The 72,089-nt window shown below is 42.8% G+C and overlaps 2 protein-coding genes and 1 long non-coding RNA gene across 8 annotated transcripts in view; 1 reads left to right on the top strand and 2 right to left on the bottom strand.

The window, feature by feature from the left end:
• The window catches only part of LOC118232832 (vimentin A2-like), an 8,513-nt gene extending 4,189 nt beyond the window's left edge, over window positions 1-4,324 (bottom strand). Inside the window, exons 1-4 of the mRNA XM_035427991.1 lie at window positions 3,668-4,324; window positions 3,022-3,082; window positions 1,088-1,183; window positions 17-178 (exon numbers count right to left, since the gene is read on the bottom strand). Coding sequence (XP_035283882.1) covers window positions 17-178; window positions 1,088-1,183; window positions 3,022-3,082; window positions 3,668-4,206 — 858 coding nt within the window. The 5' untranslated portion in view covers window positions 4,207-4,324. The remainder of the gene's footprint in view (window positions 1-16; window positions 179-1,087; window positions 1,184-3,021; window positions 3,083-3,667) is intronic.
• A 22,343-nt stretch (window positions 4,325-26,667) lies between these two features.
• Window positions 26,668-60,972, top strand: LOC118234090 (galactose-binding lectin l-1-like). 6 transcript variants are annotated; one of them, XM_035430408.1, is made up of 5 exons: window positions 39,135-39,242; window positions 39,809-39,854; window positions 40,258-40,337; window positions 40,449-40,620; window positions 43,324-43,700. In XM_035430408.1, exons 2-5 carry the CDS (start codon window positions 39,849-39,851, stop codon window positions 43,465-43,467), a joined length of 402 nt encoding a protein of 133 aa, XP_035286299.1. In that variant the 5' UTR covers window positions 39,135-39,242; window positions 39,809-39,848; the 3' UTR covers window positions 43,468-43,700. The 6 variants fall into 6 exon arrangements, with proteins under 6 accessions (XP_035286296.1, XP_035286299.1, XP_035286295.1 ...); XM_035430404.1 differs by lacking the exon at window positions 43,324-43,700 and adding an exon at window positions 41,228-41,614; XM_035430409.1 differs by lacking the exon at window positions 43,324-43,700 and adding an exon at window positions 41,228-41,614 and having other exon boundaries at window positions 39,139-39,242; window positions 40,261-40,337.
• On the bottom strand, window positions 28,538-44,055 carry LOC118234091. The gene is made up of 2 exons (XR_004766624.1): window positions 43,985-44,055; window positions 28,538-28,699 (listed from the first exon to the last, which is right to left on the bottom strand). It is a non-coding gene; the product is annotated as an uncharacterized LOC118234091 (long non-coding RNA).
• Window positions 60,973-72,089: the final 11,117 nt, after the last annotated feature.

The following is a 72,089-nucleotide window of genomic DNA, read 5'->3' as shown; positions in this document are numbered from 1 at the left end:
GAGGGGAGAGACACACCTTGGACTTGTACCAGTCCTCGGACTCCTGGACGTTTTTGGCGGCCAGGTTCTCGTACTGCAGCCGGACGTCCCGCAGGGCGGCAGTCAGGTCGGGTTTGGCCACGTCCATGTCCACCTGCACATGCTGGTCCTGGATCTGAGCCTGCAGCTCAGCCACCTCCTGCAGACACACACACATACGTCACAGTGTGTTGTAAGCGTGTCAGGGTGTGTTGTAAGCGTGTTGTGATGTGTTGTAAGCGTGTTGTGGTATGTTGTAAGCGTGTTGTGGTGTGGTGAAAGCATGTCGCAGTGTGCTGTAAGTGTGTTGTGGTGTGTTGTAAGCGTGTCGCAGTGTGTTGTAAGCGTGTTGTGGTGTGTTGTAAGCGTGTCGCAGTGTGTTGTAAGCGTGTTGTGGTGTGTTGTAAGCGTGTCGCAGTGTGTTGTAAGCATGTTGTGGTATGTTGTAAGCGTGTCACAGTGTGTTGTAACCATGTCAGTGTGTGTTGTTAGCGCGTTGTGGTGTGTTGTAAGTGTGTCAGGGTGTGTTGTAAGCATGGTGTGTTGTAAGCGTGCTGTGGTATGTTGTAAGCGTGTAGCAGTGTGGTGTAAGCGTGTTGTGGTGTGGTGTAAGCGTGTTGTGGTATGTTGTAAGCGTGTCGCAGTGTGTTGTAAGCATGTTGTGGTGTGTTGTAAGTGTGTCAGGGTGTGTTGTAAGCATGTTGTGGTGTGTTGTAAGCGTGTCGTGGTGTGGTGTGTGTTGTAAGTGTGTCAGGGTGTGTTGTAAGCGTGTTGTGGTGTGTTGTAAGTGTGTCAGGGTGTGTTGTAAGCGTGTTGTGGTGTGTTGTAAGTGTGTCACGGTGTGTTGTAAGTGTGTTGTGGTGTGGTGTAAGCATGTCGTGGTGTGTTGTAAGCGTGTCAGGGTGTGTTGTAACCGTGTCAGGGTGTGTTGTAACCGTGTTAGAGTGTGTTGTAAGCGTGTCGTGGTGTGGTGTAAGTGTGTTGTGGTGTGTTGTAACCGTGTCAGGGTGTGTTGTAAGTGTGTTAGGGTGTGTTGTAAGCGTGTCGTGGTGTGGTGTAAGTGTCTCACCTCGTCGTGGAGCTTCTTGAGGAAGTTGATCTCCTCCTGCAGCGACTCCACTTTACGCTCCAGATCCACACGAGCCAGAGAAGCATTATCCACATCCTGCATCACAAACAAGAGATAAAACAGCCGTGCGAGTGTGTGTGTGTGTGTGTATGCCTGTGTGTGTGTATATATGTTTCTGTAGGTTTCTGTCAGTGTTTGGGACCACCACTGGCCTGTATCCACGGTGAACAAACAGACCCACTTAAGTAAACAATGCCCGTCTGTGCCCAGTCTGTGCCCCCCACCCCAACCCCCCCTCCTCCCCCACCCCCCCTTAGTGCCCAGAGACACATTTCCTTGGGACAGCTGCCTGCTTTGTCAGCCCGGCCAACAAAGATATCCGGACTGGGACAAAGAGGCACAAAGCCCCCCATTCAGCCCTGTTAATGAGCCCCGTTCTCATTGGGCCAAAGCCTCTGCCCACCCCACCCCACCCCACCCCAGCGTGCCAGGAATCCACAGCACCGAACGCCACACGCTACACCACAGCTGTATAACAGAGTAGCACACGCTACCCCACAGCTGTATAACAGAGTAGCACACGCTACCCCACAGCTGTATAACAGAGTAGCACACGCTACCCCACAGCTGTTTAACAGAGTAGCACACGCTACCCCACAGCTGTTTAACAGAGCAGCACACGCTACCCCACAGCTGTTTAACAGAGCAGCACACGCTACCCCACAGCTGTATAACAGAGTAGCACACGCTACCCCACAGCTGTTTAACAGCAGCACACGCTACCCCACAGCTGCATAACAGAGCAGCACACGCTACCCCACAGCTGTTTAACAGAGTAGCACACGCTACCCCACAGCTGTTTAACAGAGTAGCACACGCTACCCCACAGCTGTTTAACAGAGTAGCACACGCTACCCCACAGCTGTTTAACAGAGCAGCACACGCTACCCCACAGCTGTATAACAGCAGCACACGCTACCCCACAGCTGTTTAACAGAGCAACACACGCTACCTCACAGCTGTATAACAGCAGCACACGCTACCCCACAGCTGTTTAACAGAGCAGCACACGCTACCACACACTACCCCATTTACTGCATCTCTGTAGCCTGGCTTTATGAACTCAGTTTGCAATTCTTTGTGATTACTACGTTGCCTTATTCATGATTTTTTTTTTTTTAAGTACTGCCTGTTTTGCTTACGATCTATGATTGTATGATATGTATCATAATCGTCTGTGTTGGCAGAGTACATGGACTGCCCACATCCCCCCCACTTCCTAACTGCAAGAGGATCAAGTTGGTCACAGTTCCGGGTACTACTGAATTTAAAAAATGCATACATTTTCAATGGTTCATAATTCAAAGGTGGGGACAAATTGTGAATGTTTAGAATTTGGCGCTGAACATCTACCCTCTCTGCTTCTTAACAACGGGAGATTTAGCTGTTACCTCACAGTATAGCACCGGCAAAACTTTCTGCAAACTTTAATACATTTTCATTAGAATTTTTTTTTCTTTGTAAGGTGACAGAACCTTAAATGTTATAAATACAGAGCAGAGAGGTCGTCGAGTGTAAAGAGCCTGCAATATAATTCCAGCCTGCAAGCAGTGTTTTGCATCAGGAGCTCACATTCCTGGCATTCTGAATAAATTTAATCTCCCACCCCAAACAACGCCGTGTTGTGACTGCATCGGCGTCGGCAGCAGCGGCATAACTGAATTAAGGGAGATCTGCGTTAACTCACACCCGAACGCATCTCCCCACAGCTGATTCCCACTACCCATGTCCTGCAGAGCTGGTAGCTTTTCAAATACATAAACGTCCCTAGGTAGGTTTCACAGTGCCCCGAATTTCACGTTTGGAAAAATCCGGTCTTTATGGTTTGGCCAGGGTCTGTCCAAACTGCGCGCACAGAAACGTCGCCCTCCTACCTGCCTGAAGCCCTGCATGTTGGTTTCCGCCTCCTCGCGCTGAATTATCTCATCCTGGAGCCTTAAAACAGATAGAAAGGAAAATAAAGGTCATCCCACCTGCCACGCGCCCACTTTGGATACTCTTCTGAAACCCAGCATTTCCGCTCATTACGCACAACACCAAATAGCGTGTCTACTTTCTTTCTGCCGTCTATTTTTTCATCGGTTTTTTTTTTTCGGTACCAACGGCAACAGGTACCTTAAAGTTTCAAAGTCTGATACTCAATTTCTGTCTCTCGAAATGCAAGCATATCTGGAAATAACTTAATTCTTCCCAATAAATTGGATATTTTCTTAGTAGACTCTCGTATTCGGGACGATCACAGATTACAGTAGTGTTACAAAGTATCTCGCAAGCCAACCTATTAATATGGAAATTCTGGGAGTTTTGTCTCAGTTTGTTATTATTATTAGTAATTTTATTATTACTATTACACGCTTGTCCTGTACGTATTTTCATACATATGACAAATGAAAGATGTATTAAAACCCAAAACTGTGTGCATGTGTTCTTGTGTGCACGTGAACATATAAAAAATGTCAAATAGCTTGCTAACCTTACAGTCAAGTATGTGCCATACATTTGAAAAATGTTTATACATACTTCTCCCGGAGTCGCTCGATTTCCTCCGCTAGATTGTCCCGGTCCACCTCCGCGCGCGCTTTCTCGTTGGTGAGCTGGTCCACCTGGTGTCGGAGCTCGCGCATCTCCTCCTCGTACAGGTCCCCGATGCGCGTGGTGCCTTTCCCCCGCAGCTGCTCGAGCTCCGCATTTAAGATCTTGTTCTGCTGTTCAAGGAAGCGCACCTTTTCGATGTAACTTGCGAACCGGTCGTTGAGGTGCTGCATCTGCGCCTTCTCGTTGGTGCGGTTGGTCTTAAACTCAGTGTTTATGGCGTCAGACAGGGAGAAGTTCAAGCTCTCCGACGCCAGGCGGGGCATCGGGGCGCTGCTGCGGACCCTGGAGACCTTGGTCGCGTAGATGGGTGGGGCAGAGGAGAGACCGACGGAGACTCGCGACGACGGTCTCGAGTACTGGCGGCTTGAGTAGCTGGCGCGAGCCACCATGGGTCTCTCTCCCCCGAACATCCTTTTGTAAGAAGAGCTATGCCTGGATGAAGGGTCGGACATGTTGTAACTCATTGTCAACGAAATATTTGTAAAGTCTACTTTTTCAGAGAGAAGATGAGTTTTTCTCGCAATAGACTTTCACTAAAGTGCCCCAGAACCTCCTGCCAGACTGGCCGAACGAAGAATACGAAGTGAAGTGGGACTGGTACTTATAGTCCACTCCTTATGCAAATCATATAACGGTGCAAGGAGTCTGGCTGACACATTTGGTGACCAATCGCAGAGTACTAAGCAGAGAGGGCGGGGCTCAAAGAAAACAAATTCACCCAACTGCATTAACCCACCTAACAAGTGTTCCTAAATGAATTTCTGAGCTAAAAAAAATATATCTCAACACATAAAGTTTAAGCAATGCACAATACACATGGTGTTATTTATTTATTTCCGATAATAATAATTTAAAAAAATAATACTAATAATAATTATAATTATTGTAGTAGTAGTAGTCGTAGTAGTAGTGGTAGTAGCAGCAGTAGTAGTACTATAGTCGTAGTAGCACCACCACTACCAGTAGTTACAACTCACCAGGCAACTCACACATCCTAGTATGTATGAAGCTGCAGAAGCCTTTAATAATTATCATCTTTGATGCGATCAAAACAGCACTGCTTAGCCAGCAAAACGTAATGGCCGTGAAGCTTCTGTCTCTGTGATGCCCTCCAATGAGAGCCCTGATGGCTGATCTGCCCGGCAACAGTGCCACAGCGTGCCAGCAGTCACTGTGGACAGTCACGGCACAGTTGCCCACTGCAGAAATAAAACGTTTGTTTTCAAGGACTTTTATAATAAAATTTAAAAGACCACTTTGTGGAAAGCCTTAATAGACCACAAACAGTAACCTAACTTTAAAATGGTCTGTCCATTTTGGAGCACTCACATAGACCACATAGAGAGTGTACAGACATCACCCGCAGTCTACCCTGTAAATGAATGCGTTTGGTTATTGTGAGGGAGGGGAAGTGTGAAGACCAGACGCGACCAAACAGGGGATCTATAAGTTACCGAAGGGCACTCCAGTAACCACTGAGTCTCTCGAGAAACGAAATAAGAAGGGGGTGCTATACTCCTAAGGGACGTATCCCAAATAATGAATAATAAACCCCTAAACGGGTAACTGAGGAAGAAGGAGTATATAAAGAAAATAAAGGAACAGGGAAATGAGAAATGAAGAATAAACTACTTCGAACCGAAGCTGAGAAAAAGAAAATGTCTTTTCAAAAACAAACAGAAGACGTTCTGAGGCCAACTAAAACCAGGGGGAAAACTGGTTAGTAAGAGGCAGAAAGGTTTGTGCCCCGAAGGTGACACAATACCCCCTTAAAACCGCCAACCTCAGAATCTGGACAAATACTGTCCTAATACCTTTTTCCCCCAAAAAAAAACAAACAGAAGTCTGAATTCTTTTAAATTCCTTGGTTCCTAAAATCCTTACACCTTGCTCAGAAAAGCGACAGGGAACTGGATAGAGCGAAACACGTTACACTCAAGCACCTTTCCACTGCCTACTGACGCTTTAGAAACCCCGCCACAGGTGTGGCTGGTAATCAGCGGAAGATGTGAGCAACCAACAGGTGAAACAGATCAGAGGTAATCCTGCAGGAATGCAAGGAATGTTAAAGCAGGAACAATCATCCCACAGGAACCAAAAATAACGATTAGCCGAGTGGCTAATCTGCAAGCTCGAAACTAATCGTCCCCACACACCAAAATAACGATTAGCCGAGTGGCTAATCTGAATGCTAACCACTGAGCCGGCACAGGCACGGAAAAATGATCTACCCTGCACAGAAACCGTGACAGTTATACCCTCAGTCTTCCCTGTAAATGAATGTGTTTGGTTATACCCGCAGTCTACCCTGTAAATGAATGTGTTTGTTTATACCCTCAGTCTACCCTGTAAATTAATGTGTTTGATTATACCCTCAGTCTACCCTGTAAATTAATGTGTTTGATTATACCCTCAGTCTACCCTGTAAATGAATGTTTGTTTATACCCTCAGTCTTCCCTGTAAATTAATGTGTTTGTTTATACCCTCAGTCTACCCTGTAAATTAATGTCTTTGGTTATACCCTCAGTCTTCCCTGTAAATGAATGTGTTTGATTATACCCTCAGTCTACCCTGTAAATGAATGTGTTTGATTATACCCTCAGTCTACCCTGTAAATGAATGTTTGGTTATACCCTCAGTCTTCCCTGTAAATTAATGTGTTTGTTTATACCCTCAGTCTACCCTGTAAATTAATGTGTTTGGTTATACCCTCAGTCTTCCCTGTAAATTAATGTGTTTGGTTATACCCGCAGTCTACCCTGTAAATTAATGTTTGGTTATACCCTCAGTCTTCCCTGTAAATGAATGTGTTTGTTTATACCCTCAGTCTACCCTGTAAATTAATGTGTTTGGTTATACCCTCAGTCTTCCCTGTAAATGAATGTGTTTGGTTATACCCGCAGTCTACCCTGTAAATGAATGTGTTTGTTTATACCCTCAGTCTACCCTGTAAATTAATGTGTTTGATTATACCCTCAGTCTACCCTGTAAATTAATGTGTTTGATTATACCCTCAGTCTACCCTGTAAATGAATGTTTGGTTATACCCTCAGTCTTCCCTGTAAATGAATGTGTTTGTTTATACCCTCAGTCTACCCTGTAAATTAATGTGTTTGGTTATACCCTCAGTCTTCCCTGTAAATGAATGTGTTTGATTATACCCTCAGTCTACCCTGTAAATGAATGTTTGGTTATACCCTCAGTCTTCCCTGTAAATGAATGTGTTTGATTATACCCTCAGTCTACCCTGTAAATGAATGTTTGGTTATACCCTCAGTCTTCCCTGTAAATGAATGTGTTTGTTTATACCCTCAGTCTTCCCTGTAAATTAATGTGTTTGGTTATACCCTCAGTCTTCCCTGTAAATTAATGTGTTTGGTTATACCCGCAGTCTACCCTGTAAATTAATGTGTTTGGTTATCCCTGCTGCGCTGGGGTCTCTTTAAACACAAGTGCGAACTGCACAGATAAAATATCTGGCTGTGGTGCAAGCGGATGTCAGTGAAGCTCATGGTAGTTACTGATGACTTTAAAAGAAGCCTCTTTTTGTATGTGTGTGTGAGAGTGAGTTACAACCCAAAATGCTTCAAGTGTGAAAGACTCCTTAACTCATTGTAAGCAGCAACGGTTGCTTGGAGTGAACCCTACCCCCTTTCACATTTGACTACATACATTTGACTGTATGTGGTGCTTCCAAACGCCTCCAAACTCTCCCACTGTGTCCAGTGTGCATGCCTTGCTCTCTGGATTAGTAGTGTTTCAGCACATACTGAAATGGAGCTTGTTTTCTGCTTAATTAAAAATAATGTGGTGGTTTGGGTGCAAAATGTGTGTGTGTACAGTGTAAATGGGGTGTATGTACAGTATCCTATGTGTGACATTAGCATGTAGCAGTATTCTGTGTGTGAGATTGGTGTATAGCAGTATTCTGTATGTGAGATTGGTGTGTAGCAGTACTCTGTGTGTGAGATTGGTGTGTAGCAGTATTCTGTGTGTGAGATTGGTGTGTAGCAGTATTCTGTGTGTGAGATTGGTGTATAGCAGTATTCTGTATGTGAGATTGGTGTGTAGCAGTACTCTTTGTGTGAGATTGGTGTGTAGCAGTATTCTGTGTGTGAGATTGGTGTGTAGCAGTATTCTGTGTGTGAGATTGGTGTGTAGCAGTATTCTGTGTGTGAGATTGATGTGTTACAGTACTCTGTGTGTGAGATTGGTATGTAGCAGTATTCTGTGTGTGAGATTGGTGTGTAGCAGTATTCTGTGTGTGAGATTGGTGTGTAGCAGTATTCTGTGTGAGATTGGTGTGTAGCAGTATTCTGTGTGTGAGATTGGTGTGTAGCAGTACTCTGTGTGTGAGATTGGTGTGTAGCAGTACTCTGTGTGGGACGTTGGTGTGTAGCAGTATTCTGTGTGTGAGATTGGTGTGTAGCAGTATTCTGTGTGTGAGATTGGTGTGTAGCAGTATTCTGTGTGAGAGATTGGTGTGTAGCAGTATTCTGTGTGTGAGATTGGTGTGTAGCAGTATTCTGTGTGTGAGATTGGTGTGTAGCAGTACTCTGTGTGTGAGATTGGTGTGTAGCAGTATTCTGTGTGTGAGATTGGTGTGTAGCAGTACTCTGTGTGTGAGATTGGTGTGTAGCAGTATTCTGTGTGAGATATTGGTATGTAGCAGTATTCATGTAGCAGGGTGTGGTGGTCTGGTGGGAGAGATTCTGTTAAACTCGATGTAATGAACACAGAGATGGGGCAGGGAACAGGCAGAGCCTTTGTTTGGCTGCGGAGGTAATGAGAGACAAGCAGCATCGGGTTAGCCTGACAGCATTGGGTTAGCCTGCCAGCATCGGGTTAGCCTGACAGCATCGGGTTAGCCTGACAGCATCGGGTTAGCCTGACACCATCGGGTTAGCCTTACAGCATTGGGTTAGCCTGCCAGCATCGGGTTAGCCTGACAGCATCGGGTTAGCCTGCCAGCATCGGGTTAGCCTGACAGCATCGGGTTAGCCTGCCAGCATCGGGTTAGCCTGACACCATCGGGTTAGCCTTACATCAGTCTGACTGAGAGAGTCTGCCTGCTCCTCCAGCATCGAGTTAGCCTGACACAATTGGGTTAGCCTGACAGCATCGGGTTAGCCTGACAACATTGGGTTAGCCTGACACCGTCGGGTTAGCCTGACATCACCATTGGGTTAGCCTGACAGCATCGGGTTAGCCTGACAGCATTGGGTTAGCCTGACAACATTGGATTAGCCTGACAGCATTGGGTTAGCCTGACAACATTGGATTAGCCTGACAGCATTGGGTTAGCCTGAAAACATTGGATTAGCCTGACAGCATTGGGTTAGCCTGAAAACATAGGGTTAACCTGACAGCAGTCTCATTGAAAGAGTCTACCTGCTCCCCCCACAGCTACTGTGTGGAAGCTGGAATCATGATGAGGATGACAAGGATGATGATGATCATGATTATAATGATGATGATGATGATGACAATGAAGATGGTGAAGATGAAGATAGGAACGCTTTATTCTTATTCCTAAAGTACCTGTGTGAAGCTGTAGATGGCGTAAAGGGGGCATTACACTAGCGTTGGTGGGACCGAAGCGGTCATCAGAGGGCTCGCTGTGGATTGGTCTGCGCCATTTTTCCCCCGGCAGTCCGATGGTCCATCTCAGAGACACGCGGGGGTCTGACGAATCAAACGCTGAGTGAATCTGTGCGCTGCGTATGATTGGGTCCCCTCCCCCAGTCTTGTGCCTGCGGTGTGCGAAGAGGAGGCTGGCTGGCGTGCGCCTGTCAGAGGAGAACCGAAACTCGTCTCTGCTCTCGCGAGGCAGCCACGGGAGAGCAGAGACGACCTTCTACGGCGTTCGCAAAACTCGGGTGGGGCTGGAAATGCCAAATTCCCTTCACAAGGAAAAAAAATATCGAAACAGAGAAGTGAAACTATCCTCAGGAGTGAAGAGTGGTTTAATGGTCAGCCTTTATTAATCGACCTAGTCTTCAGCCTGTTTAAAAAAGCACAATTCTCCGTGCAAACCCTGGCAAAGAAGAGGTGTTTACAGAAAGTGGCTCACTGTCTGTAAAGAGGGTAATTTTGGGACATGGGGAAGAGTATAATGAGGTCTTTGACTGTGGAGGGATGAAAGGCCTGTAGTACCTGGAGCCTAGCTCTGGGCTCAGGCACACAAGGAGAAGTACGCTGCTGCTGTTGCACCTTCAGGGGCCAATCAGCTGACCTCCTTTGCTCTTTTTATCTCCCATTAGATGAGGAGGGACTCTCAGAAGCTGAGTTCTACTGATGACACTTTCTTTCCTGAAGAAGGAGACTGATCTTTATTTTTGTGAGGTTTTTTTCAGGTGTATGACAGGATTGTTCTTTTAAAGCTTGATTGTGAGTTACAGTTAGTTTGATGTGTTTTTGTGTCAGAAACTTGATTGAAGTTATTCAGGCTTGGATTCAAGTTTGAATATGGGTTTGGGCTTAAGCTTGAATTCAGGTTTTGAATATGGGTTTGAGTTTGAAGTTTGAGTTTGAGTTCGAGCTTGAGTTTTAATTTCAGGTTGAGATTTTGATTGGCGCCGGCATAGGGTTTGAGTTTGTATTTGAGTTCTGAATTTGGGATTAGATATGGGTTTGAGTTTGAAATTTAAGTTTGAGTTGTATCATACTCATTTGTGAAAACATTATATCCTCCTCCAGTTCATTTTTCTCCCCTGTAGGGGACATGAGTCAGCTGCTAAAAGAATATAGAACAGCAGGTGAATGAGCAAACAAGCTTTGGGACATTATGTGTATTAACAATCCACAGTATAGGCAGCAGTGTGTTATAATGGGTAAGGACCTGGGCTTGTAACTTAAAGGTCACAGGTTAGATTCCCATTTAGGACACTGCCGTTGTACCCTTGAGCAAGGTACTTAACCTGCATTGCTTCAGTGTATATCCAGCTGTATAAACAGATGCAATGTAAATGCTGTGTATAAAGTTGCGTAAGTCGCTCTGGGTAAGAGCGTCTGCTAAATGCCTGTAATGTAATGTAAAGCAAACCCAGTTATGGATGGGGAAAAACCCATTAATTTCACCATTTTAATAAGAAGCGCTTGCAGGGAATAATTCATTCTGTAAAAAAAAAAAAAGAAAAAAAAAGAAAAAACATGAGTGTCAGAACATTTAGTGAATTTGAACAGGAAATGTGTCTGGTGTCTGGTGTCTGAAGTGGGGGGCGGGGGGGAGCTCCTCGCGCAGGACAGTGGACTCTGTGTGCCAGAGGCAGGCTGGATGGGCAGGGCCAGTACAGAGGAGGTTTGTGATTGACAGCTCTGAGCATAGCTGTCCCATGTCAGCCCCCTTATTTCTGTTGTGTAACTATTGTGTAACTGTTGTGTAGGGCTTGGTGACCCATCGAAGAATGTGGCATTTTACTTGCGGGACATTTCCATTTATCTGCGATGTGGACGCGTGTCGGCTGGGGGGCGGGGCTTTTGGGTGAAAGATGTCATTCCTGAAGCCAGGCTCCACCCCTTTGGGGCGGCGGCTTCGTGGTGGTCGCTCTGAAAGACTGGGGGGGGGGGGTTAGGGTTAGGGTTGGGGGGGCAGACAAGGGGTTTGAAAGTGAGAAAAAAGAAAGATGTGTCTCTTCTGTCTGAAGGGGGACAGGAGGGGGGCTATATTTTGTTAGGAGTTGAGAGGGGTGGTTCTGTCGCTTGTGAAATATGTAAGTTGCAGGTTTTAATCCCAGGTTGGGGCATTGCCCTTATGCAATCTGAGTAAACTGCCTAACCTGAATTGTAAATGGACGCTCTCCGTGTAAGCTGTGTTAGTTGCTCGGGATAAGAATGTCAATGCTGAGTTCCTAAAAGTGTAAAGCGAACGGCACAAAGTCCATTCGGACAGGCAGTGTGAGGGCCCAGTTAGGCAGAATTTGAGAACGGCGCACAGTGGGGGAATTAGTTCCTCTCTGGTGACCATGAATCACCGCCTGCGAGCCCGTATCCATGGCGACTCGGCCCAAACACACCCCCAACGTTCCCTTCCCCCCGATGGTAGTCTGTTCCTGTCCTAGGCTCAGGAGCTTAAACTGCACATTTAACCCCAACCCTCAACCCCAAACGTGCGTTCAAATCTAAATCCACATTCAAACTCAAACCTGAACTTGAATCTCAAACCCAATGTCACATTGCAACAGTTGAATTCAAACCAAAACTGGCTCAAGGCCACCGTCAATATGATTTTCTCTCCTGTCAAGCTTGAGCATGTTTCAATACATGTTAATATTTTTGTGCGTATGGCAAAATTTGCCAGCGTGCCAAATCCTGTGGTGGTTTTGAATGTAAGAATCGCGGCTCCATGATACAGTTGTACATGCTGTGTTCAGGGAAGTGTGGCTCTTCTGTATAAAAGGAAGCTTACAGATTGCTCTGCTCTTTCAAACGGCTGATATGTGGGGCTGGTCTGGCTGTGTGAGGTTTGGGGGGCCGGAACAAAAGCCAAAATTCCACACACGGCTCCTGGAGGACTCTTCCCATAGTTCTATGTGTTAATTGAACCGACCAATGATGTGCTTCGGTGAAAAGAATGAGTTTACCGCTTCTGCGTGTGGCATAGGCTGTAAATAAAGCCTTTGTGAGTGTGAGTGTGTGTGTGTGCGTATGTGTGTGTGTGTGTGAGTGTGCGTGCGTGTGTGCGAGTGTGCCTGCGTATGTGCGAGTGTGCGTGCGTATGTGCGAGTGTGTGTGCGTATGTGAAAGTGTGTGTGCGTATGCGCGCGTGCGTGTATGCGAGTGTGCGTGCGTATATGCGAGTGTGTGTGCGTATGTGCAAGTGTGCGTATGTGCGCGCGCGCGTGTGTGCCTGCGTATGTGCGAGTGTATGTGAAAGTGTGTGTGTGTGCATATGTGCACGCGCGCGCGTGTGTGTGTGTGTGTGTGCGCGAGTGTGTGTGTGTGTGTGCGTATGTGCGCGTGTGTGTGCGAGTGATTATAGGCCCCTGGGTGTTGAACAGAGCGACACCCTGTGGGCCGTACTGCATGCTCTGCTCATCTTCACTACAATGCCCTCACTCTCCCACACTTCACTGGAATGCCGAGTATTACATTATATGAATTATATTACACTGAACACTGCTCACCCACTCTGCAGACACCCTCAGTCACGGGAAAGACTCTGGCCTTGCTTCCCTGTAAAGTGTCTTTGAGACAGTTCTCTGTAAAAAGCACTATACAAATAAAAAAAACTGAATAGAAATTTCATCCCAAGAGGGGTGGAACTAACCCATGCTGTCTGTCGCCAACACATTTCAGCCAATAAAAAGGCTTCTTTTCACCGATGGCTATATATAAGCTCTGTGTTTGGTTCAGAATTAGGGAGTTATTGATAACATTAGCACTGAACACGGAGAGTGAGCTCTCTCAGTCTGTACTGAACTGAACACGGAGAGTGAGCTCTCTCAGTCTACTCTACTCAACACGGAGAGTGAGCTCTCTCAGTCTGTACTGAACTGAACACGGAGAGTGATCTCTCTCAGTCTGTACTGAACTGAACACGGAGAGTGAGCTCTCTCAGTCTGTACTCTACTGAACACGGAGAGTGAGCTCTCTCAGTCTGTACTGAACACGGAGAGTGAGGGAGAGTGAGCTCTCTCAGTCTGTACTCTACTGAACATGGAGAGTGAGCTCTCTCAGTCTGTACTCTACTGAACACAGAGAGTGAGCTCTCTCAGTCTGTACTCTACTCAACACGGAGAGTGAGCTCTCTCAGTCTGTACTCTACTCAACACGGAGTGAGCTCTCTCAGTCTGTACTGAACTGAACACGGAGAGTGAGGGAGAGTGAGCTCTCTCAGTCTGTACTCTACTGAACACGGAGAGTGAGCTCTCTCAGTCTGTACTCTACTGAACACGGAGAGTGAGCTCTCTCAGTCTGTACTCTACTGAACACAGAGAGTGAGCTCTCTGAGTCTGTACTGAACTGAACACAGAGAGTGAGCTCTCTCAGTCTGTACTGAAATGAACACGGAGAGTGATCTCTCTCAGTCTGTACTGAACACGGAGAGTGAGCTCTCTCAGTCTGTACTCTACTGAACACGGAGAGTGAGCTCTCTCAGTCTGTACTCTACTGAACACGGAGAGTGAGCTCTCTCAGTCTGTACTCTACTCAACACGGAGAGTGAGCTCTCTCAGTCTGTACTGAACTGAACACGGAGAGTGAGGGAGAGTGAGCTCTCTCAGTCTGTACTCTACTGAACACGGAGAGCGAGCTCTCTCAGTCTGTACTGAACTGAACACAGAGAGTGAGCTCTCTCAGTCTGTACTGAACACGGAGAGTGAGCTCTCTCAGTCTGTACTGAAATGAACACAGAGTGAGCTCTCTCAGTCTGTACTCTACTGAACACGGAGAGTGAGCTCTTTTAGTCTGTAATCTACTGAACACGGAGAGTGAGCTCTCAGTCTGTACTCTACTGAACACGGAGAGTGAGGGAGAGTGAGCTCTCTCAGTCTGTACTCTACTGAACACGGAGAGTGAGCTCTTTCAGTCTGTAATCTACTGAACACGGAGAGTGAGCTCTCTCAGTCTGTACTCTACTGAACATGGAGAGTGAGCTCTCAGTCTGTACTGAACTGAACACAGACAGTGAGCTCTCTCAGTCTGTACTGAACTGAACACGGAGAGTGAGCTCTCTCAGTCTGAACTGAACTGAACACGGAGAGTGAGCTCTCTCAGTCTGAACTGAACTGAACACGGAGAGTGAGCTCTCTCAGTCTGAACTGAACACGGAGAGTGAGCTAACTCAGTCTGTACTCTACTGAACACGGAGAGTGAGCTCTCTCAGTCTGTACTGAAATGAACACGGAGAGTGATCTCTCTCAGTCTGTACTGAACACGGAGAGTGAGCTCTCTCAGTCTGTACTCTACTGAACACGGAGAGTGAGCTCTCTGTCTGTACTGAGTTTTGTTAGAGGTGGATTGTGCTTTTCTGCCTCTTCTTTTACAGTTTCTCGATCGCTTACACACTAACTGGGCCTATTAACTTAACATGAAACCATGATGCCATCTACCAAAAGACAGACCCATTTCCCAAAACTATAAACACTATTCCCCTGTTTTCACACATGATTCAGATTTGTTGAACTTTTTGTGCAAAACTCTACACACAAATCCCTTCATATATCACTGGCTGCACCATGTGCTCATTTAGAAAGCACTGGCATTCAATATCATTAACTTAAGTCATCACAGCTCAAACACAATTAACACACAGTTCCCGAGGTGGAAACACTAAGAGTCAAAATTGTTCACACACCAATCAGAACCTCAGGATAGATAGATAAAAGGGCCATGGGTCAGTTCACTTGTTTTGGAACAATGGATCCACAAAGACCTGAAGGTAGAGGAAGAGGACACAGGAGAGGAGGAGGAAGAGGAAGGGCAAGGGCAAGGGCACAAATAGTTTCTAGAACCGGTTGAGGATGAAACAGGCCTATCGTGTTCCTTTTGAAAGGAACTTCGATAGAGTCAAAGACCAGCGCTTGGAATATGTGCAAGTATGGTGTTTCATAACGTATCAAGTATTTGAATACAGTTATGCATTACAGCAGTATATACTGTAGTACTGGCTGGACTCTGTATAAGTACCTCTGTATTTATGTGCACACATTTTTTTGGCAAAAGCAAACACTTCACATTAAATGCAGTTTTCTTTTTTCAGTTTTAAATGCAGTTGATTACAGTTTCTCAAATGTTTACACACTAAAACTGGAACTATGCACACGATAGTGAAAACTTGAAGCTCATGTTGTTAGGATTGCGTGGGGGGTTTGGACCCAAACGCAGAGGGCAAAAAACACAAAACTCCAAAATGGAAGGAGAACAAAAGACTTTACTTAACGAGGGAACAAAGGGAACAAAAGGGAACAAAAAACCTCTCAGGGCAACCTAAAACAAACAAGGAAAACTTTAAAACATGGAACAAGGAAAAATCCAAAAACACTAGAAGATCAGGGCATAGGCAAGAACACAAGGAGCAGAGGCTTACGAACAAACAATGTCATATTACCACAAGGATCCAGCACCTGAGTCAAGGGAGGGGGAAACTTAAATAGAACACACTGACGAGACACAGGAGGGCACCATGAACAATCAGGCCACGGAAGGGGAAGGGAAAACGAGACAGCCAGAAAACAATGATTGGACAATTGGAAACAATCATACATTTAACCCAGGGGGAGCAGGACACAAAACAGAAGTGCCGCCATCTGGCGGCCCAACAGGGAAAACGCAGACAGAAACACAGGACCATGACACGTGTCAACAACAAAGACTATTTCTGCAAAACTCTAAGCACAATTCCTTTGTTTTCACTCAAATAGCAATTCTAAATCACATTTTTGCACATCTCTACACACAAAATCTCATAATTTAGCACAATTTTCATAATCAAGCCTTGTTTGTTCACATGGAAAACACTGGCCTTCAAATTACCTTAGTTTTTACATTGGGATGTTTATTATGCATGCTTATTATGCGTGTAACCTTCATTGGAGATTATTACCATTTGCAATAAAAAACATTCTAAAACAAGTATTATATTGTATGGTAGTGTATCAAATGTTTAACTCATATTTTATATAGCACTGCACTACATGTGTACAATCATCATAGTTTTGAGATATATCCCTCCCAAAGTTACTTAAACTAACTAGTTACTTAAAATCCCTCCCAAAGTTACCGAACGTTAATATAACTGGCTAACTGGTTTCCGTTGCTTTATTGGATCCGACACGTTATCGGACAAAGGCAGTGATGTGACTGCGGTGTGCCTAGCTATCTGCTGCCTGGCTGTGACTGCGACACCGACTGGACACAACGGCCTCCCGCTGTTCATATCTAATGTTCGTTTAGAACTTTAGAACGATGGGATCATTTAAACTTGGAGAGCCTGATCTAGTAAGTTAGCATTGTGTCTCCCCATGTTAAGTCTACGGACATTTCGGCGTCCAAATTTAGAATTTTGCGGTCTCATTCAAATTTAATAAAGTCTACAGCCATGGAAATAGAGAAATCAACCATGTCTCAAAATGACCGATAGAATGAATAGAATTATGTCAGGATCCGCTGGGTTTAAATGGAGTTACGTAAGCGCAAAAAAGTATGATTTGTTAGGCTAATTCAATAAGGGTATCCACGACACAGCAATGGCGTAACGTAATTATACCAAAACCGGTAGTTCACGAGCCCATATGGATTGTAGTCCACATGCGAAATGTACTGAGACTGGTTTTGAAACGGCGGAGATATCGAGGATCAAAAACCGCTGTTTTACATGGGAGAGCTGACCAATATAAACATACGCTGAGAATGTATCTGTATTTGTGCTTCCACCTTTTTGGCCACTGCTTTTAACTACAGAATGGGAGCCTGGTTAAAAACAAAGCCAGAATAATGATAGTGATGATTCCATAAAATGATTGAAATTAAAAATGAGGCAGCTCTTCGTTAGGACTGTTTTCTTCAGCAAACAAAAAGGATGACAACAAAAGCCCACAACCCAGGTTGTGAACTCAGAGGTGCATTTTCACTCAAGGCTGACATCTAGTGGTGCTTTTCGTGAAATGCAGCAGAGCAAAATGCAGTGGCGGTGATGTCTACAACCACACAGCAACGGACCCAGAGCCGTAGATAGAAAGAGGTGCTATCGACGGCTCTGAACGGACCAATCTCGGCAAAGAGCCCATCTGTCTTCTCATTGGCCCTCTGTCACTCCCTGTCTTCTCATTGGCCCTAATGTCTTTGTATGCATCATCATTTTTAAAACATATAAATGTGGAAGTTAGAAACATAATTCATAGACAAGGAAAGAATCCAGTCTGCTAAAGAAATATTTATTTATGAATTAATATATTTTCCAGAGAGTATTCGTGATAAACCTAAAATGACTTCTCTTGAGTGGCTCAGATAATGGAAGAAAACTCACTCCAAGAACAAGGTGACCCGTCCCACTGTGAGTCTGACAGGACAACCAGGCTTCCTTTAACCCCTTTTGGAGCCACTTTCTTAAACTGTTATTAAGCCAAAAGATGAAGATGGACATGTACTTTTTTCCAAATTAAAAAGAAGAAATAATTATTATCACATCATATAAGCCAAATTATTCCTTTTCCGTGCATGTCCGTGTGGCAACTAGTTAGGGAATTGCAGTTGTGAGGTGCACATTCAGTGAGGTGAAAGTTCAGGCCCCAGGTGCTTCAACATCTCTCCTTTTATGGAGAAATCTGATCTGAATGTCCTCAGATAACATCCAGCTGAGTTGATGAAAAATGTATGAAATACAATCAGCATTAAAGAGCCATTATAAACACCACTAACTAGCATGGAATATATTGTAAAACATGTTTATCAAGTTGACCGAAGGGTGAATTTGTGATCCTTGACATACGTTCATGCACAAGATCTGTAGTACAAACTGGACCCCCCCCCCCCCCCCAATTCACAGCCACACACCATAAGTAGATTTGCTCATGTCAGAGATTTATTATTGAAGCTGGAATGATTCTCATACTCAGTGAGTTTGGACAGACGGCAGAGGGGGTCTGTTAAATGTTGCAGAGAAGCACAAGATTAAAGGCACTGATGTCTGGGAGAGACAAAGTGCAGTCATAGCACAGCTGTAGGAAGGAAGCAGGAAACAGAAGCAGATCAGCCAATCGGGAGCCAGAAAGGGGCTGGCTAGCACCTCCTGATTATTTGATATCTATGCCACTGACTGTGGCTTGTTGAATAAAAATATAATCATATTGTTTGTCACCCAGACGGTTGGGGAACTGCGTCACATGGCCATTATGTTGATCAATGTAAAATTTGTCATCGGTGAAGGTAATGGTCACCTGGAAGAGAGAGGGAGAGATCATAGGAACAGTTAAAATGAGGCTGGGGAGAGAAGCAGGAGAGTTAAGTTACCAAAGAAGAAACAGTCCAGTTCACATAGAACTCACTACAACTGCAGTGAAAAACAATTAAATAAACCCATGAGTGATCTAAGTATAAATATCTAAATCTATATGCCGCAGCTCTTGATCTTCATTTATTTTATGTATGTTTAATTACATTGCTGTAAGAACTTATTTCACATAATTGGTCTTGAATAAAGATCATAATGTAGTAAGAGATTAAGTAGTATATGAGTTGAATGATTTAACACTGAATAATTTGGCTGGAATATTTCTCATGGAGCTCTGCTATGTGGGTACATTATTTCTGCCCTCCCCCCTTCAAGGGTCTATATCTCTAACATGCAGGGTTGTGAAGGGCAGTTTTCCTCAGAATGGAGGCTAAAGATTTCTGGGTGAAGTGTCTCATCTCATCGTATTATGCAGGTGCTTTTACTTTAGCAGTTGCAGCAGGCTCAGCATCAGGGTATTTCAGATGGGCAGGTGTTTAAGGTCACTTGACTTTGCAAATGTTATTTACATGAATATGTAAATAATGTATGAATAAGACATTGAAGAACTCTGTACACATTAAAATAGTTTAGATCACCAGCTGGGGATGGAGTAATTTGTCATAACAATCTAAGATATGGGGGGGGGGGCGGCAGTTTGAGGCCTCACCTCAAACTCCTTCCCCTGCCGGAAAGGGAAGTTTCTCTCTTTCACTTCTTCTTGCCAGCGCCCATCCTTACAGGAGTTCATAACGGTGGTTTGTCTGTCAGCGCCCCAGTGGAAGCGCGGGTTAAAGTGCAGCGCAATGTTTTCTTTGGAGGGGCCACATTGATCATGAAACTGGGAGAGAAAGAAACACACAAGGGATGGATGATCATGGATGAAGGTGGGAAACAGGGTTCATACACTTTTTCACCAATGATTTTCAATGACTTTTCCATGACTTCTCCACAACCTTTAACTGAATTTCCATGACCAAAACAAATGACTTTATCTCAGCGGGACGATTTAGAATTATTTATTGTAACAGCTCCAACTACCCTGTACCCTCCAACAGACCCTGAATGGTCTTGATATCTGGGTAGAGGAGCACAAAATGAAACTCAACCCAAAGAAATGTAAAGTTTTACATGTCACCCACATGAGGCATCCACCCGCCCTGCCAACTCTCTCCATTGACCAGAACATCCTGGAAGTCTGTGACACTGTCAAGGTCCTGGGGGTCACCATCCAGAGTAATTTGCGTTGGGACAGTCAGGTGGACCACATGCTGACCTCAGAGAACAGGAAGCTTTTTGCTCTGCGTCGCCTGAAGAAATTTTGTGTCTGAGACCCAGAACTGGTTTCCATCTACACAGGCTACGTATGCCCAGTGCTGGAGTATGCAGTCCCCGTCTGGCACAGTTCCCTGACTACAGACCAGGCTAAAAGGCTGGAAAGCACGCAGAAACGGGCTTGTAAAATCATACTTGGCCAGAGGTACTCAGGGTACCCAGAGGCTCTCTGCACTCTCAGATTGTGCACTCTATCAGAGAGACGCACTCAACTGTGTCTTGGATTTGCCAGAAAGCTGCTAAAGTCCAACTTCAGTGACTGGCTACCCCCCCCCTCAGGGAGGAGCTCACAGGTCGTCAGACAAGGAACTCAAACAAACTGGCCATCCCAAGATGTCGAACTGAGAGATACAGGAGATCACCAATCCCCTATATGTGCAGACTCCTAAATGACAGCGGATTTTAAATTTAAATTTTGGATACGAGATTAGATCTCAACTTAGATCATTGCAATATTTAAATTTTTTTGTCTACTTAGTATTGATGTTTTATTGTAACAGCAAAATAATTCAGTGTTTTTAATGACAACTGTCTTTATGAACCTGTAATATTGTAACATCTGAAACATATGGTGCCTCTCTAAAACAAATACAGTTTTTCTCGATTGCTAACACACTAAAACTGGTTCTTTTAGCAAAAACTCCCAAATTATTACTTCAGTTCTCAGAGGACCAACACATCTCTCAAAACTATAAACACTTTTCACTTGTTTTAACACATGCTGCAAATTGTTAAACTTTTTCTGCAAATCTCTACAAACAAATGCTCTCGTGAATCACTGGTTACACACTGTGCTCATGCAACAAACACTAGTAGTCAAAACAGTTAACTCAAGTCATCACAACCTAAACTCAGGTAACACACCTTTCTCTAGGTGCAAACACTTGGCAGCAAAATTGTTTACACACCGGTCACAATCACTGGATCAATAAATAGGGCCACAGTTTGCGTCTGTGTGCTTTTGAACAATGGATCCTCAAAATGGACAAGCTGTCCAAAGATCAGGAAGACAAAGGAGACGAAGAGGCAGGAGACAATTTGTCCCAGATGAAATATGTGCCACCTTGATTGACCATGTGCTGGTGCACGGTATGATTACATTACATTACATTACATTATAGGCATTTAGCAGACGCTCTTATCCAGAGCGACGTACAACAAGTGCATTGGTTCATGATGTAGAGGTGCAAAAGAAACACTAGAGTGAAGTAAGGATCGTAGTGCCAGAAGTGACCACATCGATCAGGACTCCAACCCTGTAGAGTAAGCTTGTTCAGCAAGCAAGAATCCTACCAAGTACAAACTAGCACTGGAATCACATCTAATCACACCTAATCAGACAAAAACAATCCTGCCAGATACACTAACATAATCATATTATCCTAACTGATGATGAGGGAAGCTGGACAGAGAGTTCAGCCAAACTTGAATCGTTTCACAGTGGCATCCATTGTCCATACTTTCAGACAAGAAAACAGGTACTATAATTTACTGTAATGTTACATATTGTATCTGCTGTACTACTGTGAGAGGATATGCTGTCTATGTAATGTTGAAGTGTATTTACAGACTATATGTTCTTTAGATTTTATTGCTATTTTTGTTTATAGTGCTGCATATACTGAGTTATTTTTATGAATGCTACTCTCCTTTGAAAATACTACATTTTTTTGTTCCTTCAACTGTGTTGTGGTTACTGTACTTTTCACTCAACATCACTTTTCAGTACAAAATATAAAATATTTGGAAATTTGCACACTCCCTTATTTGTTAGGAGTGTAACATTGCAAAGATCAAAATCTTAAAACCATAAAATAAGTAGAATAACCAGGAGAAAATAACTCCTGACGCACTGCTATAAAAGGTTTTTGCAGTAGTGCTTTGAATTTATCTCACTGGTGTGTTATGGGTAATCTACATTGTCTGTGTTTTCGATGGCTTGTGTGTGCCATTTGAAGGCAAAGTTTAATTTTGATGGAAGAGTATATGTTTTTGAGAAGATAATTTGAGTTTGGCATGGATGTTTGAGGTTTGTGCTGATTGGTGTGTAGTTTTGGGATTGTGTTAATAGTTCTGAGAAAAAGTGGAATTGTTTCATTAAATGTGTCTTAGCAATAAAAAAAACTGTAAACACCAGACAGACCCTGGTGGTGCAGGTCTCAAACAGGGATCGAAATTGCGACCATTTTGGTCGCATATGCTCCCGAAATTTAATCTGTGCGACCTCAAAATATAATTGGGAGCATCTGTGCTAGTGCAAATAATTGTTCTGGTGCGACCTTTTTTTTTTCCAGTCGAACGTCTCTTTCTCTGTACATTCGCTAGTTAGTACACTCAGCATGTCCCTTGTGAGCTGACGGTGACCCTTCTAACCAATCGCGAGCTTGACATTCTTACCTTTAATGCTGATTTTAAATTGGTTAATATTAGCCTTCAATCACTCCCTTTCGCTGCACTCCACTGTCACGCGACACAGAGAGCTAACGCGTTAACTAATGTTACCTGAAGACAAAAGTTTATGTTCAATTTATTAGCGTTATCGAAAGCTGAAAAGTTTTGACGTTTTGTGTAGCGACCCAGCTAATTTCTCCGATGCAGTTTACTGGCGGTTGATTTAATTAGCGGTATTAATGTGACGCGCTTTGTCGTTTGAATGCATAACACGCAATTCCTTGAAGAGTCGACACATTTTATGCGTGACAGTTTAACTGTTACTTGTAAACCGTACTGTTATATTGTCGTTTTTTATCAATAAAAAATCTATTGCATATATTGTTGGTGCTCCTTACATTTCGGTGGGTGTTCCTAAATTTTTGAAGTTGGGAGCACCAGTGCTACCAAGTAAAAAAGTTAATTTCGAGCCCTGATATATTATTGAAGCTGCACTTCCCTGGCATATTGTCGGCACAGTAGGGCCTACGTTTACTAACTGCTACATCAGCAGAGGCTTGCCTGTAAACAGACTGAGCCGGACCGAATTAACTTCTCACACCACCAAAATACTGCGAAGGTTACGGGTCAATTTACGTTTTATTACTATACATACTATTTTTATGATTGGATTAATTAGTAATTATATTTGATGCAACTTTAGCTATATTTCCATTACTTTTCCAAAACCTTTCAAAAAATATTATTTTCCTGGAAATTGCATTTTAAATTTCAATTACTTTTCCAGGTTTTTCATGACCGTACGAACCCTGGGGGAAAGATTTAGCGAGAGTGTAAACTGTCCTAATAGAGACAGAGGCACCAGTGACTCACCGGGGGGAACTGGATTTGGGGACTCCTGTGACCTTCAGTTCCATTCCTGGCTTGAAGGGTATGTTTTTCAACTCCAAATCCTGTTTAAAACGGGAAAATTTCAACATGCACGCGTATACACTGCTGGCAACATTCTAAAGCTTCGTTTTGTCCTCTCTAGTATCATGGCGAAAAAAACACATTTCTGGACGGACGAGGAGACCAACTTCATGCTATCGCTGTCATGGTTCTGGGGTGTAGTGGCCTTGTGCTGCCACTAGAGGGCACCTGGCCTTTGAGAAATTCTTAATGTGTTCCAGGTGTCTGATTTCTCAATTATTTTCACCTGGGGAGGTGCCTTTATAAGCACTGCCAGAACACCCATCTGCGCTTTTGTGTAAAACCTCATTATCACAAAGCCGGTACGACATTGGTATAGGTGCTCGTTGGACGAGTTACAGAATTGTGTTGTGGGTTGGTTCTGTGTCCTGGGTTAAGGCGATTCAGTCTCTTAGCGCTGTGTGCGCATTCTGACGCCTTAAGAGTATTCATACTTTTCTTTTGAGCTCGTGTGAGCCGGTGGGTATTGGGACGTTGTCCCTGGTGTGTATTTTGTTTGCGTTTTTCTGAGCTGCGTCTCAGGTTTTTCTTTCGCTGAGTAAGTTTTGCGACTCAGTTGTCTATTTTCTTTGTAGACCAGTTTTGGGTTTGGTACCAGAGCCTCGCCTCTGTACCACTGGTCCTCTTCTTTTTTCGCCCTGGTTTTTACGGGTCGCTTTGGTTTCACAAGCCAGTTTTACGGCTGGACAAGGTGGTCCTTCGGAGTGGCTTTTTACTCCGTGTTTTTGGTTCTTGTTTTCGATCCTTTGTGTGCGGGAGCTACTCTCCCTAGGATCTTATTTGTTTTGTGATTTACTTGTGGGTGTTCCCTTTCCCTTTCCCTTTGTCCTTCGGGACTTTGTGGCTAAACGCTTCCGGTAGCGTTAGCTTTTCGTTCCCCTATATTAGTCGCTTCTGGTTCTCCAACACCCCCACACCATTATAATCGCAACCAAAGGAGTTAAATATCCTAAAATACATGGATGGAAGAAAAACGCGGAATGGCGAACTATTCAGACACACCTCGGTCAATAATTAGATTCTTTCCGAGTCATATATATTGGGACAACGACAATAATTCAATTAAATCCGGGGCGACATAGCTCAGGATGTAAGAGCGATTGTCTGGCAGTCGGAGGGTTGCCAGTTCAAACCCCGCCCTGGGCGTGTCGAAGTGTCCTTGAGCAAGACACCTAATCCCTTACTGCTCTGGCGAATGAGAGGCATCAATTGTAAAGCGCTTTGGATAAAAGCGCTATATTAATGCAGTCCATTGCCAAATCGAGCTATTAATATAGCTTGATTTCAACTGTGCATATAAATGTACTGACTGAGACACAGGGACTCCGTTTTGCGACTGATTAACTATCAAACAATTAACCGAATTACCTCTCTCTTAACTGTATGTTGTGCACGGATTCTCTCTCTTTATGTCACATTAAGATTATTTCAATGATAAGATAGACTTGGATTTACTGAAACCAAAGTAATTACTCATCTGTTGCAGCATTTGCAGTGTCTATTTTTCAGCTTTTAGAAAAACTCAAAATGCTCCACACTTACGCTCATCTTGACGGATCAGCTGCTGATTCTTCACTGGTGTGCGGCTCTGAATTCAATGCAGTGTGTAAAATGTAAGGCGGGGTTTGCGTATTTATATGCTTCTGGGACAATTGGGGGTCGGGGGGAGGGGGGGTTCCTGGAATCTGAAAACAAAACTGTAAGTTAATTTTATTCAGTTTTGCTTTCAGTTGTGGCGTGCTTGGGCTCTGTCTCTCTCTGTCCTCGGATAACATCCATTCTGCCTCAGCATCCCTTCCCTGGTCTGGGTCAGGCCAGAGATTCTCATCAACATCACATCAATATTAGCCCCAGCCAGGCAGCGGGGGGAAAAACCCCTTGCATGTCTTATCCACCCCTGGCAAGCCTCAACTGTAATATCTAAACAAGTGGTGAACACGGATGTAGGGGACTCGGTCATACACCTTCCACCGCCATGCCAAAAAACTCCTCTATGGGGTTTAGGAAGGGAGAATATGCAGGTAGAAAGATGTTGCTGAATCTTGGGGTGTTTGTGAATCAGTCACGAACTAGAGCAGCCCGGTGGAAACTGACATTGTCCCAAATGACAACATAGCATGGCTGCTCTGGTTGTGCTGGCTCCCTCTGGTCTAGTCGTTATACATGATCTCGCGGACCATCGAGGAAAGACAGCAGATGCATGGTGTTGTATGGACCAAGGGTGGCATGGCGGTGGAGGACCCCTCTGTGGCTGATGGCGGCACACATGGGCACATTTCCTCCTTGCTGGCCAGGGACATTCACAATGGCCCGGTGGCCAATTATGTTCCTCCCCTTTCTCCCCCTTTTGGTAAGATTACAGTAAATCCTGCTTCATCAACAAAAATGAGTTCATGAGGAGTGTCTCTGGCATAAATATCAAAGATTCTCTACAAAAGAGATGAAACTCAGTACAGTAATGACTACTCTGAAACACATTGCTATAGTACACAAAAGTAGGCCATCATATAACCTGTACTACAGTATATACTGCTGTAATACATAACTGTATTCAAATACTTGATACAGTATGAAAAACCATACTTGCACATATTCCAAGTGCTGGTCTTTGACTCTATCGAAGTTCCTTTCAAAAGGAACACGATAGGCCTGTTTCATCCTCAACCTGTTCCAGAAACTATTTGTCTCCTTGCCCTTGCCCTTCCTCTTCCTCTTCCTCCTCCTCCTCTCTTGTGTCCTCTTCCTCTACCTTCAGGTCTTTGTGGATCCATTGTTCCAAAACAAGTGAACTGACCCATGGCCCTTTTATCTATCTATCCTGAGGTTCTGATTGGTGTGTGAACAATTTTGACTCTTAGTGTTTCCACCTCGAGAACTGTGTGTTAATTGTGTTTGAGCTGTGATGACTTAAGTTAATGATATTGAATGCCAGTGCTTTCTAAATGAGCACATGGTGCTGCCAGTGATATATGATGGGATTTGTGTGTAGAGTTCAACAAATCTGAAATCAACAAATCTGAATAATGTATGAAAACAGGGGAACAGTGTTTATAGTTGTGGGAAATGGGCCTGTCTTTTGGTAGATGGCGCCATGGTTTGGGATGTTCAGTTAATAGGCCCAGTTATAGTGTGTAAGCGATCGAAAAAAAAACTGTATCATGGGTACACATGCACAAATGAACTTATTGGGTAATACATGCACAACTGCTTAATTTTCTGTTGATTTGATTGGGTTGAGCTCACAAAAGCTTGTCTCACAAGTGCATAAATACGTGAATCACGTCTTACATTTTACACTGCATTGAATTCAGAGCCGCACACCAGTGAAGAATCAGCAGCTGAACCGCCAAGATGAGCGTGAGTGTGGAGGATTTTGGATTTTGAAAGATGAAGCTGAAAGATAGACACTTCACATGTTGCAACTGATGAGTAATTAGTTTGGTTTCAGTAAAATCCAAGTCTTATCATTGAAATGATCTTAATGTGACATAAAGAGAGAGAATACTTACACAACAGATACAGTTAGAAGAGAGGTTATTCAGCTAATTGTTTGATAGTTAATCAGTCGCTGAGTCCCTGTGTCTCAGTGTGTTGCTAGCCCCAGCTCTGTCTAACATGTAGGAGATTCCTTACACAGTTCTGCCTCCCTGCTGATTAAACTGTGATATTGTTGACTTTCTAATGTCTTATTGCCTAAGAGAAGTGAAAGAGTCAGCGTGTGGAATGCAGATAAATTTGCATTTCATGTACACATAATCACAAGAAAAATTTTTTATATTTTCCTGTTTTTTTTTCTTCTTCTCTCTCTTCTGTTTTAAACAGAATTTGGAGCTGAGAAACTTGTCTATCAAGCCAGGAACGGAACTGAGGGTCAGCGGAGTCACCCATCAAGATGTGATTCGGTGAGTCAGTGGTGCCTCTGTCTGTTAGGACTGTTTATGCTCTCGCTAAATCTCTTGCCATCTTCATCCATGATCATCCATCGTCCATCCCTTGTGTGTCTCTTTCTCTCACAGTTTCATGATCAATGTGGGCCAGTCCATGGAAGACATTGCACTGCACTTTAACCCACGCTTCCACTGTGGCAATGACCAACAAGTCACCGTTATAAACTCCAGGAAGGATGGGAACTGGCAAGAAGAAGTGCGAGAGAGAAACTTCCCTTTCCAGCGGGGAAGGAGTTTGAGGAGAGGCCTCGGACAGGGAGACACTGAGTTGGACGTGCCGAAAGGAGACTTTGTTCAGTCCTTTGTACCCATATTCAACCGATCAGCCTGCAATTTGGTATCGGCATCATAGGGGGGCACTACCCTCATAGCAGAGCTTCATGAGAAATATTCCAGCCAAATTATTCAGTGTTAAATCATTCAACTCATATACTACTTAATCTCTTACTACATTATGATCTTTATTCAAGACCAATTATGTGAAATAAGTTCTTACAGCAATGTAATTAAACATACATAAAATAAATGAAGATCAAGAGCTGCGGCATATAGATTTAGATATTTATACTTAGATCACTCATGGGTTTATTTAATTGTTTTTCACTGCAGTTGTAGTGAGTTCTATGTGAACTGGACTGTTTCTTCTTTGGTAACTTAACTCTCCTGCTTCTCTCCCCAGCCTCATTTTAACTGTTCCTATGATCTCTCCCTCTCTCTTCCAGGTGACCATTACCTTCACCGATGACAAATTTTACATTGATCAACATAATGGCCATGTGACGCAGTTCCCCAACCGTCTGGGTGACAAACAATATGATTATATTTTTATTCAACAAGCCACAGTCAGTGGCATAGATATCAAATAATCAGGAGGTGCTAGCCAGCCCCTTTCTGGCTCCTGATTGGCTGATCTGCTTCTGTTTCCTGCTTCCTTCCTACAGCTGTGCTATGACTGCACTTTGTCTCTCCCAGACATCAGTGCCTTTAATCTTGTGCTTCTCTGCAACATTTAACAGACCCCCTCTGCCGTCTGTCCAAACTCACTGAGTATGAGAATCATTCCAGCTTCAATAATAAATCTCTGACATGAGCAAATCTACTTATGGTGTGTGGCTGTGAATTGGGGGGGGGGGGGTCCAGTTTGTACTACAGATCTTGTGCATGAACGTATGTCAAGGATCACAAATTCACCCTTCGGTCAACTTGATAAACATGTTTTACAATATATTCCATGCTAGTTAGTGGTGTTTATAATGGCTCTTTAATGCTGATTGTATTTCATACATTTTTCATCAACTCAGCTGGATGTTATCTGAGGACATTCAGGTCAGGTTTCTCCATAAAAGGAGAGATGTTGAAGCACCTGGGGCCTGAACTTTCACCTCACAACTGCAATTCCCTAACTAGTGGCCACACGGCACAGAAAAAGAATAATTTGGCTTATATGATGTGATAATTATTTCTTCTTTTCAATTTGGAAAAAAGTACATGTCCATCTTCATCTTTTGGCTTAATAACAGTTTATGAAAGTGGCTCCAAAAGGGGTTAAAGGAAGCCTGGTTGTGTCAGGAGAGGGTGCGGGAATGGACCCAAACGCAGAGTAAAAAACCGAAAGTCCAAAAATGGGGAAAACAAGACTTTAATAAACTAAAACACGGAACAAAGAGCTTCGCAGGGCGAAATTTACAAACAACAAAAAACCTCAAAAATTCACAAGAACACAAAAATACAAAATACAAAAACGAGGGAAAACAGGGCAGGTAGGGCACAGGCAGGCAAACAGGTAAACGGGAAACAGGCAGGAACAAACAGGTCACTGAAACAGACAGGCAGGTAGCAAACCAAAGCAAAAGATTCCAGCGCCTGAGTCGGGGAGAGGGAGACTTAAATAGAAAGACACAGACGAGACACAGGAGGGCACGATGAACAATCAAGCCACAGAGAGGGAGGGGAACACGAGACAAAACACAACTAATAATTGAATAATGAGAACCAATAAAACAATTAACAGAACACAAAACCAAGGTACCGCCATCTGGCGGCCCAATAGAGAAACAACACAGGGGGAAGACACAGAACCCTGACAGGTTGTCCTGTCAGACTCACAGTGGGACGGGTCACCTTGTTCTTGGAGTGAGTTTTCTTCCATTATCTGAGCCACTCAAGAGAAGTCATTTTAGGTTTATCACGCATACTCTATATTAATTCATAAATAAATATCTATTTAGCAGACTGGATTCTTTCCTTGTCTATGAATTATGTTTCTAACTTCCACATTTATATGTTTTAAAAATGATGATGCATACAAAGACATTAGGGACAATGAGAAGACAGGGAGGGACAGAGGGCCAATGAGAAGACAGATGGGCTCTTTGCCGAGATTGGTCCGTTCAGAGCCGTCGATAGCAACTCTTTCTATCTACGGCTCTGGGTCCGTTGCTGTGTGGTTGTAGACATCACCGCCACTGCTCTTTGCTCTGCTGCATTTCACTAAAAGTACCACTAGATGTCAGCCTTGAGTGAAAATGCACCTCTGAGTTCACAACCTGGGCTGTGGGCTTTTGTTGTCATCCTTTTTGTTTGATTAAGAAAACAGTCCTAACGAAGAGCTGCCTTTAATTTTAATTTCAATCTTTTTATGGAACCATCACTATCATTATTCTGGCTTTGTTTTAACCAGGCTCCCATTCTGTAGTTAAAAGTAGTGGCCAAAAAGGTGGAAGCACTGTAGGAAAATTTTGAGATTCCCCATGATTGAGATGACGTCACATGTTAAAGTTAGGGTATTCCCTCAATGTTGATCAAACTGTTTCCTCCAAACTCTCGATGCTTCATGATAAAAATATATCACATGTATAACTATACACTCATATAATCAATATGTAATCCAATAAACCTATATCAGTAGTTGCAGCTAAGCTTATGGAAACGCAAGAAACCACAGTATCAACTGTAGAAAAAAAAGCAAGAGAACGCAGAAGGCTTAAAAAAATCACACTTACTCACTCAGCAGAAAACACTAATCAAATACTAATCATACACTACTGCCAATAACTTCAGCAGATAACACTAACCAAAAACTAATCATACACTACTGCCAAAATACAGCAGAGAACAATAATCCAAAACTAACAAAACGCTATTGCCAAATAAAAGTGCTAGAAGACTAATATTTTACAGTGACCCCTATGTAACCTGAATACAATGGAAAATTACAGGAGGCTATAACTCTGTAACTTGTATGCTCAATGGAAAATTACAAGAGGCTGTGACTTGTATGCATAATGGAAAATTACAGAATAAAGACTAATATTTTTTTAAGGGAAAGTTGGGGTATCATTTCACAATAACGTTATCACCTAAGAACAGAAAATCATTGTGGTGGTTAGAAGGTCAGGTCGACCCAAGAGCAGGAAATCAAAATCATTGTGGTGCCAAGAAGGACAGATGGCTGGTATTTTTAGAAATGTGTTAAGGGGAGTTGTGGGGTACATTTGTGTATATGAATGTAAAACTGACAATCGAGGTTCAAGTCGGCGGAATTGATCCGGCTTTGTGCACCTGTGCAAATAAAGTCTAACTTTTCTGAAAAGCTTGTTGCTGTGGTATCTTTTCCCTTGTGAAATTGTTTTATACAAATTAATGATTGGACTTTGAATTCTGTCGGTTCCTAGACACGACAGCACAAATACAGATACATTCTCAAGGACGTTTATATTGGTCAACTCTCCCATGTAAAACAGCGGTTTTTGATCCTCGATGTCTCCGCCGTTTCAAAACCAGCCTCAGTACATTTCGCATGTGTACTACAATCCATATGGGCTCGTGAACTACCGGTTTTGGTATAATTACGTTACGCCATTGCTGTGTCGTGGATACCCTTAAAGAATTAGCATAACAAATCATATTTTTTTGCGCTTACGTAACTCCATTTAAACCCAGCGGATCCTGACATAATTCTATTCATTCTATCGGTCATTTTGAGACATGGTTGATTTTTCTATTTCCATGGCTGTAGACTTTATTAAATTTGAATGAGACCGCAAAATTCTAAATTTGGACGCCGAAATGTCCGTAGACCTAACATGGGGAGACACAATGCTAACTTACTAGATCAGGCTCTCCCAGTTTAAATGATCCCATCGTTCTAAAGTTCTAAACAAACATTAGATATGAACAACGGGAGGCCGTTGTGTCCAGTCGGTGTCGCAGTCACAGCCAGGCAGCAGATAGCTAGGCACACCGCAGTCACATCACTGGCTTTGTCGGAAGTGACAAGCACTGTGATAACGTGTCGGATCCAATAAAGCAAGGGAAACCGTGTTGTTAGCCAGTTATATTAGTTTCACGTTAGGGGCCGTATTGTCTTTGCTGTCTGTTAGCTAGAAAATTGCGGTTGGTATCTTTTAGTAGGATCTTCGTGGCAACTTTCATATCTTGCTAGCTAGCGAACTCAGCTATGCTAACTAGCTAACAGTGCATAATTTGATATGGCCAGCGAGCAGGGTGTAGGGTGGAACGTGAGCCATGGTTAACGCATAATGTTTGACCAGAACATCATCAAAATGAACATTCTCATGGCCATCTTCTGTTCATTTGTTTAGACTTTGCACGAATGCAGGTTTGCAAGGACAAGTCATCATGAAATAACAAGCATGGACTTGCAGGTGATTAACTTTTCTGGTCGTTTCAAATAATTTATGTTGTATGTTATGACTTGCACAGCCACTAAATGAAAACATCAGTGCAAAATTTCCGCGAAGTGCATGACAGATTTCAATCGCACATCTCCTGTCCAACCCTGCAAAAAAAGAGAAGTAAAATACAGTCACAGTGGCAGCAGGATGCCTAAAACAAGCTGAGCCAGCAAAAACATTGCCCAACAGCGCACACACACAAACCGCAGGATGTCGCGGATACGCAATGCTTTAGTGTTATTTAACCAGGTGATTGTATTACGAGAAGACACGTTCAGGAATAAAACTGCTTCTGTTGCTTCCATAGTCTACGTTGTCCTGTCCCTCTTTTGACCAAGTTGGACAGATGACATCTTCAAGTTTATGTTTCTGGAAAACGGTTTGTTCCCAGATAGCCAGCGACTCCTTGCCGGATCTGGGCCAGTTTTGGCCCAAAGTCAGCACTGCCGGGCCGGACACGGCTCAGATCCGGCCAGAGTCGCTGGGTATCTGGGTTACTATGAGTTTTCCGTTTTGTTTTGTGTAGTCTAACGTAGGAGCATGGCTTTGTGAAGAACAAATATAACAAATGTGACTTTTTCTTATTAATGGTAAATTACATTACATTCGATCCGTGAATGTTAAATGTTTTTGTAGATGGTAAATTCAAAGCTTTTGTGAGGTTGATTACTCGTGTAAAGTACCGTGGTCGGTTGGGACGTGTTAATGGGTGACTTTGTGCCACATGGAAGTATTGAATGTGGGCTTATAGGCAAGTAACTTTGGGAGGGATATATCTCAAAACTATGATGATTGTACACATGTAGTGCAGTGCTATAAAAAATATGAGTTAAACATTTGATACACTACCATACCATATAATACTTGTTTTTGAATGTTTTTTATTGCAAATGGTAATAATCTCCAATGAAGGTTATGTGCATAATAAGCATGCATAATAAACATCCCAATGTAAAAACTAAGGTAATTAATCAACTGCATTTAAAACTGAAAAAAAGAAAACTGCATTTAATGTGAAGTGTTTGCTTTTGCCAAAAAAATGTACACATAAATACAGAGGTATTTATACAGAGTCCAGCTGTATCTGCTGTTCTTCAGGAGGGATACAGCACCATTCTTCCATGAGAGACTCTGTTCAAGAATCTCCAATAAATGCTAAGTCCTCCCACTCCTGCTGGACCTGTCCTTCACCCTGCTGGACCTGTCCTTCATCCTGCTGGACCTGTCCTTCACCCTGCTGAACCTGTCCATCACCCTGCTGGACCTATCCTTCACGCTGCTGAACCTGTCCATCACCCTGCTGGACCTGTCCTTCACCCTGCTGGACCTGTCCATCACCCTGCTGGACCTGTCCATCACCCTGCTGAACCTGTCCTTCACCCTGCTGGACCTGTCCTTCACCCTGGATGGCTCCACAGTGTCACCCTCTTCATTTGTCAGGATTCTCAGAGTGGCACTGGACACCAGACTGTCCCTCTCTGAGAACATCATGGCAGTTCAGACCTCTTCAGACTGCACCATAGCTCCCCTGACCCCCTTTAGATAACCTTTTTTCTCTTGTTCTTTCTTTTCTTTCTTTCTTTTGAGTAATGCTATAGTTTTAGCTGTGTAATCAAGTCGCACTTTGTTCAGTTACAATACAAATATATATTTTTTATTACACTTATTGATTATAAATGTGCCTTCTTGGTGGTATCACATTTTTGTGTTCCTGAGAGTTAAACTGATGTTCTCCACTGTTGTACATCCCTCTGGATAAGCATGTCTGCTATGTGATTGTAGTGTGATGGAATGTAAAATGCACTCTTGGGTTCAGATCTGAGGATTGGCAATGGCAACCATTTCATGTCACACAAGGATTTTCAAAACATTACCGCCTCTCGTGTCTTATTCAAATTCCTACAAGAAAAGTAGTCTGGAAGGTAAACCATGGATACCCTTTCATAATGTTTGACCACAACATCATAATGGGGCTGAGGGTTCAGCCCTCTCTGTGATATTGTATGAAGTTATTTCTGCCTGTGTTCATGCAACATTCGTCAAACCTTCATCCACAGTCCTGAAAGGTACTCCATATTCTTAGAGAAGGACGACATCTGAGGGCAGCTGTTGTAAAAATGGAGAAAATACTTTATTTCTTGTTGATCCGTAATACTGCATGTATTTATGGTACATGGAAAAATGGAACAAGAAGTGCAAAGAGATGTGCGCATGCTTGTCACTGGAGTGGAACTTTATAGGTACATACAATGTTACAACTTGCTAGCAATACTGAATTAATTTGTAAAAGGTACTTATCAGTAGCCAAATAGAATATTGTTGTACTTTCAGGGTAAGGATGTAGATCTCATTTAAACATCGGGGTGGGTCAAACACACAGGAAATTTGCTTTCGGATTATTTTTTTTGGGGGGGGGGGGGGGGGGGGGATACTAATAGTACCACCCAGTGTAACATGATAATATTGAGGGGGACCATGTGATGTTTTCCCAAAGTTGGGGGGTTTGTGTGTCCCCTGTCTGACTCGGGATCTGCATTCATGAATCAGGGTACATTTGATCCTGAAAGAATAAAACTCCACTGCACTTTTATTGCTGAGTGTATAGATCTGAGGATTGGAGTGTGGCACAGTGGGTAAGGAACTGCGCTTGTAACTGAAAGGTCGCAGGTTTGATTCCCGGTTAAGGACACTGCCGTTGTACCCTTGAGCAAGGTACTTAACCTGCATTGCTTCAGTATATATCCAGCTGTATAAATGGATACAATGTAAAGTGCTATGTAAAAAGTTGTGTAAGTCGCTCTGGATAAGAGCGTCTGCTAAATGCCTGTAATGTAATGTAATATCACTTGGTGTTCACCTTCAGCTTAGCAAATCATCATTTGTTACATTCACTGTTCTACCAAATAAGGTCAATAATGTTGTATTTACTGTTTTAGAGAGAGAGGAAGTCTGGTGCCCCTCCCATCTAACCCACAATGTTAGTAATTATGAGCTATGGATAATACTGACTAGTCATGTTAACTTTTATGTTTGGGGTCAATTTGACCCCAGCAATATAAACCTGTGGAAAATAATTGTAACTGAAAGTGTTAGCCAAGTTTCTCTCTCAGCTACTTTTGGCCTTTCTACTGACCATCTTAATAGCCCAGTAAACAAAACATGACTCCCCCCATCCTCCCCTTATACATCAAGTATTGATTTTATATGACTATTGCAAAATATGCAAATGACTGTACAATCTCATTCATTGACCTAAAATGGAAAACAAAGTATGTTTTGGATGTTTGCAGGGCTTTATGTTGGTATTAAGTGCAAATTAAAAAAGAAAAATAACATTTGGAAAGAAACACACATTTTATTATCAAGCATAGCAACATTTTATGTTCGGGGTTAATTTGACCCCAGGAAAAAATATTAAAAATGTCAAACATTTCCAACGTTTAGGTTCAGAAAACACTTCAGAGCATCAATAAGTAACACATGAGAGTTATTCAATAATGAAGAAACACCAATAAAAAGTAAATTAGTCACCAGAATTGAGTTTTGATTAAAAAATGAACATAACAGCTCATCTAGGTACCTGTGGGTATCAATTCTTCATTCAGACGAGATAGATGCAAGTTTGTCACGCTCCTGTCGACCCTGCCTTGTTTCCCTGTCATCAAAGTGTATAATGTGGGAGAAAACATGAAATGTCTCCAGAGACATTGTGGCTGGAAAAATTGCCCTACCAGCGTCAGCATTCCAAAGGCTTTCTGTTGCTTCACCTTTTGACTTGTACACTTCTGCCAAAATAAGCAACCCAATATAGGATTGTTAGCAGGTTACATCCAGCTCTTTCCAATTGTCACCATACACACGCCTCCCCTCCAAGTTTGTAATCTCAAGAATATCCTTTTGCATTGATGGTGTTATGAAGAGTTCAAATGCAGATTTTATGTCTTGTACATGACTGCTAGCATATCTGGTGGGGCCTGGAACCATTTTGATGACATTAGCAGCACAAAGTCTACCCTGTCTTTCAACTGGGGATACGGACCATAGTAGTTTTCCATTTTTGGAAGTGAACATGTCAGTTCTTGGTGGTTGAGAGATGACAGGAGGGTTTATTGGTGGTTGAGAGGCAACAGGAAGGTTTCTTGGTGGTTGAGAGATGATATGAGGGTTTCTTGGTGGTTAAGAGATGACAGGAGGGTCTTTTGGCGGTTGAGAGATGACAGGACGGTTTATTGGTGGTTGAGAAACAACAGGAGGGTCAGAATATGGTATCGCAAAGGCTTCATTCTCATCATCAGAGGAGGATGCCACATGATCAGGGTCCTCCTCAACATTATCCTCAGTCTCAGACATATCCTCATCTAAATCACTTTCACCCTCCAAGATCTGGGACAGAACCTCAGTGGCAGCAAATATACGCCTCTGTCTGGAAGTTTTTTCAGATTGTTCCAACTATAAGATACAAAATATCTGAAGCCCAGCTTTCTGAATTCAGTAGAGGGACAAGGGACTTTAAAGAGTATCACTTCCATAGACCGGAGTTGATAATTATGTAAATTCTAATTCGGAGACAGCTGAAGTCAGAAGGAAATAGCCAAATTATTGTTTTATCAATGAATACATACCAATCAATCGGCGCAGATGAAGATTCAGCCTAGATCAGTATGGCAAACTGTATCCAATGCATGTAAAGTAGAAATGCTCATTTGGAAATGAAGGGCTAAATATTTTTCCCATAATTTGTGGCAGAATAAACATAAAGTTAAATGTTACATCATGGTTTTAATATAAAGCTACATATTTAATTTGAAACCCAAAATTTAAGATGTAATAAATATTTTTGTTAAATACTTAACTTTCAAACTCAGATTTGTGATTAAAAACAGATATATTAATGACATCTTAAATCATGGTTTTGGAAAACTAAGATGTATGATGTAAACCTAAATATAATTTTTGAAAATAAATATTTATTTTCTGAAAACAAGCTTTAAGATTTACAGGAAATTAAATGTTATATTTTTCTGAATATTTGTTATTATTAGAAACTGGATGGTAATTATTAAGATTGAACGAATCACCTCCTTCATGCAATTGGAGCAGCTTTCCACATATTTGGAATATGTCCTGATGTAATAGACAGATTTAAAATATGTAATAAGTGCTCTGCAATCTACAGGGCAGCAAGTTTAAGAAAACATGGATCCAGACAATCCAGTCCAGTGGTTTGTCAATCAAAAAAAGTGCAACAAAAATGTATAAAAAGCAAAAGGAGTAAGAGCAAAATGAGAAGTAAAATCACCATCATGGGAGGTCATGGAAAGTACAGACAAGGGAGGATTTTGTCCTACAGAAATGTTAGGTCAATTTAGCCAGATTTTTCAATGTAGGTCTAGTTGGTTCAGTAAATATCTGCATTAAATTGATATCCGAACAAAATTCCTTACATTCATCAGAGATATCACATAGCCAACCAAGTTAAAATCTCCCAAGATAATAATTTCAGAGTCAATATAAGAAGAAACAAGAAAGCAGCTAAGTCACCAAGTGTGTCAGCCACACCTGATGGGGCCTATATATCCACCAAAGTAAATGCATTATACCCTGTATGTAGCTTTAATTTGATGAGTTCACATTGTTTACATCACATTACATTACATTTATTTAGCAGACGCTTTTATCCAACGCAACGTACAAAAAGTGCATTTCATGGTCACGGACAACTACAAAACGCAGGTTCAATAAGGTACGATACTCATTTCGTACAGCTATTTCTAGCCAAGGACACAGTTCAGTTCACACAGTGAACACTATTCTGACCTAACTGATGCCAAGCCAATTTAGGGAGAAGAACAAGCTACAATATTAGGACAAATACAAATGACCAAAAGTGCTGGAATGGGGGTACATGTAACATGAGTGCCATGAAAGGGGGGATTTAAAGTGACATGATTCACAGAGTGGTGGCAGTTAGTCGATGGTGGAGGAAGCTGCGAGACAGACCAGGTAGGCCCAAAAATGTAGTGAGGGTATGTTGGGAATGCCCGGTGGAGGATTCTGTCTGGAAGGATTTCAGCTTTCACATCTGAGAGAACTTTTCCCGTGTCCCGGAGAAGGCTAGAAAACCTGAATTGTGGAAGCGGCTCTTAGGGGCCATGGTCAAAAGCTAGCACACTTCTTCCATAAGAATAAAGCATACAATATACAGTATTTTACACCTCTGAAGACCCATAATATTGTTTTGTTAGTTACCAAGTGTTCTTTTGGAGTCTGCAAAGGGCCTTGTTTGGAAACCCAAAATGGATACTACGTAAAAATTTGTGTTAGTTGCTCTGTGTTAGTTGCTCCAGCCCTAAGAAAGCACACCTCCTTAAGCTGCTAATAGTAGACTCTGGTGTGCCAAATGAGGGTGGAAATGAAAATCTACAGGATGGTAGATCTCCAGGAACAGGATTGGGCAGCCCTGTTCTGGGTGGTCCAATGCATGCTGGGATAGGTTACAGTACCTGCCACAACCCTGACCAGGAATAAGTGGGTATCAATTATGGATGGATGTATGTAGTGTATTTTCTGCACATGTTAGATATAGTGAATTTCATTAACATGAGTCTAATTTATTGCAGTTACTGGATAACTGTAATTCAATAAATGGCCAAAGCATTAATGGCTTAATTAACTAATTGAACTACTAATTGTAATTCAATTTAATTTCCATTGACTGTGTGTACTGCAGTCTAATTGCATGCCCACATTGAAATGCAGGCTATAGTCTGTAATTATGCTACCGAACTTATAAAATGTATTGTATGTATGGAAAAAGCCTAGCTTGAAAGTAATAGTTTCCAGTGTATTTCAAAACATATTTTTAAAAATAAATGTTGTACTATTTTTACCATGAAAGTACCATTTGCATTTCACATACAATGCCAAATGAGTGTATGGCATGCATTAAGCACATGTTACAATGCAATAATATCACAAATATTTCATCATGCCTTACATTTCCAATGAGACCATGACTGTGATGACTTGAAATTTAATCTTGTGAAGTGAATTATTTTTGGAAATTGTGACTTCCCCAAACGAGTGATTACTGGCCACACCTTTATCTCCAGGGAGAATATAAGGCCAGGTGCACAGAGAGAGAGGCATTCAGAACACCTCTGATCTTCAGCTCTACACCAGCCTGAGACCTCCACCTGTGACCACACCCAGCCACTTACCTGAGCAGGTGAGATCAAGTGCAGAGAAGCCTGTCTTACAATGCGTCCATTTTATAAAAATGGCAGTGTTCACCATGGGATAGATAAATATTACCTTTCTGCCATTCGTTATGTGTAGCTGAAGCCTGTATTCTATAATCTGTTACATGAAACATCAAGGTAAGTTCTAACAAATTATGTGATTTATGAAATATACATTTGTCAAATATGAATTTGGGTGTCTTTTTCTTACGTGCTTATATATATATATATATATATATATATATATATATATATATATATATATATATATATATATATATGTACATACATACATACATACATACGCACACACACGCACAGGAGGAGGAGTTAGGCTTAGACGTGCGGAGCCAGGTAAACATATTCTGGCAAGGTTATTCCCAGTAAGAAATTGCAAAAAAAGCTCATGATTTCCATCGGCAGTGCTCAGTACACACTCAGAAGGGTCCAGCCATTGATTTGATTCATTAGAGCTTGTCCAAGCTAGTTAATTGTCTCACAAGCTCATAAATACAAAAATCACACATTTCATTTTGCTTTGCTTTGTCACCAGATCCGTACAACAGTGCAGACTCAGCAACTGAACCGCCAAGATGAGCGTAAGTGTGAAGGATTTTGGATTTTTTTTTAAAGCTGAAAAATAGAATATCCAGGTTTGTCTTATCATTGATATAATGTTAACGTGACATAAAGAAGATACTTGCGCAATAGATAAAGTTAAGGGAGAGGTTATTGTGTTAATTGTTTGATAGTTATTCAGTCCTTGTGTCTCAGTGTGTTGCTAGCCCCAGCTCTGTCTAACATGCAGGAGATTCCTTACACAGTTCTGCCTCCCTGCTGATAAAACTGTGATATTGTTGACTTTCTAATGTCATATTGCCTAAGGTACGTGAAAGAGTCAATGTACGGAATCCAGATAAATTTGCATGTCTTCACAGTACGTAATCACAAGAAAACAAACCATTTTTCACCATAAATTTTCCTTTTTTTCTGTTTGAACAGAAGTTGAAGTTGAAAATTGTGGACTTCAAGCCAGGAATGGAACTGAAGGTCAAAGGAGTCCCCAAACCCAATATCGATCGGTGAGTCATTGGTGCCAACTGTTAATGCTTTTGCTAAATCACTTTCCATCTTCATCCTTGATCATCCATCATCCATCATTCATCCCTTGTGTGTCTCTCTTCCTCTCCCAGTTTCTCGATCAATGTGTGCGACTCAAAAGACAACATTGCGCTGCACTTTGACGTACGCTTCGACTATCTTGGTGAACATCGAGTCCTCGTCCTGGACTCCAGGAAGGATGAGATATGGCAAAAACCAGTGAGGTCGGAAAACTTCCCTTTCCAGTGGGGGCAGGAGTTTGAGGTGAGGCCTCGGACAGGGAGACACTGATCTGGATGTGCTGAAAGGAGAATTTGTCCAGTCCTCTGTACCTGTGTTCAATGGATCAGCCTGCAATTTGGTTTCAGCGTCATAGGGGGCACTGAGGGGCAATTTTCCCCCAAATAGGCACTTGTACCCCCCCCCCAAACATAGATTGCAATAGCAAATTCCCCCACCTCTGGTTGGCAGGCTGAACAATATTAATGTGTACAGAGTTGTCCATGTGATGTAAATAACATTTGCAAAGTCAAGTGAATAGGCCCCACAAACCTGAAATACCCGTCCATCTGAGATACCCTGGTGTTGACCCTACTGCAACTGTTCAAGGAAATTAACTATAACGTTTGTGTCCGATTATGCAAAGTTAGTTTTTACAGAAACTGATATACATATAACTATAACTAATATACATGAAGATTAAGTCCTGCATCAAATAGATTTTGATGTTTATTCTTTGTAGGCTTGTTACTTCATTGTTTCTCAGTGTAGTCACATTGTGATCTATGTGAACTGGATTGTGTTAACTTTCTTTCTTGGTAACTTAACTCGCCTTCTCTCCTTTCCTATGATCTCTCCTTCTCTCTTCCAGATGACCATTACCTTCGCCGATGACAGATTTTACATTAATCTACATGATGGCCATGTGCTGCAGTTCCCCAACCATCTGGCTGACAAACAATATGATTACATTTGTATTGATGGAGAAGTCACAATCAAAGGCATATATGTGAATTAAAGACCAATCAGGAGGTGCGAGCCAACCTCTTTCTGGCTCCTGATTGGCTGATCTGCTTCTGTTTCCTGCTTCCTTCCTACAGCTGTGCTATGACTGCACTTTGTCCCTCCCAGACATCAGTGCCTTTAATCTTGTGCTTCTCTGCAACATTTAACAGAACCCCTCTGGCGTCTGTTCAAACTCACTGAGTATGAGAATCATTCCAGCTTCAATAATAAATCTCTGTCATGAGCAAATTTACTCATCGTGTGTAGCTGTTCTTTTGGGGGTGGGGGGGGGGGGGGTCCAGTTCTTACTACAGGTCTGTTTTTATTGTTGTTTTAGTTCATTGTTTTCAAGGTGTTTATGTATTTATTGTGTTGGTATGGGAGCGCTCTCTCTCTCTCTCTCCAAGAGGCAAACGACGGTGCAAACCCAGAACTGCCGCATCTCGCTCCCAGGGGTGAAGCATCGGCATGTGACTGTCTCAAATTCACCCTTCAGTCAGAACAGGATAAACATGTTTTACAGTATTTTCTAGGCTAGTTAATGGTGTTTATTCTGGATCTTTAATACCGATTACATTTCACACATTTTTCATTACAGTTTTTCTCGATCGCTTACGCACTATAACTGGGCCTATTAACTGAACATCCCAAACCATGGGGCCATCTACCAAAAGACAGACCCATTTCCCAAAACTATAAACACTATTCCCCTGTTTTCACACATGATTCAGATTTGTTGAACTCTTTGTGTAGAACTCTACACACAAATCCCATCATATATCACTGGCTGCACCATGTGCTCATTTAGAAATCACTGGCATTCAATACCATTAACTCAAGTCATCACAGCTCAAACCCAATTAACACACAGTTCCCGAGGTGGAAACACTAGTCAAAATTGTTCACACACCAATCAGAACCTCAGGATAGATAGATAAAAGGGCCATGGGTCAGTTCACTTGTTTTGGAACAATGGATCCACAAAGACCTGAAGGTAGAGGAAGAGGACACAGGAGAGGAGGAGGAAGAAGAGGAAGAGGAAGGGCAAGGGCAAGGAGACAAATAGTTTCTGGAACAGGTTGAGGATGAAACAGGCCTATTGTTTTCCTTTTGAAAGGAACTCCGATAGAGTCAAAGACCAGCGCTTGGAATATGTGCAAGTATGGTTTTTCATACTGTATCAAGTATTTGAATACAGTTATGTATTACAGCAGTATGTACTGTAGTACAGGCTATATGATGGCCTACTTTTGTGTACTATATCAATGTGTTTCAGAGTAGTCATTACTGTACTGAGTTTCATCTCTTTTGTAGAGAATCTTTGACACTCCTCATGAACTCATCTTTTTGATGAAGCAGGATTTACTGTAATCTTACCAAAAGGAGGAGAAGGGGGAGGAACATAATTGGTCCTCCACCGCCATGCCACCCTTGGTCCATACAACACCATGAATCTTCTGCCTTTCCTCGATGGTCCGCGATATCATGTATACTGACTTGACCAGAGGGAGCCAGCACAACCAGAGCAGCCATGCTATGTTGTCATTTGGGACAATGTCAGTTTCCACCGGGCTGCTCTCGTTCGTGACTGGTTCAGCCTGCAATTTGGTATCAGCATCATAGGGGGGCACTGCCCCCCCCCCCCCATATCTTAGATTGTTATAACAAATTACTCCATCCCTGGTTGGTGATCTAAACTATTTTAATGTGTACAGAGTTCTTCAATGTCTTATTTATACATTATTTACATATTCATGTAAATAACATTTGCAAAGTCAAGTGACCTTAAACACCTGCCCATCTGAAATACAGTGATGCTGAGCCTGCTGCAACTGCTAAAGCAAAATCACTTGCATAATACGATGAGACACTTCACCCAGAAATCTTTAGCCTCCATTCTGAGGAAAACTGCCCTTCACAACCTTGCATGTTGTTCCTATGATCTCTCCCTCTCTCTTCCAGGTGACCATTACCTTCGCCGATGACAAATTTTACATTAATCAACATAATGGACATGTGTTGCAGTTCCCCAACCATCTGGGTGACAAACAATATGATTACATTTTTATTGAACAAGCCACAGTCAGTGGCATAAATATCAAATAATCAGGAGGTGCTAGCCAGCTCCTTTCTGGCTCCCGATTGGCTGATCTGCTTCTGCATCCTGCTTCCTTCCTACAGCTGTGCTATGACTGCACTTTGTCCCTCCCAGACATCAGTGCCTTTAATCTTGTGCTACTCTCCAACATTTAACAGACCCCCTCTGGCATCTGTCCAAACTCACTGAGTATGAGAATCAGTACAGCTTCAATAATAAATCTCTGTCATGAGCAAATCTACTCATTGTGTGTGGCTGTTCTTTGGGGGGGGGGGGGGTCCAGTTCGTACTACAGATCTTGTGCATGAACGTATGTCAAGGATCACAAATTCACCCTTCAGTCAACTTGATAAACATGTTTTACAATATATTCCATGCTAGTTAGAGGTGTTTATAATGGCTCTTTAATGCTGATTGTATTTCATACATTTTTCATCAACTCAGCTGGATGTTATCTGAGGACATTCAGGTCAGGTTTCTCCATAAAAGGAGAGATGTTGAAGCACCTGGGGCCTGAACTTTCACCTCACTGAACGTGCACCTCCCAACTGCAATTCCCTAACTAGTGGCCACACGGACATGCACAGAAAAAGAATAATTTGGCTTATATGATGTGATAATAATTATTTCTTCTTTTTAATTTGGAAAAAAGTACATGTCCATCTTCATCTTTTGGCTTAATAACAGTTTAAGAAAGTGGCTCCAAAAGGGGTTAAATGGAAGCCTGGGTTGTCCTGTCAGACTCACAGTGGGACGGGTCACCTTGTTCTTGGAGTGAGTTTTCTTCCATTATCTGAGCCACTCAAGAGAAGTCATTTTAGGTTCATCACGCATACTCTCTGGAAAATATATTAATTCATAAATAAATATTTCTTTAGCAGACTGGATTCTTTCCTTGTCTATGAGTTATGTTTCTAACTTCCACATTTATATGTTTTAAAAATGATGATGCATACAAATGCCTGTAAAAAGACATTAGGGCAAATGAGAAGACAGGGAGTGACAGAGGGCCAATGAGAAGACAGATGGGCTCTTTGCCGAGATTGGTCCGTTCAGAGCCGTCAATAGCAACTCTTTCTGTCTACGGCTCTGGGTCCGTTGCTGTGTGGTTGTAGACATCACCGCCACTGCTCTTTGCTCTGCTGCATTTCACTAAAAGCACCACTAGATGTCAGCCTTGAGTCATGATGCACCCCTGGGTTGTGGGCTTTTGTCGTCATCCTTTTTGTTTGATGAAGAAAACAGTCCTGACGAAGAGCTGCCTCATTTTTAATTTCAATCATTTTATGGAGTCATCACTATCATTATTCTGGTTTTGTTTTTAACCAGGCTCCCATTCTGTAGTTAAAAGCAGTGGCCAAATAGGGGGAAGCACAAATACAGATACACTCTCAATGTATGTTTATATTGGTCAGCTCTCCCATGTAAAACAGCGGTTTTTGATCCTCGATGTCTCCGCCGTTTCAAAACCAATCTCAGTACATTTCACATGTGGACTACAATCCATATGGGCTCGTGAACTACCGGTTTTGGTATAATTACGTTACGCCATTGCTGTGTCGTGGATACCCTTAAAGAATTAGCATAACAAATCATACTTTTTTGCGCTTACGTAACTCCATTTAAACCCAGAGGATCCTGACATACCACCGCTCATTCTATCGGTCATTTTGAGACAGGGTTGATTTTTCTATTTCCATGGCTGTAGACTTTGTTAAATTTGAATGAGACCGCAAAATTCTAAATTTGGATGCCGAAATGTCCGTAGACTTAGCATGGAGAGACACAATGCTAACTTACTAGATCAGACTCTCCAAGTTTAAATGATCCCATCGTTCTAAACAAACATTAGATATGAACAACGGGAGGCCGTTGTGTCCAGTCGGTGTCGCAGTCACAGCCAGGCAGCAGATAGCTAGGCACACCGCAGTCACATCACTGGCTTTGTCGGAAGTGACAAACACTGTGATAACGTGTCGGATCCAATAAAGCAAGGGAAACCGTGTTGTTAGCCAGTTATATTAGTTTAACGTTCGGTGCCGTATTGCCTTTGCTGTCTGTTAGCTAGAAAATTACGGTTGGTATCTTTTAGTAGGATCTTCGTGGCAACTTTCATATCTTGCTAGCTAGCTAACTCAGCTAGGCTAACTAGCTAACAGTGTATGCTTTGATATGGCCAGCGAGCAGGGTGTAGGGTGGAACGTGAGCCATGGTTAACTCATAATGTTTGACCACAACATCATCAAAATGAACATGATCCTGGTCATCTTCTGTTCATTTGTTTAGACTTTGCACGAATGCAGGTTTGCAAGGACAAGTCATCATGAAATAACAAGCATGGACTTGCAGGCAATTAACTTTTCTGGTTGTTTAAAATACTAGATGTTGTATGACTTACACAGCCACTAAATGAAAACATGAGTGCAAAATTTCCAGTGAACTGCATGACAGATTGCAAAAGCACATCTCCTGTCCAACCCTGCAAAAAAAGAGAAGTAAAATACAGTCACAGTGGCAGCAGGATCCCTAAAACAGGCTGAGCCAGCAAAAACATTGCCCAACAGTGCACACACACAAACCACAGGATGCCGCGGATACTCAATGCTGTAATGTTATTTAACTAGGTGATTGTATTACGAGAAGACACGTTCAGGAATAAAACTGCTTCTGTTGCTTCCATAGTCTATTGTTGTCCTGTCCCTCTTTTGACCAAGTTGGACAGATGACATCTTCAAGTTTATGTTTCTGGAAGACGGTTTGTTCCCAGATAGCCAGCGACTCCTTGCCGGATCTGGGCCAGTTCTGGCCCAAAGTCAGCACTGCCGGGCCGGACACGGCTCAGATCCGGCCCAGAGTCGCTGGCTATCTGGGTTACTATGAGTTTTCCGTTTTGTTTTGTGTAGTCTAACGTAGGAGCATGGCTTTGTGAAGAACAAACATAACAAATGTGAGTTTTTCTTATTAATGGTAAATTACATTACATTCAATCCGTGAATGTTAAATGCTTTTGTAGATGGTAAATTCAAAGCTTTTGTGAGGTTGATTACTCCTGTAAAGTACCGTGGTCGGTTGGGACGTGTTAATGGGTGACTTTGTGCACATGGAAGTATTGAATGTGGGCTTATGCTAAGTCCTCCCACTCCTGCTGGACCTGTCCTTCACCCTGCTGAACCTGTCCATCACCCTGCTGGACCTGTCTTTCACCCTGCTGAACCTGTCCTTCACCTTGCTGGACCTGTCCATCACCCTGCTGGACCTGTCCATCACCCTGCTGAACCTGTCCTTCACCCTGCTGGACCTGTCCTTCACCCTGGATGGCTCCACAGTGTCACCCTCTTCATTTGTCAGGATTCTCAGAGTGGCACTGGACACCAGACTGTCCCTCTCTGAGAACATCATGGCAGTTCAGACCTCTTCAGACTGCACCATAGCTCCCCTGACCCCCTTTAGATAACCTTTTTTCTCTTGTTCTTTCTTTTCTTTCTTTCTTTTGAGTAATGTTATAGCTTTAGCTGTGTAATCAAGTCGCACTTTGTTCAGTTACAATACAAATATATATTTTTTATTACACTTATTGATTATAAATGTGCCTTCTTGGTGGTATCACATTTTTGTGTTCCTGAGAGTTAAATTGATGTTCTCCACTGTTGTACATCCCTCTGGATAAGCATGTCTGCTAAGTGATTGTAGTGTGATGGAATGTAAAATGCACTCTTGGGTTCAGATCTGAGGATTGGCAATGGCAACCATTTCATGTCACACAAGGATTTTCAAAACATTACCTCCTCTTGTGTCTTATTCAAATTCCTACAAGAAAAGTAGTCTGGAAGGTAAACCATGGATACCCTTTCATAATGTTTGACCACAACATCATAAATGGGGCTGAGGGTTCAGCCCTCTCTGTGATATTGTATGAAGTTATTTCTGCCTGTGTTCATGCAACATTCGAGCTTGACCAGAGGGAGTCTCCCACGCTCATTTCCCCCATCAAACCTTCATCCACAGTCCTGAAAGGTACTCCATATTCTTAGAGAAGGACGACATCTGAGGGCAGCTGTTGTAAAAATGGAGAAAATACTTAATTTCTTGTTGATCCGTAATACTGCATGTATTTATGGTACACTCTCAGAAAAATGGAACAAGAAGTGCAAAGAGATGTGCGCATGCTTGTCACTGGAGTGGAACTTTATAGGTACATACAATGTTACCCCTTGCTAGCAATACTGAATTAATTTGTAAAAGGTACTTATCAGTAGCCAAATAGAATATTGTTGTACTTTCAGGGTAAGGATGTAGATCTCATTTAAACATTGGGGTGGGTCAAACACACAGGAAATTTGCTTTCGGATTATTTTTTTTGGGGGGGGGGGGGGATACTAATAGTACCACCCAATGCAACATGATAATATTGAGGGGGACCATGTGATGTTTTCCCAAAGTTGGGGGGTTTGTGTGTTTGTGTGTCTGACTCGGGATTTACGTTCATGAATCAGGGTACATTTGATGCTGAAACCATAAAACTCCACTGCACTTTTATTGCTGAGTGTATAGGGATGGTTAGACACATGAAAAGTTTAATGTTTAGGTTTGTCAAGTAAATTGCTTACTTATTGTCAGCAATGCTCCTGAAAAAAATGAACTATTCCACGACAGTATGCAGGTAATTTAGGCAGCTGCTCACCTGATTTTCTCCACCCCTCTGGTCTCCCCACCTGACTGCCCAGTGAGGTCTTTCCTGGGGGTAGGTTTGGTGTTGCCCTGGAGTCCCAGCTCCAGGGAGTCCATGGGGCCCTTCGTTGGCTGCTGGCCTGGGTGAGCTTGTGGCCAAGAACTGGCCTGTCATTTTTCAGTCAGGTCTCCAGCATGTTTGCAGTTTGTGGCATTTCTGAATTAGAAAACAAAGACAAACATGTGAGGTAATAATTCCTCAGAAAAATAAAAAGGAAATGGTTGTGTTGTAAAACTGTTAAGATTCCAAGTAAAAGATATGACGCAGGAACTGTAAACAGTGTCCTTGATTCTGTAGAATATGAGACAGTTCACACAAAACAATGGAGGGGCATGTCCCTCTTACGACATTCAGATCATATCACTTGGTGTTCACCTTCAGCTTAGCAAATCATCGTTTGTTACATTCACTGTTCTACCAAATAAGGTCAATAATGTTGTATTTACTGTTTTAGAGAGAGAGGAAGTCTGTTGCCCCTCCCATCTAACCCACAATGTTAGTAATTATGAGCTATGGATAATACTGACCAGTCATGTTATATATGTAATGTGACATTTTAACGTCAACAGTGCAATTGTAAGATGGGAATACACTCTACAAAAGTCAACTTTGTGTGCATAAATACTTGTGTGTTTAGTAAGCTTTCATTTGGTGAAATGTAAATGCATAAATACCCTTAAATAAAAGCTGATAATGTGCACTTTACCTACATGTGAATTGTTTGATTACACTAAACTAAAATTGTGGAATACTGTGGAGAAATACTGTGAAAATAAAAGAAAATATGACTTTGTCCCAAACATGGAGCTGACTGTATATAAGTAGTCTGTGCCAAACATGAATTTATATAGTCCTTGTAAGGTGAAGTTTCACATCCTCGTTAGAGGACCCTCAAGTATCCCCACCACTAAAGCAAGACATTACTCCTCCTCCCTCCACTGGATGCCAGTCACTAAGTGGTGGGACTAATTACCATATCTCTCAAAAGATTTAAATGGACAAATTTAGTTTTAGTTTAAGATATGAGATAAGATTGAAAATATGAATAAATATTTATTTTTGGTTAAATATATAAATTCTTAACTAAAATTTGTGTTGGATTAAATCTGTTAGATTTGTTATAGCTTTCAATAAAAACCAAAATTTAAGATAAAAGCTAAATATTTAATGTGGAACAGAAAATTTAAACAAATATTTATTTTTGGGTAAATATTTACATTTTTCACCAAGACTTGGAATTAAATAAATATGAAGTTAAATGTTCAAATCTATTTCATTTAGTCAACCTTCAGGTAACCAGGAACACCAAATTCAGATCAAAATCACTATTCCAAGGGGGATTAAAACATAAAACACAAAATTGCCCAACAACACAATTGACAAAGAACTTACAAGCATCAAATGGGAAATGAAACAATAGTATAACAGAACTAAAAAAACAAAGCAGAGGTGAACAGCAGGATCATACTTCACTCATACAGTCATGAATTACACGTTTAAAATCATGAAATTAAATTAATTTGTCTACTTTAAGATTTTTTTTCAGATTGTTCCAACTATAAGATACAAAATATCTCAAGCCCAGCTTTCTGAATTCAGTAGAGGGACAAGGGACTTTAAAGAGTATCACTTCCATAGACCGGAGTTGATAATTATGTAAATTCTAATTCGGAGACAGCTGAGGTCAGAAGGAAATAGCCAAATTATTATTTTATCAATGAACACATACCAATGAATCAATCGGCGCAGATGAAGATTCAGCCTAGATCAGTATGGTAAACTGTATCCAATGCATGTAAAGTAGAAATGCTCATTTGGAAATGAAGGGCTAAATATTTTGCCCATAATTTGTGGCAAAATAAACAAAGTTAAATGTCAAATCATGGTTTTAATATAAAGCTACATATTTAATTTGAAACCCAAAATTTAAGATATAATAAATATTTTTGTTAAATACTTAACTTTTAAACTCAGATTTGTGATTAAAAACAGATATATTAATGACATCTTGGAAAACTAAGATGTATGATGTAACCTAAAAATATTTTTTGAAAATAAATATTTATTTTCTGAAAACAAGGTTTAAGATTTACAGTAAATTAAATGTTATATTTTTCTGAATATTTGTTATTATTAGAAACTGGATGGTAATTATTAAGATTAAACTAATCACCTCCTTCATGCAATTGGAGCAGTTTTCCACATATTTGGAATATGTCCTGATGTAATAGACAGATTTAAAATATGTAATAAGTGCTCTGCAATCTACAGGGCAGCAAGTTTAAGAAAATGTGGATCCAGACAATCCGGTCCAGTGGTTTGTCAATCAAAAAAGTGCAACAAAAATGTATAAAAAGCAAAAGGAGTAAGAGCAAAATGAGAAGTAAAATCACCATCATAGGAGGTCATGGAAAGTTCAGACAAGGGAGGATTTTGTTCCACAGAAATGTTATCCTTTTCCATATCAAAAAGATGTCCAGCAGCAATATAATGTCTGTTAAAAGTGGCCAATGTGTTAAGTGTACATGTAGTGAACTCAGAGCTAATTCAGCATCAGATATTTGAGCAGAATGATGCAGATCAATATGGTAAAGATCATGCATAAAGGGTCGCTCATTAAAGTTCCTGATGTTTCTCTTATTTATGAACCGAGGTTGTGTTTCTCTTCCTTTAATGCTTCTGACACATGCAATAGGACAGTGATTATTAACACATCATTTGAACACACCACTCACATTTCTTTCACATTTTTTCTAGTCTATTACACAGGATTAGGTCAATTTAGCCGGATTTTTCACTGTAGGTCTAGTTGGTTCAGTAATTATCTGAATTAAATTGAGATCCAAACAAAATTCCTTAAATTTATCAGAGACATCACATAGCCAATCAAGTTAAAATCTCCCAAGATAATAATTTCAGAGTCAATATAAGAAGAAACAAGAAATCAGCTAAGTCACCAAGTGTGTCAGCCACACCTGATGGGGCCTATATATCCACCAAAGTAAATGTATTATACCCTGTATGTAGCTTTAATTTGATGAGTTCACATTGTTTACATTACATTACATTACATTTATTTAGCAGACACTTTTATCCAACGCAACGTACAAAAGTGCATTTCATGGTCATGGCCAACTACAAAACGCAGGTTCAATAAGGTACGATACTCATTTCGTACAGCTATTTCTAGCCAAGGACACAGTTCAGTTCACACAGTGAACACTATTCTGACCTAACTGATGCCAAGCCAATTTAGGGAGAAGAACAAGCTACAATATTAGGACAAATAAAAATTACCAAAAGTGCTGGAATGGGGGTACATGTAACATGAGTGCCATGAAAGCGGGGATTTAAAGTGACATGATTCACAGAGTGGTGGCAGTTAGTCGATGGTGGGGGAAGCTGCGAGACAGACTAGGTAGGCCCAAAAATGTAGTGAGAGTATGTTGGGAATGCCCGGTGGAGGATTCTGTCTGGAAGGATTTCAACTCTCACATCTGAGAGAACTTTTCCCGTGTCCCGGAGAAGGCTAGAAAACCTGAATTCTGTCAGGACCACTGTCATCAAGTAGAACTTTATTGACAATAAAGGCAATACAGTTATGTTTGGCGGTATGGCTCTGTTCTGGAGCTCTCCCGCCAACCACGCAGCCCGCGTGGATAAGGCCGGGAGGCCAGCAGCCAAACCCCAAAACAACCATATGCCGATATGCTATCAATAAGTGTCTCCGGCTGATGTGATGACTATGTGTACGACCACCTGGAGGAAGCCCTTCGTCCAGTCGAGCCTTTCGGCTTGAGGCCGTCTATATTTTTACATGGATCAGTGGTTATGTGTACCAACAGCATGTTGGACGTTCCCCTGAGGCCACTAGTTAGATGAATTATTAATTAATAAACCAGGGGAACATACTATGTGAGATGTAATATTAGGCTATGTGTACCGACAGCTTGTCGGTATTTCCCCTCGAGCGCCGAGATTTAAACTAAACCGGGGGAAATATGCTACTACCTGCATCAGTGTAAATGAATCCTCGCTCATTGCCATCCATACAAGCATGCATGGACAAGACCAGGAGGGGGCAGCAGCAAAACCCCCCAAAGCAAACATACGCCGACATGTTGTTAGTACTTAGTCTCTGACATAGGGCGACATAGCTCAGGAGGCAAGACCGATTGTCTGGCAGTCGGAGGGCCGCCGGCTCAAACCCCGCCCTGGGTGTGTCGAAGCGTCCCCGAGCAAGACACCCAATCCCTAACTGCTCTGGCGAATGAGAGGCATCAATTGTAAAGCGCTTTGGATAAAAGCGCTATATAAATGCAGTCCATTTAGTCTCCGGCTGAAGTGATGACTATGTGAAATGCCATTCGGCTACCGGAAAGACCCTTCATCCGGTCAGCTCGAGGCTGTTCTAACATTGTGGGTCAGTGGCTATGTGAAAATGGTTTTTTTTTATTGTTTTTTTTTTTTTAATAACTATTTGTAATGTTAAAGGCTATGCCTACGTGTATGGCCTTGGCTTCTATCAATCAAATTTATTTGTATAGTGTATTTTACGGCAGTTGTCACAATGCATTTTACGGACAACCCTGACCTGAACCCCCACAGGAGCAAGCCTAAGGCGACAGTGGCAAGGAAAACTCCCTGTGACAGATAGGAAGAAACCTCGGAAGGAACCAGGCTCAAGGGGGAAACCCATCCTCCGCTGGTCGGCTCAGGTTGTCGATTGTGACAAGCATGTCAGTCAGTGGCTCACCTACCTCATAAGTCCAAGGCCATTCAAACTAATCACCAAATATCATTAGGCTATGTGTACCAACAGCTTGTTCGTATTTCCCCCCAGCACAGAGACTTAAACCAATTAGAGGGAAATATACTACTCATATTAGTGTAATGAATCCTCAGCAGCAGCAGCAATAAACAGCAGGAGCAGTAGCATCAGCAATAAACAGCAGGAGCAGTAGCATCAGCAACAGCAACACGGCAGCAGTAACATCAGCAGTAGTGGCAGCAGTACGCAGCAGCAGCAGTAGCACCCAGCAGCAGTAACAGCAGCAGCAGCAGCAGCAGTACCAGCAGCAGCAGCAGTAGTAGTAGCAGTAACAGCAGCAGGAAACATTGGCGGCTGCGACACCAGTACTTGCCAGTACAGTAGCAGCCGTGCTCCTATACTGCAAAGCTCATAGCTTTTGAACGGAAATTATGTCAATGCCAACGGATGAAGAAGTACATGTCCAAAGCCCCGTAGCTTCACTGAGGATGCTGGGAACCATCACTGCTGCCGTTGCCACACTGGAGCAGGAGTGGTGGTGTAGAACTCCGGAATGGGGACCACATTGCCAATGAGACAGAGGCGGACGGCAACCAGATTTCGTCATGGCATTTCCCAATGAAGGCTCCTCAGGGCTCGCATGGGGGCGCCACCACAGGTACCGGGTCATGGAGGAGAGGACGGAAAACAGTGCTAGTATGCAATAATGACACAAGTTTCTTCATTTTCTTAGATTAAATGCTTGAGGTGTATACAATATATAGCTAATTTAAGCATATTTGCCATGGTGAGATCATATAAAGAACCATGAAGCATAAGGAAATGCAGTTTCCAACAGTGGGTACTCCGGGGTTGAAACACTTGCCTTAAGAGAGACCAGTTGTGAACGCAGTTATGAGGCTGAATAGTCTATGAATCTTTTTTTTTTTTTTTTTTTTTTTTTTTTTAAATGTGGGGAAATGCATTATGCAGAGATTGGATGAACATATTACTGTTTCTGCCCATCAGGCGTCACGATGAGGCTAATCTTGCGTTGCGCTATCGGAAGCGACTCCTACCAAACGGATACGATGGAAGAGATGCATAGCCTGGTCCCGAAAGCCGAGACGATTGGCGATCGTGTTTTTGAGTTTCGCTTACATTACATTACAGGCATTTGGCAGACGCTCTTATCCAGAGCGACGTACGACAAAGTGTATAATCATAACCAGGAACAAGTATGACGAAACCCCTAGAGAGAAGTACCGGTCCAAGTGCAGGGAACAACCGCATAGTTCAACTTGGACCCTGAAGGTTAAACTGATTAACACTAACAACGATAACGGCAACAACGCTTAATTCGCTGACATAAGGGCCACTCCGGGCGAGGGCAGGCATCGAAGCAATAAGGTTCGAAGAATTATTTCTCAATACGTCGTTATTTAAATATTATTTAACAGTTGGGCACAGTGGGCTGCTTTAAAGGGCCACATTGCATTACTAATATGCTTACCGAATGAGTATATTAGGAGAGGAATTGGAACCAGTCTTTTTTTTTTTTTTTTTTTTTTTTTTTTTTTTTTTTAAATTAATTAAATAATTTATTTATTTATAATTCATGTATTTATTTATTTTATTAGCCATCGTATTGCACTCTATTTAGACGAAAATGCAATGTACGATTAAAGAAACTATGACAAAGTTGCGAAAGCACATGCTACAAATCTGCCTGGAACCAGCCATACCGGCAGCAGGTCCAAGGATGACGCGCCACGCCATTCGCGTGAGCATGCAATTGTAGAGACGGCGAAGCCAATAGCTAGGCTATGTGGAGCATGTCCGTAGCAGGAGGTATAATTTTTTTTTACTCAGTCGTGTGGTCACATGCCTGATCACATGCACGGTGAAGAGGTTAGAGCAGTGACGCGGAGAAGGCTACATGAAATCCCTTCTCCGCTGTGATAAGCCTAAAACGCCCGTTTAGGTGTCATGGAATACAACGATACACTTATGAATGCGGAACGTACGCATTCGCGTCTTGCAACAGCACAATATTGAGAGAACCAGTTGGATAAGACAACGTTAGGCTAATTTGTCTCATTACAATAAACATTAGCAATCCCTAAACATTCAGCATCGTGATCTGACAGCTAAATTAGATAGCCAACCAAATTGTATCCTCGCAGATTTAACACCAATATGAATTTAATGTTTTTATTTTTCTGTCGCGATGATTGGGTCCTGATAGGGAACCGGCTTTTTAAGCGCAAATCGTGAATCAGTGGAGAACAACTTTCAGAAACCGAAAGTTGAAGCCGAAGCTGGTTTGCATTTACAACATTGGCTGTAGCCTACTTGCCGGTAACAGTCCAACACTCCTTGTAGTGTAGCGATTCAGCGAAGGGTAGAATGCAGCTTTGAACAATTTAGACATCTCAGCTCTTTGCAACACGCCCTGCCGCCCATGTTCAATCTGCCAAACCTATAACAGCCAGAGTTTAACTGCCGTCTCGCAGCCCAATTTTTCCGGAATAACTGTTTACACCAGGAAGTAGGCATGGGGCCATCTAGTAGCTGCGTGTTAGCGACTGTCCTTAATCCGTCAGCCGTTCGTAATGAACAAAAGATTCTTTATCGATACGCCTACTTTTCCCATCTCAGCCAAGCGTGAGAACTTTGGCGTTCTCAATTCAGACATTTCCGCTTAGATTTACGTGCACGAACCCCAAATTCGCGTAAAACGGTTGATTGGAAGACCCCGCTCTGATCAAGTAGAGGATGTAGCGTACGACCCAATTCTACTGCGTTCAGGAAGGTAGCCGAAAACATTCACGCCAGTCTTTAGCAGTGACGCATCTAGCTTTGACTTTGGTGGTGAGAAACTCGACAATAAGCATGCCATTAACTTGTGCCCGCATACGAACGTTTCCGCTTTTAGCGAAAGACTTGCGATATTCGTGGAACCAGCCCCTCTGTGAGACGTCCCCGCAATCGAACGTGTATATTCGGTGTTGTCAATTTAGCGACTTTTAGAGGAGGCCATAGCTACTTTCTATAGAAATAGTTGGCAACACTGTATATTATGCGTTTACGCTAGACTCAGAGCTCAGCAGAAATTAAATAAGGTTGATGACATTACCCGGCAAAAATCTGCAGCTAGCAGATATGGACGTGGCAGCAGCTTCCAGGCTTGAACATGGCGTCCTCCATGGAGGGGCGGCGGCGCCGCCGCAAAGCAGCGCTCCTTGAATGAAGCTCCCTGGCCAGTTAGCAGTGAGGACAGTGCACCGGTATCCTCAATATTTGGAATAAGCCGCTTAGACAACGCTTTGCGTGGCTGGCCCCGAAATGGATCGCCTGCCTGCTGCAGCAAGAGCTTAGAGGTAAGGAGCAATGCAAATGAATAGCGAGACTTCTTCATAGTGCCTAGGCTGTGAGCTTAGACTAGCAGCTAACATGTAGCAAGTAGACTTGGTTTAGACTGGCAACGTGCCGTAGGCTAGCTGGATAGCAGGAAGAAACGCCGATTTACGAAGCAACGTACAGCGCTTGCATGCAGGAGGAGCAGCCGAATGAGTAGAGGGAGGCTGTTTAAGTAGACCGCCCTGTTAGTGAATGTACTGTGATAGGCGAACATCACTCAGCTGAGCCATCATCTGATTCGGCCGGAGCGCTTGACTCTCGTGACCTGCCAGAACTACGCGATGCTCCATTTGTGGAAGCGGCTCTTAGGGGCCATGGTCGAAAGCTAGCACACTTCTTCCATAAGAATAAAGCATACAATATACAGTATTTTACACCTCTGAAGACCCATGGTATTGTTTTGTTAGTTAGCAAGTGTTCTTTTGGAGTCTGCAAAGGGCCTTTTTGCAAACCCAAAATGGATACTATGTAAAAATGAGAAAGTTGTGTTAGTTGCTCTGTGTTAGTTGCTCCAGCCCTAAGAAAGCACACCTCCTTAAGCTGCTAATAGTAGACTCTGGTGTGCCAAATGAGGGTGGAAATGAAAATCTACAGGATGGTAGATCTCCAGGAACAGGATTGGGCAGCCCTGTTCTGGGTGGTCCAATGCATGCTGGGATAGGCTACAGTACCTGCCACAACCCTGACCAGGAATAAGTGGGTATCAATTATGGATGGATGTATGTAGTGTATTTTCTGCACATGTTAGATATAGTGAATTTCATTAACATGAGTCTAATTTATTGCAGTTACTGGATAACTGTAACTCAATAAATGGCCAAAGCATTAATGGCTTAATTAACTACTTGAACTACTAATTGTAGTTCAATTTAATTTCCATTGACTGTGTGTACTGCAGTCTAATTGCATGCCCACATTGAAATGCATGCTATAGTCTGTAATTATGCTACTGAACTTATAGAATGTATTGTATGTATGGCAAAAGCCTAGCTTGAAAGTAATAGTTTCCAGTGTGTTTCAAAACATATTTTTAAAAATGAATGTTGTACTATTTTTACCATGAAAGCACCATTTGCATTTCACATACAATGCCAAATGAGTGTATGGCATGCATTAAGCACGTTACAATGCAATAATATCACAAATATTTCATCATGCCTTACATTTCCAATGAGACCATGACTGTGACGACTTGAAATTTAATCTTGTGAAGTGAATTATTCATGGAAATTGTGACTTCCCCAAACGTATGAGCGATTACTGGCCACACCTTTATCTCCAGAGAGAATATAAGGCCAGGTGCACAGAGAGAGAGGCATTCAGAACACCTCTGATCTTCAGCTCTACACCAGCCTGAGACCTCCACCTGTGACCACACCCAGCCACCTAACTGAGCAGGTGAGATCAAGTGCAGAGAAGCCTGTCTTACAATGCGTCCATTTTATAAAAATGGCAGTGTTCACCATGGGATAGATAAATATTACCTTTCTGCCATTAGTTATGTGTAGCTGAAGCCTGTATTCTATAATCTTTTACATCAAGGTAAGTTCTAACAAATGATGTGATTTATGAAATATACATTTGTCAAATATGAATTTGGGTGTCTTTTTCTTACGTGCTTATATATATATATATATATATATTTATATATGTATGTATATATATATATGTACATACATACATACATACGCACACACACATGCACAGGAGGAGGAGTTAGGCTTAGGTTAGGCAAGGTTATTCCCAGTAAGAAATTGCAAAAGAAGCTTATGATTTCCATCGGCAGTGCTCAGTACACACTCAGAAGGATCCAGCCATTGATTTGATTCGTTAGAGCTTGTCCAAGCTAGTTAATTGTCTCACAAGCTCATAAATACTAAAATCACACATTTTATTTTGCTTTGCTTTGTAACCAGAGCCATACAACAGTGCAGACTCAGCAACTGAACCGCCAAGATGAGCGTAAGTGTGAAGGATTTTGGATTTTTTTTTAAAGCTGAAAAATAGAATATCCAGGTTTATCTTATGATTGATATAATGTTAACGTGACATAAAGAAGATACTTGCACAATAGATAAAGTTAAGGGAGAGGTTATTTTGTTAATTGTTTGATAGTTATTCAGTCCCTGTGTCTCAGTGTGTTGCTAGCCCCAGCTCTGTCTAACATGCAGGAGATTCCTTACACAGTTCTGCCTCCCTGCTGATTAAACTGTGGGATGGTTTCTAATGTCTACTGTCCAAGACAAGTGAAAAAGTCAGTATGTGGAATGCAGATACATTTACATGTTAAAAGTTTCCTGTTTTAAACAGGATGTGGAGTTGAAAAATATGGCCTTCGAGTCAGGAATGGAACTGAAGGTCACAGGAGTCACCACACCGTGTTGCTCCCGGTGAGTCACTGGTGCCTCTGTCTCTATTAGGACAGTTTACACTCTCGCTAAATCTTTTCCCACCTTCATCCATGATCATCCACCCATGTGTGTTTCTTTCTCTCCCAGTTTCTCGATCAATGTGGGCCACTCCAGAGAAAACATTGCACTGCACTTTAACCCGCGCTTCCACTATGGTGGTGACCAAGAAGTCACCGTTATGAACTCCTGTAAGGATGGGTGCTGGCAAGAAGAAATGAAAGAGAAATTCTTCCCTTTCCGGCTGAGGATGGAGTTTGAGGTGAGGAGACTTTGTGTCATGGTCCTGTTTTCCTGTCTGTGTTTCCCCTGTTGGGCCGCCAGATGGCGGCACTTCTGTTTTGTGTCCTGCTCCCCCCCTGTTAATTGTATGATTGTTTCATTGTCTCGTTATCCCATCATTGTTCCCACCTGTGTCTTATCCCCTCCTTCTGGTTTGATTGTTTTTTGAGTTCACCTGTGTCTTGTTACCCCTGTCTATTTAAGTTCTCTGTTCCCTTGACTCGGGTGCTGGTTCCTTGTGTTTGTTTCCCGACTTTCACGTACCTGCCTTCTTGTGTTTGTTTACAATGTTGCAAACCGTATGTACCTGCTTGTATTTTGTGCCTGACTGTGTTTTGTTTGACTTGTGCTCTGCCTTCCCGTGTTCTGCCCTGCTGGTGTTTGTTCCCGATTTGCGTTTCCTCAGACCCATTGTACCTGCCTGCGTTTTTTACCTGTTTGTGTTTGTTTCCTGACCGTATTATACCTGCCTGTTTTGTTTGACCTGCCCTTGTGCTCTGTTTGACCTGCCCTTGTCCTCTACCTGCCTGTGTTCTGCCCTGCCCATGTTTGTGAGTTCCTCTTGTTTTCTGTTTTATTTAGATATTTTTTGAGTTTGTGTTTTTGCCCTTCGTGTCCTTTCTGTTCCCTGTTTGTTTGCCTTTCTGTAAGTAAAGTCTTTGTTAATTTTCTCCCTTTTGAGTTTCGTGTTTTTTCCACTCTGCGCCTGGGTCCCAGCACCCGCACCGTCACACTTTGTTCAGTCCTCTGTACCCGTATTCAACCGATCAGTCTGCAATTTGGTATCGGCATCATAGGGGGGCACTGAGGGGCACTGCCCCCCCCCCCCCATATCTTAGATTGTTATAACAAATTACTCCACCCTCGGTTGGTGATCTAAACTATTTTAATGTGTGCAGAGTTCTTCAATGTCTTATCATATTCATGTAAATAACATTTGCAAAGTCAAGTGACCTTAAACACCTGCCCATCTGAAATACCCTGATGCTGAACCTGCTGCAACTACTAAAGCAAAAGCACTTGCATAATACGATGAGATGAGACACTTCACCCAGAAATCTTTAGCCTCCATTCTCAGGAAAACTGCCCTTCACAACCCTGCATGTTAGAGACATGGACCCTTTAAGGGGGGGAGGGCAGAAATAATGTACCCACATAGCAGAGCTTCATGAGAAATATTCCAGCCAAATTATTCATTCAAATTATTTATTAATGATTTAATTATTGTTAAATCATTCAACTCATATACTACTTAATCTCTTACTACATTATGATTTTTATTCAAGACCAATTATGTGAAATAAGTTCTTACAGCAATGGAATTAAACATACATAAAATAAATGAAGATCAAGAGCTGCGGCATGTAGATTTAGATATTTATACTTAGATCACTCAGGCTTGTTTAATTGTTTTATACTGCAGTTGTAGTGAGTTCTATGTGAACGGGACTGTTTCTTCTTTGGTAACTTAACTCTCCTGCTACTCTCCCCAGCCTCATTTTAACTTTCCTATGATCTCTCCTCCTCTCTTCCAGGTGACCATTATCTTCGCCGATGACAAATTTTACATTAATCAACATAATGGCCATGTGGTGCAGTTCCCCAACCGTCCGGGTGACAAAGAATATGATTACATTTGGATTGAAGGAGATGTCACAGTCAAACGCATACATGTGAACTAAAGACCAATCAGGAGCTGCTAGCCATCCCTTTTTGGCTCCTGATTTGCTGATCTGCTTCTGCTTCCTGCTTCCTTCCTACAGCTGTGCTATGACTGCACTTTGTCTCTCCCAGACATCAGTGCCTTTAATCTTGTGCTTCTCTGCAACATTTAACAGACCCCCTCTGGCGTCTGTCCAAACTCACTGAGTATGAGAATCATTCCAGCTTCAATAATAAATCTCTGTAATGAGCAAATTTACTTATCGTGTGTGGCTGTTCTTTTGGGGGGGGGGGGGCATTTCTTACTACAGATCTTGTGCATCAACACACTTTAAGGGTCACTGTAGCATTAGGTCCAGTGGAACGGATTGGTCTCAGCCCCACTGGCTGGTGGAGAGAGCACATGCACCTGGGCTGCGTTAACCAATCAGCCCAGGTGCTTAAAGGTGTGTTCCTCTCTACAGTTTGGGGTCGCGACTGGGAGTACACACTGAGAGAGCATGTTTCTAAGTTTTCGCTTCTTCAAAAAAGCTAGTGGATCTGGTCAGCTGAAAAGCTGTTTTTGTTTTGTCTTTGTAATTGTTTTTATTGTTTTAGTTCATTGATTTCGCTCAGAACCCGTGAGAGGGAAGGGTGAAGGTGTTTATGAATTTTTTGCGTTGGTATGGGAGCGCTCTCTCTCTCTCCAAGCGGCAAACGACGGTGCAAACCCAGAACTGCTGCATCTTGCTCCCAGGGGTGAAACATCGGCATGTGACTGTCTCAAATTCACCCTTCAGTCAGAACAGGATAAACATGGTTTACAGTATTTTTTAGGCTAGTTAATGGTGTTTATTCTGGATCTTTAATACCGATTACATTTCACACATTCTTCATTAACTCAGCTGGATGTTATCTGAGGACATTCAGGTCAGGTTTTTCCATAAAAGGAGGTGATGTTGAGGGACCTGGAACCTGAACTTTCACCTCACTGAACGTGCACCTCACAACTGCAATTCCCTAACTAGTGGCCACACTGACATGCACAGAAAAAGAATAATTTGGCTTATATGATGTGATAATAATTATTTCTTCTTTTTAATTTGGAAAAAAGTAAATGTCCATCTTCATCTTTTGGCTTAATAACAGTTTAAGAAAGTGGCTCCAAAAGGGGTTAAAGGAAGCCTGGTTGTCCTGTCAGACTCACAGTGGGTCATCTTGCTCTTGGAGTGAGTGCTTTCAGTATCTGAGCCACTCAAGAAAAGTCATTCTGTGTTTATCAAACATACTCTCTGGAAAATATATTCATTCATAAATAAATATTTCTTTGGCAGATTGGACTCTTTCCTTGTCTACGAATTATGTTTCTAACTTCCACATTTATATGGTTAAAAAAATGAGATCACACGCACGCAAATATTATGGCCAATGAGAAGACCCAGAGCGACAGAGAACCAATGGGAAGACAGAGAGGCTCTTTGCCGAGACTGAACCACTGCTCTGTGGTTTCTGAAATCACCCCCGCTGCTCTTTGCTCTGCTGCATTTCACTAGAAGCACCACTAGATGTCAGCCTTGACTCACCATCATTCAGTGGTGAGCACCTCCGCATTCACAACCTGGGTTCTGAGCTTCTGTTGTCACCCTTTTTGTTTGATGAGGAAAACAGTCCTAACGAAGAGCTGCCTCATTCTTCATTTCAATCATTTCGTGGAATCATCACTTTCATTATTCTGGCTTTGTTTATAACCAGGTTCCCATTCTGTAGTTAAAAGCAGTGGCCAAAAAGGTGTAAGCACAAATATACATATTCATATATACCTGCCACAGCATAGAGTCCAGCTGTATCTGCAGTTCTTCAGGAAGGATACAGCACCATTCTTCCATGAGAGACTCTGTTCAAGAATCTCCTATAAATACAAGTCCTCCCCCTGCTGTACCTGTCCTTCACCCTGGATGGCTCCACAGTGTCACCCTCCTCATCTGTTAGGAATCTGAGTGGCACTGGACAACAGACTGTCCCTCTCTGAGAACATCATGGCAGTTTGTATGGCGTGCACATTCTTTGTGTAATACATCCAGAGAATCCGCCCCTTCCTCACCACCTACTCAGCCCAGCTCTTAGTCCAGGCGCTGATCACTTCCCATCTGGACTCCTGCACCTCCCTCCTCGCTGGCCTCCCTGCCTCCACTATCAGACCCCTGCAGCTCCTCCACAACACTGCTGCTCCTCTGATCTACAGCCTCCCCAGACTCCGCCATGTCACTCCCCTTCTCCTCTCCCTCCACCTATGTCAGCTCACGTCCAATTCTGAACCTCTATCGGGCAGCTAATCTTCAAAAGATTACCAGACCCTACGCACGTACAACCTGTTGCATGTATGTTATATATGTTACATATTCAAAACACCACCATATCACATCGATACTATGTTTAGTGGAAGCAGTAGAGTATGACAAAAGTCATGCATTCACTTGCACTTGCACAGAATACTAATGGGTCCGTTCCAGTTTGATGTTTCAAACAGGGGAGGCAAGAGACCAGTATATATTGGGTGCATTTATCAAGCATCGGGGACTTAATTGACCTAATTAGTCTTCTATAGAATTGTTGAAAAACTGGCAATCATTTGTCATGATATATTGATATCTCATTTTCAATGAAGTTCTATGTGGTAGAAAGTCTTAGGAAATCAGAATGACGTTATTCTGTATCCACAGAATTTTCTGATGATGTATACATGATATACACAATTCATTTTCATAGCACTGGGCATATATAGTACATTACTCATGCCCACTGCATCACACCATAGTTAGACCCACGCCACATAGCCTACTGGCTAAGTGTTAAAGGATAAACTAGCATATCTAGAGTTGTAAGAACACCTCAGAAGTAACATGACCTGTTAATTGTGACAAAGATGTTGGAATCAGTTTTATATGCTCCTAAAACAGAGTGATCTTGGTATTTCACATTTATGGCTTTTACGCGTAATCGTCACTCTAGAAAAGAAAATGGGATTATGATTATAACGAATGAGTATTTTTACATGTCAAAACGTCGCTAGGTTTGAAAACAAACTTAGAGATGCGCATTTCTCACGTTTGCGAAAGCGGACTGTTATTCTGAATGATTTCCGAAGAATCTGCCGTATTACTGTTGGCAATAGGCGATCTGTAGGCTGTAGGCGATCTGATTGCTCTCTTGCTCGTGTCTGTCACGCACTTCCTGTTTGTGGTGGAAAGAGTGAGGGCTGTTTGAAGAAGTTTGTTACAGGGTTGTATCGTGCTTTCAAGTGTGTATTTGATATGTTTTTTTGTTTTTTTCTAAACTCCATATTACAAGTAAGGTAAGACTGTTTTGCTCCTAAGGTGAAAATCTTGTTGCCGTTAGGGGACAGGAGGGCTTTTCCTCTGTTTCTCTCCGTTATGCACTCGGCTGGCGAACTAGCCGGTTAGATCATTTGGCCTCTGTCTTGCTGAGGTTTTTGTGTGGTTTTTCAACCTCCCATGAGAAAATATTATTGTAGTTAGATGGTTTTTTCCTTATTGTTGCATGCTAACATTATCTGTTGTTCGAACATTATTGATCTGATTCCGACATAGCTCAGGAGGTAAGAGTGGTTGTCTGGCAGTCGGAGGGTTGCCGGTTCGATCCCCGCCCTGCGTTTCGAAGTGTCCCTGAGCAAGACACCTAATCCCTAACTGCTCTGGTGAATGAGAGGCATCAATTGTAAAGCGCTTTGGATAAAAGCGCTATATAAATGCCGTCCATTTATCATTTCAATTTTGGTTGTATTCTGTTCTGAGATCAACAAATTATTTCCTAATACAAGTGTTCCTTCAGTCATTGCTATTTAGTATAAAGCTAGCTAGTTGGATTATAATTGGAGTGATTCCAATCTGAGTAGTTTTGTTTCTTGTTACGTATTCAACACTTAACTTTTAGATAAAAGTGCCTTCATTCATTCATTCATTCATTCATTCACTCATTTTTACTGTCCGGTTTCTGCAGATAGTTGTCCGGAGCCTCCCTCACGTTTTTTAAAGTGTGGTCTTGATGCTTCCATTTTCGGCAGTAACTTACTCTAGACATAGGGAGAGATAGGGTGATAGTTTGGGGCTAAAAATGTGGCCAAAGCTGTATGAGGGTTGCGGGATGATCGCGCTTCTGGAAAGCGTTTTCCAGGGCGAGTTCGTCTGCCACTGTTGCCAACGGGTAGAGCAAGATTTTAGATCTTGAGGGCCAGCTTGCTGGACTCCACAGTTCGCAATTAGCAGAGTTCCAGGAACTGAGTAGCTTGTCCTCTGAGGGTTTAGTGTGCACGCCACAGCTGGGAAGGGGGGTGAACCCAGAGAAGACAGAGATAGTTGGGTGACAGTGGGGCGCAGGTGCAGAAAAGGGCGTGCACACCACACAGGGGCGACATCTCCAGCGGTTGTGGTGTCCAACCGATTCCAGCCCTTGCAGGAATTGCATCTGGCTCTTAACCCTGAGAGTGGGAGGGCTGAGGAGCCAATGGGCACCCAGGTGGCCACATCCTCCCAGAAAAGGGAGTTATTGATAGTGGGGATTCAGTTATTAGGGGGTAGACAGCATAGTCTGTTCGCATGAAAAGGAGTCAGTCTTGTACGGTATGTTGCCTGCCTGGTGCCCAGGTAGGAGATCTCCTGGAGCGTCCGGACAAGCTTCTGGCCAGAGTGAGGAGGGATCCAGTGGTCATGGTTCACATAGGTGATTCATTGTTCATTTCATTGTATGTATGTATGTACCACTTATTGTAAAGCGTTTTTGAGTCCATGAAAAGCGCTATATAAAATAAATGTATTATTATTATTAGGAACCAATGACATAGGTAAGGGTAGGCTTGAGGTTCTGCAGGACAAATTTGTGGAGCTAGCAGAAAAGATTAGGAGCATAACCTCCACAGTAGTTTTTTTTCTAGAATACAACTGGTACCACGTGCAAAACATTTTTTTTTTTTTTAATACCCTTGACTACAGACCTGGTGTATGAAACAGGTTTATGGGGTACTGGTTTATGGGGCACTGGGACTACTTCTGGGACAGGGGTGACTTGTACAAGTGCGACGAGCTGCACCTGAACCTGAAGGGTACTGCTGCACTGGGCCATCGTATGCTCAGGGTAGCACAGGATTATTTAAACTAGGGAATTATGGGGCAGGGAGGTCAGAAAGTGAAAAGGGTAGAGAGGTGCAGACTGCCAGGATGGAAGCTGTCAAGGCTTCCTATAACAGTGTGAATGCTAATGAAGTCTTTTTAAAGCAAAGTTGTAGTAAGGGTGGCTTGGGACAGCAGGGGGTGAGGGAACGGGAGAGCATGTGTAGAAGTAATAATCTGAAATGTCTTTGTTTAAATGCTATAAGTATCAAAAAATACTTGAGGCTGCTATACATAGGTTGTTTATGATATAGTTGGGATTACAGAGACATGGCTTGTGGATGAGGATGGGGATGAATATAGTATAGAAGTGTACAAACTCATTAGGAAGGATAGATTCAGTAAGAGAGGTGGGGGTGTAGCTCTATGTAAAAGGGGCTTATTTATTGAAAAAATATGAATAATACTAATAATAATTATAATTATTACTATGATTATTATTACTTTATCATAGATTTCGATTTTTTGTGGCTACAAAGAAGTTAAATTATTAAACAGCTTGTAAGAGTAAACAAGATCAGACTTCATCAGTCCCAATTTAACATCTTATTATTTCTAAGCAAATATTGTTGTTTTAGACATTTTGAAAAAAGTGTCTATGATATAAATACCATATAGTTATAAACTTCCTTCAAGATGGTAAAAGCTTTTCTTGCAAGGCAGCTGTTGCCAGCAGAGCATGCAGTAATTTAATTAACCAGAAGGGGGCACTGGTGCGCAGTGAGAAATGAGGTACCACACTAACTGAAGCCTGCTGTCCTCGAACAGTGCTGCCACACTTCACACTTCCTGTTCACACTTAATCATGCCCTTTATTATTTTCCAGTCTGCTGCACCAAAGTGTCCTACAGTGCATAGTGTGGAATTTAATCCCAATTTTTATATAAATTCTAATCTGAATTTATAATCACAGCATGTTAGTTTGTTAGTCCTTGCCACATGAAATCAAACCATCAGTACAATAAGCATAGTTATGTTTGAAGGGCGTGCATTTTCTTATTTCTCCAATTGCATATATTTTGGATAACTGAATATGGGACTCTTCATTTCTTGAGGAAAGTCTTGTGGAAATGAGTCAAGTCAAACAGTAAAAATGTCAAGTTAAAAAAAAAGTTGTTTTCATAAAATATATGATGATATACCGTTTATGAAATGGCATAGTAAATTTGAAGTTTTTTTCCCCTTCTTTTGGAGAGAGCACTCATTGTGGTCTCGCAGCAAATCTGTGTGTGATTGTTTGACATTTCTCTCTGATTTCACATGAGAAATACACGCACATTTCAGCGGCACACACGCGCGGTCCAGCGCTGTCCAGGGCTTGCTCTATCATTAAACGCTCAGTCAGGCTAAAACGGCTTTGAGCTGTAGAACAGATTCTGAAATTGCCGCTTACGAAAACAGAAGAAACCCATTTTGTAGAAGCAGAGGGTTCCTCCCCTAATTTTATACCAAAGATCATAACATTGAAACGGTACCAGGGCCATGGTTAGAACATAGACATTTTGTAGATCTTGTTTACTTTTGGTTGAGTATGGCTTTCCCACAAAATCAGATGGTAGCTTTCTATAAACGGGATCGGTTGTGATTTTTAAAATTTTGTATTTTCTTTGGCCGGGAAAAGCGTAACAAAACAAAACGGAGGTTTCCAGCCCGCGAATTCGAGCTCAGGTCGGCGAGCGACACGCGGCCGGTAATTTGCAGAGACGGATCGCGAGACGCTGGCAGAACGAGCTGCGTGAGCCAGTGTTTTCTTTCTGCTACACAGCCCTCAGCTGTGGAGGGGGAAACGGGCCTCCGGTCATTTAATTAACCTGCTCGTTAACGCTCGTTTACAGAGTGCTTTGCACAGGAGAACATTACGTCACATTACAGGCGTTCAGCAGACGCTCTTATCCACAGCGACTTACACAACTTTTTACACAACATTTACACTGCATCCATCCATACAGCTGGATATACACTGAAGCTGTGCAGGTTAAGTAGCTTGCTCAAGGGTACAACTGCAGTGTCCTACCTGGGTATCAATCCTCTGTATTACCCATTATACTCCACTGCAGCCATACTGTTGTTTTATACTGATTTAGCCTGAAGCCTGAAGACCTCAGGTCCCAAGTGTTGCTGTTAGGAGAGGATTCAGAAGCTGAAAAAACAGTAAATCTGTCCCTGTGAAGCAGTGTTGAAATACAGGGCCTGAAGGTAGGACAGCAGGAAATCACTCACATCTGGAGAGCTCAGAGTTCATGGATTAAGGTAACAGATTGGAAACAAACCTTCTGAGCCACTTCACAGTATCAATCAGTCAATCAGTCAAATTTTATTTATATAGCATATTTCACAGCAATTGTCACAATACGCTTCACAGACAACCCTGGCCTAGACCCACACAGGAGCAAGCCTGTGTATACTAAATTGCTCACAGGAAGCTGGTCTCCGTACTCCGACCTTTGCCATTCAGTGTGCAGCGCGTGAGCTTCTAGGAGGTCAAACAGATCTGTGCTGGCGCTGTGGAGTGCATTGCGTTCAGCAGTAAGGCGTAGGCTGCGTCAAATGGACTGGTAAATGGACTGCATTTATATAGCGCTTTTATCCAAAGCGCTTTACAATTGATGCCTCTCATTCGGCAACCCTCCGACTGCCAGACAATCGGTCTTACCTCCTGAGCTATGTCACGTCAGAGCCGGCCGCTGGCGTAAACACTCAGGCGCTCACGGCCACAGCTCTCCCTGCGCCACACAGCTCAGGGTTAAGTGGTGGGTGAGATTTATGTTGGACAACTTTGGGGCCACAACGACATTCCTCTTTTAGACCAGCAAATCCCTGGGTCCGGCTCTGAGTCAGCCCCCCTGGCCCGAAAAGCATCGCTAGCCCCTCAGCGGTGGGACAGGTGTCTTTAGCTGGATGGGCTAACGTGCTAACGTGCTTTTTCAGGAGTACGGTTTGGCGCGCGGGGAGATCGTGGTTTTAATCCCTCCACAAACCCCTTGGCAGATTGTGAATGTTACACCAGCCCCTGCTCGTCTTCACAGTCACAGCTAGCTGAACTCCTGCATGGGACGAAGACACGGACACTACGCCCAGATACACACTTTTCCAGCTGCGCACGGAATTGGACAGAAGATACGGAAATGAAATGGCCAAGCTGAGAAGCTGTTTTACTGTGCGTCGCACTCGGGTGGTTGTGGGTCTGTTTTTGACATTTCAGGAGCAGCGGTACAGCGCGAACTCCGCCGTGCTTCCGCGGGTTTCCGCGGGCTTCCGCTGTACACCGCGCGTGATTCCGCGGCTGTATTCACGGCAGCCCAAGGCGAGAACGGGTCTACATCTGGAAAAGGAATAATCATCCTCAACATGGTTAAAGCCATTAAGTGTTCCAGAGATGAAGTATTAATACATGTTGCATTCGAATGTGTTGGCTGGAGTAGAGTGGTTATTTCTTCCTGTCTGTTTCCTCCTGACTACAGAATGCATTTAGCTATTTAAAAAGGGTAAGCTTTTTAATGTTTACCGACCGTTTCATATTTAATAAGCACATGGCGTTCGGTTTTGGAAAAAAAAGGTGAAGTTAAGCGCTCTGCACACTTTTACATACATGCGTGAGTCACTAACTTTACTTTGGTTATAATAGGCCGGATATTTCATTTATTTGACACAGTTTATTTGGCCGTTAGGAAAATGTGAATAACTCTGCATGGTTAGTGTCACAAAAAAGCATTAATAGTGTTTATAACACTAGGGGGCACCAGGTGACAAAAACAGACACTTAGTGACAAATTGTCCAATAAATGATTCAAAATCAAAAGCAAAATCTGAACTTTCTGAGCCCACGACTCACTCAGCAAGCAAACGCAAACCCTGCCTCAGGATCACCAGCTGCAGCTGTCTTCCCACAGCCAGCCTTTAACTGATTTAGACAGACTGAATCTTTTCCCTCAGCATGTTGGGCACTGTGAATCCATGCCCTGTGTTGGTCAGACGAAGGCCAAACCCTGTTAGGTCCGGTTTAAAAAACACTAATCCATTCCTCTTAACAGCTCTCCTACTAATCAAAGTGTTGAGTGAAGACCATGATTAGTTCAATGAGGTTTTTAATGATCAGGCCTTATCAGACACCTTGGTGTGCACTGGCTCTTCCTGGATAGCACTGCACACCCCTGAATGCATTCAGAGAAAGGGATTTATTTCCAGAATCTGTGTTTCTGGAACACGATTGGGGACCCCTGATTTACTGCACCGAAGTGGCTCACGCTGAGGAGAGCGCAAAATAAATCAGGAATGGGAGAAGAGTGTGTGATAAGGTCGCGTCCTCGTGCAGCAGTGGGAGACCTGGGCCTTGTTTGGTGAGCTGCGTAATGCCTTCTCCACACCGGCCCACTGAGCCCCGAGGCCTGAAGCCGCTTCCATCCTGGGACCGCTGGCTCCGTCCTGGGACTGCTGGCTCCGTCCTGGGACCGCTGGCTCCGTCCTGGGACTGTGGGCTCCGTCCTGGGACTGCTGGCTCCGTCCTGGGACAGCTGGCTCCGTCCTGGGACTGCGGGCTCCGTCCTGGGACTGCTGGCTCCGTCCTGGGACTGCGGGCTCCGTCCTGGGACTGCTGGCTCCGTCCTGGGACTGCGGGCTCCGTCCTGGGACTACTGGCTCCGTCCTGGGACTGCTGGCTCCGTCCTGGGACTGCTGGCTCCGTCCTGGGACTCTCGGCTGACACACAGGCTGCAGAAGTCCTAGTTGACAGCTGCCTCCGTCCTGGGACTGTAATTACGCTCCCGTGTAACTGTGTAACTTAAACACAGAGTCCTCTCCTTCCCCCGGCCCGCTCCTGCAGGAGCTAATTACAGCACACTTCATGTTCCTCCACAGGCCTGTTTAAACCGCGAGGGATTTCAGCCTCTAAACCTGGAGCTTCCGCTGCTTTTCTCCGTTTCTGAGTTTAAGTGTTTAACCATTCAAGATTGGCCATACTGTAGAAACGCCGCCAGCGAATAATCAACACTCGCTCTTGAAAAACACTTCCTGCCTCTGTAACATTCCGTTCTAAACGCCGGATCCAGAAAATATACCTGTATTTTTTGACGTGAAACTTTTTGGTTTGCAAAAAATAAATAAATGAAACAAATGAGATTTGTCTGCATGTGTAAAGGTATTTCTACCAAAAAAAATGAGTTTGTTTCTGAGAGAACCGCTCCTGAGAAGCGGTGATGGAGAGGATGAAGTCTGGCGAACGGGTCGAGCTCTCGGACCAATGAGCACGCTCCGTGGCACAAGGTGACTCCGCCCTTTCCCCTCCGCTTACCCGCTGCTTGTTCTCCTTACAGATAACAGCCACTAGGGGGCCGTTTCTATTAGCAACCAACCGCTGTGAAAACACAGGCTGGTTCGGCTGCAAGTGCCCAAACTCCTCCTGGCGGCGCTGGGTTCTGGTCAAACCCTCAGCCGCGACGCAGCCAACACAAACATGCCGAGCCCTTTCTTTGAAAAGGTAGGCCGGAGTGTGGCTCTACCACTGCGGTAAGCTCTGCGTTGGAAAGAGAAACACTCAAAAACAAATAGACAAAAACAAAATGATCTTGTTTAAAAAAAAAAGAAACCTAATTTACCGGAAAGTCTATAACTTTAGCCGAGATGGGACCAACATACCGGCACCAAATTCCCTACGGAACTGTACAGCACACAGGTACTGCGCAAGAAACAAAGTGCTGTTTTTCAAATTTTGTTTGAGATTTGTCCCTGTTCTCTCCCGGCTTGGTGGCCAGTAGTGCCCTTCGTGTTATTCAGTTCCCCCCGCGCTGCTGAGGATTCGCCACCGCACAGCCCCGTCGCTCGGCCGCAGGAAGCAGGTCGCCTCGAGCCGCTGGCTGTGATTCTGACACCGTTGGATCCGCTTATGCGTGAGACCACCGGCCCCCCCGAGTCCCCCCCCCCGACCTCGGGAGTCTCCCGTTTGCCTCTCCCACGATGTACCAGCCGTACTCAGACCTGGCAGGACAATGATGTCGCGGCTGCGTTAGCTCCAAGTGCTGCACTCTTCTAGCGTAGCTTCTGCCCAAGAGATCTGTGCACATCGTCTCATGGCCAGTGGGAAAAAAAGGGTGTATTTTGGGACCATGTTTTTAATCCAGCCACGTGAGGGTTAATGTTTAATGTGCTCTGACGCAAATGCCCTCTCCATGACCCCTCAGCTCCTGTCAGTCCCACTGAAAGTTCATTGTGCCAATTTAGA

The sequence above is a fragment of the Anguilla anguilla genome, chromosome 8, assembly GCF_013347855.1.
Source record: "Anguilla anguilla isolate fAngAng1 chromosome 8, fAngAng1.pri, whole genome shotgun sequence".
Taxonomy (NCBI): Eukaryota; Metazoa; Chordata; class Actinopteri; order Anguilliformes; family Anguillidae; genus Anguilla; species Anguilla anguilla.
The sequence above is the reverse complement of the archived record's forward strand: the minus strand, read 5'-3'. Positions and strand labels throughout refer to the sequence as shown.

Coding starts and splice junctions, on each gene's coding strand:
- LOC118234090 (XM_035430407.1), top strand. Junction 58,752..58,859: donor ACCACACCGTGTTGCTCCCG/GTGAGTCACTGG, acceptor TTTCTCTCCCAG/TTTCTCGATCAATGTGGGCC. Junction 59,032..60,586: donor GGCTGAGGATGGAGTTTGAG/GTGAGGAGACTT, acceptor CCTCTCTTCCAG/GTGACCATTATCTTCGCCGA.